Here is a 69,000-nt window from a genome sequence, read left to right as displayed (position 1 = left end):
GTCACCGTGCCTTTCTGTGACTCTAGGTCTGACCTGGATTCCCAGGGTGGCCTGAGTCACAAGTCTTGGGGCCATTTTTAGACACTGCTTTCCCGAGACTGTCATCTGGGGACTCAAAGGCCACTGGTCTCTGGGGGTAGACCCTGGCTTACCTTGACAGCATATTCCTGGTTGGTGATCAGATTGACACAGGTCTGCACGCGGGCATGGGCACCTTCTCCTAGCACATCCTCCTGCAGCTGGTAGACATCTGGAATGCGAGTGGAGAGGTGAGAAACCGTAACCCATTGTCCCTTCCCCAGTGGGACCAGCATCTCTCTGCGGCTTACCTTCAAACCTGCCTGAGAAGCTGTCAGTAGCCCGGCAGCGCTTCTTCTTCCGGCTTCTCTTCTTGGCATCTGGGATATCAATGGGCTGGCTGGAAGGCATGTCTGCAGAGGACAGAGACCCGGATGGCATATGGTCTGTCTTAGCCTACCTCCCCACAGAGACCCCCATGTCCTGCCCACCTCCTGGGTGCTCACCAGGTCGGGCTTCACACTGTGGGCTGAAGTCAGAGTCCCTGTGCTCAGCGGGATCTAAGGAGAAGGCCAGCTCGAAAGGATTCTGTCCCTGTTGAAGGGAACATGTTCAGGCTGGTTCTGCCAGACTGCCCCAAATATGCAACAACCTGTACAAATGATCGCTTTACCACAGTGTTGAGACCAAGAGCAGCCACCAAGTCACAGGCTGTCATAGGAGTGCCTCAGTGGCAGGGAATTGTGGGAGCCAGTCCCTTGGAGTCCACAGAATCCCAACTCCGGGGTTTTACTAGGAGAGTGGGCCGTGTGGCTGTCACCTGCTCCTGTTACTGGTATGGGGTAGGAGGCCAGGGACACCCCACTGAGAATGACCTAGCCATGTCCACTGCACTAAGGGACCTGTCTCCTGACTGTGGGGAACGTGACCTTCCTCTCCCAGCCTGGAGCTGACTGACAGGAAGTCTAAGCCACATGGCTTGCCTCATCTGCTCATGGGTAGCATGGGAATGCTTGTCCAGCCAGCTGACTGAGGGCTGACCTCAGGGACAAGCGTGGGATCAAAGGTGGGGGCAGCAGCAGGAGAGCCTAGGGCAGGGCTGCCAGCTTGTTTTCCCACAGCCTCCTAGGTTATCACAAGGCCACACCCTTGGCTTTTGGGCCTCAGTTTCTCTGTGGCACAGTTCAAACGCTCCTCCTCCCTATGCTGCAAGCTCTCCAGTGAATACAGATGCAGTGCCTGACCACGGGAGGTTCTGGAGGTCGGAGGAGGGGCCCTTTCAGCTTGCTATGTGTATCCAGAGCCTATCTCTGCAGGACCAGGGGCCACCAATTTGGTACCCGCAGCCACTCGCAAGGGGGTTCACAAGCAAGGGACCCATTGGTATGAGTGTGCAGAACCATGCATGCTCCAGCCACAACCTGCAATGTCTAAGGAGCCTTCTCTGGGTGGCCATGGTTCAAATTCATACCTATAGTTTAAGTAGGACACCAAAGGATCCAGCTGCCAGATATGTGGAAGACCTTAAGACTGCTCAGAAAGAGGTGGGAGCTGAAGGCCAGAGAAACCTGGTTTGATCAGGAACATGCCGAAACAAAACACTTCCTTGTGCTGGCTGCTGCTGGCACCTCGGGGGTGAAGTACGGAAGCTGGCAACTGAAGCCAACTCTGGCTTCAGAAGGAACAACACATTTGGGGAACACAGCATGGACTAAGTGGGTGTGGAAAACATGGGTTAAGTCACACCCCTGTCTGGATGTCCACAGTGGGAGGGACTGACAAGAGGGTTATCTGGGAGAAAAGGAGACCCAAGGGGCTACAACAGAAGGGGCCAGATACCTCAAGACCAGCAGCAGATAGACGGAGAGCAATGTTGGTATGCCTTGCAAACTGTTCTGCAGCCAGCGGAGACTCGCCACTAGGAGGCTGGCACAAAAGGGGGTACCCTAGCAGGTCATGGGGAAGAGGACACACAACCCCAGTGCTCTTATAAAACTTGGTGCGTGCAAGGCCCAGGGCATCCACTGGCGCCACACAAGGTAGAGAGGGCTGGTGAACTACAAGAAGGGAGGGTAAACCAGGTTTGAGAGCAAAGGCTAGCCAGGGTGCCTGCTCTATGACCATAGCCTGGTGACCTTCCTCTGGGTAGACTGTTATGATGAGAGACAGGGACATGTCCCCAGCTCTGGGAACCTTACAAGGGTAACCGGGGCCTAGTAGAACTTCTGACATTATAGTCACTGTCCCCCTGCTTGAAGACTGGGACATATGGGACAGTCAGAGCCCAGCACAAGGCTTGACTGGCTGGAACATACCCCTTAGAGAGACCCCCCCAAAGAGCTACCTCATAGTCTCCCAATTTGCACATTAAAGACAGGAAAACAGGGCTGGGCTCTAGTTGAGTCTGCAGAGCACCTGTCTGGCAGAAGCAAGGCCCCAGGCTCCATTACCAGTACCTCTTAAAACTGCAGAAAGAAAACCAGAAACCCAGGTAACTAAAGCCATGAGGGCTGGCAGGTGTATGCTCTCTGCCAAGCTATAGGCTGAGGGTACCCAAGGAGAGTGGCCTGGCTCCAAGAAAGCAGCCACATAGGATGGACTTCCAAGAGAGGGTTCAAGGTACCAGTCCCTGGCCACCTGCAGGGCTGCCTATCAGCCAGGCCTTCCCATAATCCCAGCAGCTCTGTGCAGAGCCCCACAGTGGCCACGCAGAGAGCAGCTTGTAGTCGCAAGTGCTGTGTGGGCAGTCCAGCCTGGTCCAGCCAGCCTCCCCTGGGTCTGGCTGAAGGCCTTGAGTCAGCAGGCCTGGCAGGAGGCGGCTCGAACCATCCAGAAAGCTAGGGTTTGCTTTGGCAGCCTTGCTGACCGTCTAGGCTCATACAAAGCTCCAGGACGGGGTGGGGGGAAACCACTGTAGGTGACATCCTGAAATCCATCTCTCATTCCAGCTCAGCCCCAAAGCAAGCTGGCCAAGGATAACAGGCATTTGGGGCAGGGGTGGGGCAGTTGGCCAGGGGCACTGGCTAGACAGGCCTGGGAATTCTTCCCTATCTGCATGCTCCTCCCACAGGGGTGCAGGCATATACACACACACTCCTGCCTTCTCTACAGGGCAACAGGTCCCTGTCCCGGGAAGCTATTACATAATCCAGTCTTCTGGGTGGGGTGGGCAGGCTGACATCACTGTCTCCCTTAGGACAGGACAGGCCCCACCAGGCCCCACCTGCCCACCTTTCCCACCCCCAGATTCACTTATTTAAGGTAAGATTCAACCAGCCACCATTAATAACACTACAGAAACTTCCTGTTCTGATAGGAAGTTACAGTTTGGGCCTGGGCTGTCCTGAGAGAAAGTCTCTACAGGCCACCAACCAGCAAGTGTGGAGGTTGCAGTGGGGCAAAAGACACCCATGTCCCAAAAGGTTTCCCCACAAGGCTTCAGCCTCACTGATCCCAACCAACCAGCACACGGCCAGCTCAAGACTACAGTGGACAGACACAGGGTTTCCTTGGGACTATACACAGAAGTAGGAGAGAACAGACTGAGAGACTGCAAGAACATACCTCCACTGACCACAAGCCAATCTAGGGGAGCTCATGAAAGAAGAGCTAGTTAGCAGCTAAGAACAGGGCTAGGGCCTGCTGACATGCTCACATTCAGAACAAGGCCAACCTGGGGGGGGGGCACAGAAAGAGTGGGACCACATACAGAAAGTGGGGTGGGGAGCACAAGACTGAGACCAGGCAAGGACATAGAGCCACCAATCAGGGGTGGGAGTGGGTCTTGGAAGAAAGAGCTACTAGGCAGCTGGGGACAGGTTGTAGCCTGCAACAAGCATACACTGCAGGGGACAAACCTGGACAAACGTAAAGTTCACCTGAGACCACATACAGAATTTAGAAGCAGGAGAAACCTGGCTGAGAAACTGCAAGGGACACACACAACCACAGATTACAGGGGATCCTAGAGCAGTTCATTAAGAGTTAGTAGGCAGCTAGAAGCAAGACTGCAACTTACGAACTCTCCCAACCAGCACAAGGCAGGCCTGGAAGTTGCAAGGAACAGAAACACTAGATTTGCCTAGGATCACACACAGAAACAGATGATAAGACAGGACTGTGATCAGGCTAACTGCAAGGGACACAGAGCCACCAATTACAAGCCTGGGGGTGGGGGTGGGGGGTCCTAGAACAGAGAGCTACTTGGCTGCTGGGGACAGGGCTGCGGCCTGCTGACCCCCACCACCTCCTGCCACAAAAGTCCAATGCAAGCACCCCTCCCAGGCCCAACACTGGCCTCTAGGGTAGGCTCTGTTCATCCGTCGCTGCAATGGGACTCCCGGACAGGACCCCTCACCTTGAACGAACGGTGGAAGCCCTGAAGTTCGGCTGTTCTCTTCTGCACCATCTTCAGTCCGGGCCCCGCCAGCGGGGGAGGGGACGCGGGGCCCGGGGGACGGCTTGGGAGGCGACCCTGCGGGCGGAGGAGACAAAGGACCGAGGCTGAGAGGGGCGCTCGGCCGGCGGAGGCGGCCGGGACTCGGCGGAGCTCCTGCGCCTGGCTCGGGCTTCCCTCCTCCCTCGGAGAATGTCGCCCTTGGCGCCGCGCTCACCGGGGTCGGACACTGGCCGGAGTCGCAGCGCCGTCACCTCACCTCGCACAGTCCCGACCCCGCTCCGAGGACTGCGCGGGGAACAGCGCCGCCACGGCCACCGCCGCCGCTGCCGCCACCAGGGCCACCGCGGACCCCTCCACTGGGCCGCTGCCGCCGAGAGGAGCCGCGCGCGCGGCCGGCGCAGCCACCTTTATAGGCGCGGTCCCGGAGTTGACCCGCCCCCCGCGCCAGTCTCCGCCCTTCTCAGGGAACAGAGGAGGCGGAGCTGTCGAGGGCCGCAGCAAAAGCACGGGGGGGGGGGGGGGAAATGCAGAATGCGGCTGCGCGCTCCCGCTTAAGGGGCGGAGCTTAGCGGGGAGCCGAGTGGAGCTGCGCGTGATCGTGTTGGCTACGTCGAACGCGGCTGCGCACTTCGAGCTGACGGGAGAGAAGGGGAGGCTCGGAGGGAAGTGGTGAGCGGAGCGTCTAGTGCGGCGCGCGCTCCCACTGTGGGGCGGGGCGTGGAAAGACACACGAATGCAGCTGCGTGACGGGGAAGGAGGGGACACTCGGAGTGGAGAGGCTCTGGACCGCGTCCTGAGCCGCTTGCGCCTGCGCAGAAGGGCATTAAAGGATTCAGTTTGTGCTGTGAGGCCGCTTTCTTCTACCGTCTCGCATTTGACCCGCTGACTTGCGCGCTACAGGTTTTTGGTCCCTGTCTTTGACCCGAGAGTCGCGGTCAGCTGCCGAAGGAGGGCAAGCCTGCACTAATTTTACCTAGTAACTAGAGCACGGATGCCCTCGGCCTATGCTCCCGCTCTGCAATCTGTCATGGCTCCCTCTTGAACCTCTTGGGTGTTTGGAGCCCTCGGTGGGGACAAGAAGGGGTTAGGATCCCTGATTCAGTCAGACCGCGTTGTGCCTGCTGCCTCAGTTGCTTCCTTGTACAAAGAGGTTTTTCCTCTCCAGAGTAGTTTGTCTAGAAGTTTTTACCACCAGCCTATTTACTGAGGCTGAAGCCTCAGGAACCTCAAGCAGATGTTTGTGTGTTTGTGTGCACTCACTCCTGTGTGAGTGTGGCATATGCATGTAGGTGCCAGGAAAGTCAGAAGAAAGGTGTACTTACAGGATGTCTGATGTGGGTGGGTGTTGGGCTAAACCCTAGTCATCTGTCTGGCTCCCAAGCCTCATTGTCCTTAGTGAATCCGTTTGCAGAAATGTTTGTCTAATTCAGACCGTCATGCCTGCAGAAGATTCATTACCTGGACAGATCTGGGCAGAGGACAAACTGAAGGCAGTCAGAGGGATCATTTCCTAGCAGACACAAATGAGGATCTCTACTCGGCTGTTACAGAAGTTTGCCACCGCCTGGAGAGATGGGCCAGCGATTAAGAGCACCAACTGCTATTCCAGAGGTCTTGAGTTCAAATCCCAAGAACCACATAGTGGCTCACAACCATCTGTAATGGGATCTGATGCTTTCTTCTAGTGTCTGAACACAGCTACAGTGTACTTGTATATAACAAATACAAGTAATAAAAATAAAAATAAAAAAAGTATGTTTAAATAAAAGTTTGCCACCAAATATAACCTGAGCCCATTCTTGGAACACACATAAGAGAAATAGATTCCAGCTGTGTGCCAGCTGTATCGTGTGTGTGTGTGTGTGTGTGTGTGTGTGTGTGTGAGCGCGCGCGTGTGCGTGCCCACACACTCTGGGGTGGGGGGACAGTCTCCACAGGAGACTGGAGGATTGCTTCAAATTCGAGGCCAGCTGTCTCTGTAGCTTCCGGCCAGACCCTATCTCAAGCTAACAACTCAAATAAAATGGCAGGAAAATCCCTGTTGTGCAGCTGAGACAGGAGGTTGTGCCCCACCTGGGTCAGCTGTTCACATTGATGGCAGCAAATAGCCCTAAGCTATTGTTTCCTGCAGCTTAGTTTTCGATGCTGGGAAGAAAAACCAAATTGCAAAGCCCTCATTAAGATGGCAGGTAGTTCTGTGCCATCATCCAAAGCCACTGCTCCAGCTGGGTCCTGAGACTTCCCCCAGGAGTCCCATATTATAAATAGGGAAACTGAGGAAACCCAGGGAGATAAGGAACTGCTTCTTGACACTGGGTTGTCTCTCCTCCCCTGACATGAGGCTAAACTTTCAGAATTGGGGTGTGTGACCCCCTCAGTGTGCACACTCTGCAAGAGCTTCTGTGAATTTGACAGCCAAGTATGTCTTCCAGCTTGCAAATAGTCACCCGGAGTCTACAGGGTTACTCAGAGGGAGCCGCCTTTTACTAAGCTTTTATCTAGAAAGGGCAGCCAGTAGAAACAGGAAGGGGATGTCTACCTTGTAGGCACCAGGCAGGGCCCAGGAGTTGTTCACTCAACCCTGTCCTGCCATGCCCGGGCAAGTTGCCAGCCTGCTGTCAAGTCTCTACCTCCAGCCGCCTGTTTACAAGCCTGGCTCCCAGTGGCATGGGACTCTGAAGCCTCCCAGCATGGGGGTTGGGAGCTGGAGTGACAAGAAGGCTCAGCTTCTGCCCCAGGAGGATGTCACTGGCCTGCAGGAAGCCTGTGTGATACCCTCTGTTTTTTTTGTCCTTCCAGACTAGGCTTGGCTGGCCAGGTGATGGGTTGGTCTAGCTCAAATAAAGGACAAACATGGTCCTGACAGGCAGGAAAGATGGGGACAGTCCTAGCCTTACTCCCCAACTCCAGGGACGTGGCTAACCTTGGAAAGGGGTTAGAACTGTCCAAGGTGTTAGGCCCAACTGGGACCACCAAAGCTGTAGGTTCAAGCGTACTCTTAGGGAGATCTTACAGAGGGAAGAAAAACAGGAAATGAGGTGGGGCCCCAGTCTAACAGCCTCAGCTTCCTGCAACACTTGGCCCAGCTCCTGACAGGCTGGCTCCTTGCAGAATGGAACCCAGGGGGCTGAAGCCACTGACTACTTTTCCAGAGGTCCTGAGTTCAGTTCCCAACAACATGGGGTCTGAAGCCCTCTTCTGGTGTGTCTGAAGACAGCTACAGTGTACTTGTATACATTAAATAAATAATAATAATAAAAGGAATGGAGCCCAGTCCTTCCCACCTGCTAGTGCAGAACTCATTGTTGAGCCACGCCCCAAACTCCTTCACCGGGGATTTTGTGCCTCCTCCCTGCCATTCCTGTTTTGGGATGACAGGAATGGGCCATCAGATTCTCCCAGCCCCGGTTATCTGGCTGTGTTGACTGCTTTCTATCCCCATCGCTCCTCCATGTTCACCGGTTTTGCCTTCCCTTGGTTTCAGCAGACATCCTGTCCACATCCATAAGTACAGCCAGCACTGTGCCTTCGGCACAGCCTTGTGGAGCTGGTGCTAGGTCTGCTGCAAAGTCCCCACATACCCTTGGGGAAGGGGTAAAGCTGTCACAACAGGCTCAGGGGACCTTATAAAGAGCTGTGAACACCAAGGAGGTTTGGGGAGACTCCAGGATAGAATAACCACTTAGGCAGTAGGATTTGTGAAATGGATTCTGAAGCTCCAGGCAGAGCACTCACCCAGCACTCTACCTTACACAGTCCAGTGAGTGTGCCCCAGTGAGGTGACAGGCATGCAACAGTCACTAGGCAGAGTTAAGGACAGAGCTCAGGCCTGTCAGTGTCCTAGGCTGGGGGTTGGGGGAAGCCTGGGAGTAGTGGGCGTGGCCAGGAAGTTGTGGCTGCCAGGTCTAACCAGGCTGTGAACATCCTGGCAGCCTTAGGGCTCTGTCCTCCTGACCAGATCACACCACACAAGGCCCACCTCCTTTGGAGTCCGGTTCTTTGCTCGCTGTCCCTAAGGGAGTAACAGGGGCTGTACAATGTGGCTGGGAAGGACTGGCTCAGCAGTTGGTTCAAAGGCAGCAGCACCCTGTCCTAGTGACTGGTGGACCTGTCACTACTGGCCGTGTCCTCCTATCTCCTCTGACCGAGTCCTGAGGACAGCAGTGGCTTTGGGCTGGAGGTTACATGGAGACTGATTTTTACTGTGCAATTGAGCTGGGGACGGACCATCATGAATTGAGAGCCCAGTGTCACTGTGGGGTTCTCTACAAAGGGAGACAGAAGCCCACAGCAGAGTTAGGGAGACTCTGCTGCCATTTGGAAGGAGGGAGGAAACAAGGCCGCATTTTTAAACTCTTGTCAGACTCGTGACCTCTAGTCATGTAAGATGACCAATTTTGGCCCTTTAAGCTCCTAAACCAGCAGTCACTTGCTGCAGCCTGCCTGGCTACACCAATTCCAGGCATACTGAAAGAGTAAGACAGGCTCCGGCAGCCTGCAGGAGGGGGATCCAGGCTTGATGTCCGTGTCCCCTGATTGTATGTAACAGGCCTGTGGAAGGTACAACTGGTCCACAACCCAGTCTGCGGTCCTCAATACCAAGAAGGCAGCGGTTGCCAGGCAACCTCTTCTTCCATGCTGAAGGCAAAGCCCAGCCAATAGGATTCTAGGGGCTGAGGGCCCAGAGCCAACTCCAGCCAGTAGTAGATTGTTGTTATTGAGCGTCCTTAGCTACTCTTAAAGAAGGTAGCTGGCCAGCCCTAAGGTCAACAGGCCTGCCAAATGACCCCTGGGGACTGGGGGTCAGCATGGCCGACTAAAGGTCACTTCTATCTCCGCATGACTGAGCGACTCCTGGCCTAACCCTAGGTCTCCCAAGCCTATATTTTTCTTTTCCTTTTGGATTTTTTTTAGAAGGAATTTTTTTTAATTAATTAATTTTATTTTTGAGTACACTGTAGTTATCAGACACACCAGAAGAGGGCATCAGATCCCATTACAGATGGTTGTGAGCCACCATGTGGTTGCTGGGAATTGAACTCAGGACCTCTGGAGAGCAGCCAGTGCTCTTAACCGCTGAGCCATCTCTCCAGCCTTTTAGATGGGATTCTTGTATTGATCTCCTGATCCTCCTGCCTCACCGACTAAGAACTGGGGTTGGCTGTACCGCAATACCCAGCTGGGTGTAGAAGATCCAACCAAGGGACTTACCCACACCAGGACTTAACTTCATCTTCATTTCCCCCAAATTTTGTATTTGTCTTTATTGTTTTGGTTTTTTGAAGACAGGATGTGTATGTGTGCTTGAACGTGTGTGTGTGTGTGTGTGTGTGTGTGTGTGTGAGAGAGAGAGAGAGAGAGAGAGAGAGAGAGGGAGGGAGAGTGAGCGTCCTGACTGTTCTAGAACTCACTCTCTAGACCAGCCAGGCTGGACTTGAACTCAAAAACAAACAAACAAAGAAAAACACCTTAAAACAACAAAAAGAACAAAATCAAAAAATATTTGTATTAGTGTTTTGTCTACATGTTAGTTTGTGCACCACGTGAGTGCCTGGTACCCTTGGAGGACTTAGAGAGCGTTGGAGCCCGGGAACCAGATTTACAGGCAGTTGTGAGCAGCCATGAACCCAGGTCCTCAGAGAGAGCAGCCCGCGTCCCTAATCTCTGAGCCATCTCTAGAGCTCCAGACTTCATTCCTGGAAATCTGTTATTATGTATGCCTGGGGTGGAGAGGGCTCAGTAATTAAGAGCACAGCAATGCCTGCAGAGGGCCTGAGGTTAGCTCTCAGTGTAACAGGCCCCAGACCTTAGCACAACTGACTCCAGGACAGCCGTACCAATCAGGCCAGAAAACCAGCATAGCCCAACCTGTCCAAGTCTACAGCTATGGGAAAGTCTCTAAGGTACTAACCTTGTTTTCTGGCTTCTGTAGTTCCGTGTCCGGCTAACTGAGGTGTATCATCTCAGGATGTGGTTTTGTGCTTAAGAACTCACCCTGAGAAAGGTTCCAGGCTGCCCTGGGGTCTACACACACAGAAACCACGGTGCAGTCACTGGCCCGTAAAGACTTTCTATCTTCTAAAACCTGTGCGAGGTCCTCTCTGGTGGATCCCCACAACACCAGAAGCACACGGCAGCTCACAACGTCCTGTGATGTCAGCCTTTGATGTGTCAGGCACACGCGTGTTGCACACACATGCAGCCATACAACTCATGAATACTGCTCTTATAGAGGCCTGAGTTTGGTTCCTAGTCCTCGGATTTCGAAATCAAAACCCAAATGACTCTGAGGGTCAGTGCACAACTTAAAATGAAAACTTTAAAAATTTTTGTTTTCTTAACAGGGTCTCTCTGTGTTGCCCTGGATGTCCAGGAACTCACTCTGTAGACCAGGCTGGCCTTAAACTCAGAGATCCTCCTGCCTCTGCCTTCTGAGTGCTGGGATCAAAGACACCACATACAGCATAATAAAAATTTACATTTCTAGAAATGTACAGTAAGATCAATTGACATCACTCAGCTCTGGAGATGACTTCCAGAACACAACTCTCAGGACACACAGCACATGGTCTGCTCTGGGAGGGCTGGGGAAGGGTGGGTCAAGTGTCAGATGGGGCAGAGCTCTAATGGGGGCGGAGCTGCTCTAGCAAGTGGCCACAGTAGCTGGTATCCTGTTGTGTCTAAGCAATAGTTCTGTGTGCCAGCTGGTTCTGTGTGACAACTTGACACAGCTGGAGTCATCACAAAGGAACCTCCCTTGAGGAAATGCCTCCATGAGATCCAGCTGTAAGGCATTTTCTCAACTGGTGATCAAGGGGGAGGACACATTGTGGGTGGAGCCATCCCTGGGCTGGTAGACCTGGGTTCTATAAGAAAGCAGGCTGAGCAAGCCAGGGGAAGCAAGCCAGTAAGTGACATCCCTCCATGGCCTCTGCATCAGCTCCTGTTTCCTGACCTGCTTGGGTTCCAGTCCTGACTTCCTTTGGTGATGAACAGCAGTGTGGAAGTGTAAGCTGAATTAACCCTTTCCTCCCCAGCTTGCTTCTTGGTCGTGATGTTTGTGCAGGAATAGAAACCCTGACTAACACACCCCAACAATATTCTCTGGCACAGTCCTTAGCCTCATCCAGGATAACAGTGATGGGGCTAGCCTCAGATATGGGCTGTGGGTCAGGAGACACAGAGGGCTGAGCACGGTGACATGCCACAGGCTTGTCACTGAGACCAAGACTACAGCAAACATCAGTACCTGACCACACAGATATCCCAAAGGACACTGTGTGGGGGCTGGGTGGAGGGGCATAGAGGTGACAGAGCTTGTCGGATTGTGTCCCCAGGCAACTGGGTGCTAGGGAAGGCTGTGAATTGGTGCTCCAATGGCCTTGCCTTCTACGGAGACATGTTGGAAACAGTTTGAAAATACCCCAGGGCGAACAAAGCAGTGGTCACAGAAACATCTAGAAATGGGGCCATGCACCCCAGGTGGATTTTGGGCCATCAGAAGGGCCACCTAAAGCACCCACATTGGACACAGTGTGTGCCAAGCCATAAACAGCAAAAGCCATACCAGGTGCCTTGTTACAGCCTGGGTACCATCCCAGAAAAGACTGAAGGCAGACCGCTCAGAGACAAAGTCACACAGGAAAGGTCACACACTGGGGAGGTGACAGGATAGGGTGGCCATGTCCCCCTGCCCAGGGTTGTACCTGCGCCTTCTGGCATGGGTCAGTGTAACCTCATTGACTGAACACAGGCTGACCTTCCTTAGATCTTGGGAAGTGCCTGATTTTTAGTTGAAGCAGATCATCCATCCCACCGTGGCAGTGACGGGCGCAGCATGTCTGGAGGACAGGCAGACCACCTCCATCCTGTATCCGGGGTGCTAGTGTCTCCCGTACGTCACCTTTCTCCTTAACGTGTCTGACACTAAGAAAAAATTGCTTTTCCCTCTGCTCTGGCTACTAATCCCAAGGCCAGATAAGCCAAGGGGAGGGAAAGCCAGGGACTGGCCCTCTCCTTCCTTAGCCCGAGTTGCCCCCTATGGATGAGAAGTGGCATTGCAAGGGACACCGTTGGGGACTGCCCCAGCCCACACAGGAGACAGAGATCCCTTCAATAGCCGCTCCAGCATGGCACACAGAGCAAGCTTGTCACCCTGCAACTTGGGAGACTGAAGCAGGAGGGTTGACATTAACTGGAAGTCAGCAAGCTTGTTTCAAACCACCCAGAGAGGCCACCAGATCCCTCTCAGCACAGTTGCTCTCATGTTGGGATCTGCAGCCATAATACAAGCATGAAGAGACTCAGACGGCTGTCAATCAAAACTGTACGCTTTTCAATAACAACAGAGGAGCTGGGGGACTGGTCAGGCGTAAAAGAAGTTGTCCTCTGACCTCCACATGCACAGTGGCAACACAACACACATGTACGTTCATGCAACAACAGGAAAACCCCATCAATAGAAAAGAGTTGCCAGCTATACATTGCAAGTCTGCTTTCTGTGTAGTTTCGTGTTATCTTGTACTATTTGGGCCCTTGTGGCTGAACAGGCTGTTATCAAAGCTTGTCAGCAGGCCATTGCTCAGGGTGGGAGTTGGACAGAAATAACCAGGGGCAGCCTGCGGCATGGAGAGGACCACTTTATTCTTAGGCTCACATGGAGGTGGGAGGCAGGGGGGCAGGTAGACTCCTTCCCGGGCTGCTGTGATTTGGCACAGTGGCCAAGTCTTGCAAGTGAGAGATACAGTCAGTCAAGCCTAGAGGGCTGGTTCAGGGTCTTCCAGAGCTGGGTACTGGGTGCAGTGACTTCTGGAAGGACCAGGGCGTCTCTCAGGCTCTGGGCTCAGGCACTGGTGCTTTGTTAACTGTGCACATTTAGTTTAGTGGCGGCCTCTGGAAAAATAATCAGAATTCCTTGGGGGTCTTTACAGTGCAGGGTCTCAGGGAAGGGCCAAGAGGCTCAAATGCTGAAGCTGGGAACAGTCAATCACATTCTTGCTACACCCTCTATGACATGGCACAGAGGGTGCTGGAGTTTGGTCCTGTGGCCCACAGGGGCTACACAACACACAAAGTTTGCTACACAATAGGCTGCACTGAAGAAAGAAAGGCCCGTTACCACCTTCCAGAAGCTGCAGCTGCCAGGGCGGAAGCCACAGTGAATTCATTACTGGATTCCAGAATGGACCCGACCTTGTTCTCAGGAGGGCTGCCACTAAAAACCAGTTATAAGTAATCTCAAAAATCTCCAGAGGGGTGGGCTGGCACTTGGGAGGCAGAGGCAGGCAGGTCTGTGAGTTCGAGGCCAGCCTGGTCTACAGAAAAAGTTTTAGGACAGCCAGGGCTATATAGTAAGAGCCTGTCTCAAAAAACTGGGTGTGGTGTCTTACCTCTTTAACTTGGGATGCAGAGACAGGAGGATCTCTGTGAGTGCTAGTTTCAAAACCCAAATCAACAATGTAAAAACAAGACACAACGGAACCAGTCCGTGTGCGTTTGTGTGGCTGTGCACAGAGGTGGGCCATGGCTGCCGATTCTCATCTCTCTGCCCCTGGGCACCCCGTGTCAGGCTGAGGCTCTCCCACAGGTGTGGGTGTCACAGCAAACACTTCCTCACCGTGCGTCACCATTTCTGTTCCGTTCTTTGTTTTTGTTTGAAACAAGGTCTCACCGTGTGGTCCTGGCTTCCCTGAACTTGCTTTGAAGACCAGGCTGGCCTCAAACTCACAGAGATCCCTTACTTCTGCCTCCCGGGCACTTCGGTTAAAGGCGTGGGCCACTCTGCCTGGCTCCTTTATGTTTAAGACAATCTTGTTATGGGACCCTGGCTGGCTTGACCTCACTGTGGAGGTCAGGGTGGTCTTCAGTTTGTAGCAATCCTCCTTGCAGCCGCCTGCAGAGTTCTGGGATCACAGGCATGCAGCGTGTGTTCTTCCCAATCTTCCAAGACTCCTCAGAACACTGGATACTGGGAGTCCTGCCCTGGGGGCGCTGGAGAGGCGTGGCATTCCGAAGAACACCCGCAGGGCGGGGCAGGGAGAGGCATGGCACAGTAGTACTTATCTTTGGAGGTATGCTGGCTGCCAGGTGGTCACCCACACACAATGTGGCTGTAAACAGAGATCAGGTGGCATCTTCCCTTCCAGGTTGGCAAGTGTAAGGGTAAAGAGCCACAGAGAAGGGACAAGGGATGGTTAGCGATGGCTCCAGACCCTGCCTCCTGCCAGAGGCCATGCTACAAACAGTGTAATTCAAGTTCATCCCCTGGCTGCCGGCAAGGGGGTGGGTTAGAGTCAGAGGGCTCACGGTCTTGCTGCTCCTCAGACTGCGCCATGAGGATGTCATGCTCCTGAGACACAGGTGGCACAGAGCTGTCTCCTCGAGTCTCAGCAGCTGGGGGTGGGGGGGCTCAGTGACACATCCGTGAAGTCATCTCCTTCTGTAGAGACCAGGCAGGAATCAGAAAACAGGAGGCACATGGCAAAATCCTCACACAACCCGAGACATGCCAGACACTCAGCAGTGGGCACAGGTGGGGGTAGATGCCTGTCTTGGTCAGAGAGGCCATGAGATGCTGTGATTAAGTCTACCTGATTCCTGGTCAAGGGCCATAGGCCTACACTACTTAGTAGAAAGGTCAGCAGTGGGAAGTGGGCAAGCTTCTATCTGTAGGGGCCAGGAGTGGTGGTGGTGACATGGTATCACTCAGGAGGTAGGGACAGGAGGATCACAAGTTCAAGGCCAGCTTAGACTTCATGAAATTCTGTCCTAAAACAACTACAAAAGCAGCCCATGGGGCTGACAAGATGGCTCATGGAATAAAGGTGCTTGCGGCAAATCTGACTACCTGGGTTTGAGCCCCAGGTTCCACAGGACTGAAGGAGACAAGTGACTCTTGCAAGTGTTCCTGTGGCCTTCAGGTGTGTGCCGTGCCGTCTGTGTTCACACACAAAAATACACAACACGGAAGAACAAGAACGTAATACAATTAAAAGTTAAAAAGGAAAAGCACAAGGCGGAAGAGACGGCTTAGCAGTTCTGAGCACGGCTGCTGAGACAGGCCAGGGGTCCATGGTCAAAACCCACACGGAGGCTCGAGTGTCTGGAGGCCTCACGCCCCCTTCTGGCTGCAGTGGAACCGACAGATGCGCAAGGAAACCTTACACAGAAAGTACAATCAAAGAAGCCAAGCTGGGTCTTTAGTCCCAGCACTGGGAAGGCAGAGGCAAGTGGATCTCTGAGTTTGAAGCCAGCCTGGTCTACAGAGTGAGTTCCAGGATAACCAGGACCAAGAGAAACCCTGGCCTTACAAAATAAATAAACAGACAAGTAAGTTTTTTTTAAAAAGGAAAAAAAAAAAAAAAGAAAGACAAATATTTTAAAGCAGATTGTGACTAGGCATGATGGCACAGACCTATGACCCTAAAACTTGTGAGGCTGAGACAGGAGGATCACTTCAGGTTCCTGGCTAGTGTGGACTGTGTGGTGAATCATAGCCTCTCTAGGTTGTAGAATGAAAAAGGATAAAATCAGAAAAAAAAAATCTACCTACCTATCTACCTATCTATTCATCTATCCATCCATCTATCTATCTATCTATCTATCCATCCATCCATCCATCCATCTATCCATCCATCCATCTATCCATCCATCCATCCATCTATCCATCCATCTATCTATCCATTCATCCATCCATCTATCCATCCATCCATCCATCTATCCATCCATCTATCCATTCATCCATCCATCTATCCATCTATCCATCCACCTATCTATCCATTCATCCATCCATCTATCCATCCACCCATCCATCTATCCATCCATCTATCTATCCATTCATCCATCCATCTATCCATCCACCCATCCATCTATCCATCCATCTATCTATCCACCCATCCATCCACCCATCCATCCATCCATCAATCCATCCATTCATCTATCTATCAATCAACTAGCCACCCCTTGTTCTCTAGGAGGCGGAGCACAGGCCGTCTGTCTGGAAATTCGGGGATGCTCAGGGAGCTACAGGCCAGCGCCCCCACCATGCTCTGCTCGGTACCCACTGTGAGCCACACAGGAAGGGATGACCACATAGGAAGGCACTAGAACATCTAGGACTTTTGTGTTCTGGAGGGCAGGCCCTGGGACAAGGCTATTCCGGAGATGCCTGCCATTAGCACACGAGCCTCACTAGTACGGGGTGGGGGCAGAGGGAGGGGCAGAGATCCAGTGGGTACCCGGCCCTGCACCCTTCTCACACAAGTAAGGCCTCAACGAGAGCAATGACACTGTCCCCACCTGTGTGACCCAATGCAGCGTCGTCTGGCTGCTGGCCCAGAAAGAAGTGCAGCAGGGCAGATGGCCTAGACCCACCCAGGCAGCAGGCGCGTGCCCTACCCCCAGCTCACCAGGGGTTCCAGCTCTTTAGGGTCAATGAGGCTGAACTCGGTGACAAAGTAGTAGAAGTGCTTGTAGCAGGTGTTCACGTGTGCCTCGGAGCCCATCTGTGCAATACGGTCAAAATGGTGGATGTACACGTGCACAAACACACGGAAGAGCCGAGACAGGATCTTGCGCACTGCCTGCAGGAAGGTCTTGGGAAATGGTGTGCCTGGAGGTGGGCAGAGGGACCAGGAAGGAGACCCATCAGAACCAGTCAGCCTGAAACTGCATACGCCCACCTCAGCCCAGGCAGCCTAGCCGGAGACATGCTCCACTTTGAGCCACAGAGGTGACAATGGATGAGGCTCAGAGAGCTCAGAGCACGTGCTCAGGGTCACACTGGAACCAGTTTTCTGCCTATCCAAGGACCACTTTCCATGGAGTGTGCCGGTCTCTGCCTGGAGAGTCTTCCTCTCTGTGATGAGCACCCTGCTCTGCCCTTTCCAAAGCCCCAGGGACTTCTCCCAGATCTGGCAGCTGCCACCCTGTTACTGTCCCACTCCTGGGCTTCTCTACAGTCCTGAGGACATCACCCACACAGCATGTGACTCTATGACTTTATGTGTGTCCCAGTATACAGGTACAGCCAAGGCAGCTAGTGTCACTGGATGTCCCCAGGGCCGGAGCTACAGTAAAAGCTATAGGCTAAGCCTGGGGCTCTCCACCCCTTTGGAGGCCACATATCAGACATCCCACATATATTATGATTCACAACAGCAGAAAATGACAGCTATGAAGGAGCCACAAAAGTACTCTATGGAGCTGGAGAGATGGCCCAGTGGTTAGAGCACTGACTGCTCTTGCAGAGGTCCTGAGTTCAATTCCCCATGGTGGCTCACAACCATCTGTGATGAGATCTGATGCCCTCTTCTGGTGTGTCTGAGGACAGCAACAGTGTACTCACATATATAAAATAAATAAAAAATAAAAATTAAAAAAAAACCCAACAACAAAAGTGCTCTATGGTTGAGGCCAGCATAACATGGGGAACTGTATTAAAGGGTCACAGACTTAGGAGGGTTAAGAAACGGTGAGCTAGAAAGATCGCTATACCCTGGTCTCCAAAGTCCAGAGCATGTCCTCTCCAGTGGCAGAAAGGAGTCTACAGGTGGGCTCGAGGTGAGGCCCTTCATCTGGGGTCATCTGGGGTTATCCAGGGTGCTTGGAGGGAGGTGGGAGGGTGGGAGGCAGCAGGAGGCTGGAAGTAGGGACCTCCGACAGGCGAGACAGCGCCTCCTCCGCAGCCACAGGCTGGGGCTCTGCTTGCTGCACCTCAAGGAGGCCACAGGGAGGACGGGGTCTCCTCTTTGGGATTATGTTTCTGCTGCTGGTGTTTTCTCTTTCCTTCCTTCTTTCTTTTTTGTTTTGTTTTCACTTTTTTTCAAGACAGGGTCTCACTGTGTAGCTCTGTCTGTCTTGAAAATCACTCTGTAGAGCAGGCTGGCCCTAAACTCAGACATCTGCCTGCCTCTGTGTCCTGAGTGCTGGGATCATGGGATCAGAGGTATGAGCCACCACTGCCTATTAGGTGGTGGACTCTTGTGTCTGGACCCACCCTAATCCTGGGCTACACCTTGGGCGGTAGCCCACATAAGAGGGCATGGAAGGAGGGAGCTTCTGCTTTTTGCCTGCTTGCCCTCACTCTCGCTGGGAGGCTCATCTACCCTGCTGCAGAGGCACTCCCTCGCTGGTGTCAGAACCTACGTATTTGGGATTCTGGCATATGTTGAAGACCAAGTGAGATATGTGGCCTCAGGACACTGCCCCTGTGGGACTCACCCGACCACACCCCCGATTCTACCTTCACTACGGTTCAGTCAGTTCAGCCTGCTGAGCCACAGCTCTTAAACAACACACTTCAAAGTATGAATAAACATCAGGTGTGGTGGCACATGCATGCAGGATGGATGGAGGGGCAGGTTGATCTCTAAGGGTTTGAGGCTAGCCTGGTCTACATAACAAGTTGAGGCTAGCCAGAGCTACACAGTGACACCATGTTTCAACAAATAACTAAGTAAATAAATAAATCCAAAACAAATGCTCAAATGTGAATAAAAAGCCAGGTGTGGCACAGCTGTGCTATCTCAGAGTCCGAAGCAGAAAGGAGTTTAAGACCAGCCTTAGCTACGTACAACATTCAAGGTTAATTTTGACTAAGAAAATGCTTGTCAAAATAAAAAACAATGGGGCCCAGAGGGTGATCGTGCTGGTAACATGCTGATGTCTAAACATGAGGGACGGTGGGGTCCCCATGTGCTTGAGAATACTGGGCGTGGTGACACGCGCCGGTGATCTCAGACTGGGAAGGGCAACAGAAGGAACCAAGAGCTAAGCAGCTCTTCTAGCCTAACTGGTGAATTCCAGGCTAATAAGAGACACTATTTCCCAGGAGTGACAGTTTCTCTGAAGACACCCAAGGGCATCCTGACTCCCCCACTCTCCACCCTGCCACACACACACACACACACACACACACACACACACACACTAAAAACCATCATGTGGTCCGGTGGAGGTGGCACACTCCTTTAACCCCAGGCAGAGGCAGGAGGATCTATCTCTGTGAGTTTGAGGCCAGCCCAGGACCACCAGGGCTACACAGAAACCCTATCTCAAAATAATGGAAGCCAACATGTGGCGGGCGTGGCCCTCACTCACCGACATTAGTGGGGAAGATGTCCTCGTTGTTGATCTGCACCTCGATCCAGTCCATGAGCAGGTCCATGTAGCGGGGTGCGGACAGCGCCGTGGGCTTCCGGAAGCGCTGCTCGTCCTGCCAGCGGTATTCATACTTGGGGCCCCCGGACATGACTGGGCACGACTGCTCGGTGCAGCCGTCACTGATGGTGCCGTAGATGAGGTTGACGCGGTTGAAGAAGTCCACCACGTGCACGGCCACCCAGTCGTTGAGATCCTCACCCGGCGGCAGCTGCACAGCCAGCCGCAGGTCCAGCCCCGCATTCAGAGACGCCTGCGCGCGCTTGTGCAGTTCGAAGCGCTGCGTGCCGGGCTCGAACTTGCGTTTGGGCCTGAATGTCTTGTCCTTGTTGAACACTTGTTTCAGGAATGGGTTTGACATTTTAGTGGTACCTGACTCTCAGAACAGGAGCAGAGAGGGAGGCACGGTGGTGGCCTGTACCGCAGGTCCCCAGAGGCCTGAAAGAGGAAAGGACAGCATTAGTGCTGGGCTCAGGCACAGACCTGTCATTTCAACAATCAGGAGGCTGAGGCAGGAGGATCACAATTTTATACCAGTCTGGGCCACATACTGGTCTCAGTACATAAATAAGGCTAGGCATAACACATACACACTTTTAAATCCTAGTATGCAGGAGGCTGAGGCAGGAGGATTACCCTAGGCTGCAGGGTAAGGACCTGGGACCTGTGTAAGCACAGGGACTTTTCTGGGATGTTCTAGAAACAAACATCATGTTTGCAGACTTCTGGCAGGAAACAGCGTCACCCTAGCCAGGTTCCTAGGAGCCATGTGGTCACATCGCCCAAAAACGATGGCCTCAGAGGAGCCTGCGTCCTCCGAGCCTGACACGGATGAGGTGCTGCTCTCACTGCTGCTTCAGGAAACATGGGGAGCACATGGAGGCGTCAATAACAGGTGGTGCTGCCTGCATCGGGAAATGTCCCCAGCTCATCGGGGCGTGACTCGTGTGAGCAGAGGTTCTGTACAGACTTGAGGTTGCCCAGGATTCGATGGGCAGCCCTACATCCAATGATCAAGTCTTTTCTTCCCAGAGCTGGGGACAGAACTTCAGCCGAGTCAGTGTGCCTTGTCCTCTGCCAGGGAGGACCCAGTGCTCCCTGGGATGGGCCAGGCCCTACGGGAAAAGAAACTGGACTTGGACCTCGGGGTGCAGCTGTGAGATGAAACAAGGGTGCTTGGGAAACTGTAGAGAAAGTACAGACAGAAGGGGAAGTTGGGATGGGGTGTGGCCTGTGGTGTGGGCCAGTCCCTCCCACACAGGAAGCCCCACCTCACTCACGATAATAATTTGTGTGTCTTTTTTACAGACAGGGTCTCATGTAGGCTGGCCTCCAACTCACTATGCAGCATAGGATGGCCTTGAGTCCCCCACCCTCTGGCCTCCAGTGCTGGAACACCATACCCACACTGCATAGTTAAACCTCACAGCAGTCCATCAATCCTCAGCACTAACCCTTCTTAAATTGTTTGTGGCAGCCATGTTGTGTCTGCAGGGTCCCCAAGGAGAGTGGACAGAACTGAAGTCACACCTCCATCCAGAGCCATGATGTCCCCGAGTACAGAGCTCAGCTTTAGCCAGGGGTCCACAGACGGACAAGGGGGAGCCACAGAGCCAGGTATCTACATGCTGGCTACAAGGAGGCTTGCACGGGAGGGAAGCCGACAGACAGCTAAGAGTGGTGGGGACAGTTAAAAAGGGACACAGCGTGGAACAGGAAATGCCAAGATGTGAGGGCTGGGGAAGGCCATCGTAGTTCATGGGGTTATGGAATGTTCCAGAATTAGAAGTAGTGACTGTCCAGCTAGCCAGAACTTAGTACTGTGCTATGTGCTAGGCCTGTGAGTGAGAACTGGAGGAGGGCATTGGACTGCTCGCTCCGCACTGGAGACAAGAAGCAGAGATTGCTTCCCTGGGGCTGATGCCGGGCCAGCTCTGCCATTCTGAATCTGATTTCAGATTCCCACTCTGGGAAAAAGATCTAGGATATAAGACGGTTTATTTAAGCAAGTGTGCCTCAGACTCGCATACAGGACTAGGATTCAGGCTATTGCTAGCCACGTACCTACTACATGAGACCCTCTCTCTCTCTCTCTCTCTCTCTCTCTCTCTCTCTCTCTCTCTCTCTCTCTCTCACACACACACACACACACACACACACACACACACACACACACGCACACACATACATACATAAACAAAAACACCAAAAAACCAAGAGCTTTCCATGTGGCACAACCTTTGATCACAGCACACTGGGAAAGAGGCAGGTAGATCGCTGCGAGTTTAGAGCCAGCCTGGTCTAAAAACAAACAAGTTGACCATGTAGGGTCACCGTGGGTACCCCAGAGATAGGAGCCCACGAGCCCAACTTCCCCACAGCATGCCCACCGTACCCCACTGCCATTCCACATTGACCAGTACTCCACAGCCTTCTGAGGAAATGCTCCCACCATCCTAGACAGCTCTCCAGAGCCCCACACTGCTCTCCAGCCACAGTGGCCACTGGGCCAGGCTCTTCATACAGGGTGCGCAGGAAGTGTGCTTGGCCTCCTACCCAGCTCTGGACAGTCAACCATCCCCCACCATGACCTAGGGCCTCCTGGAGAGGTGGCGCAGCAGCAATCCCCTGCCCCAAGGGCCCTCCAGGTGGGAAACTGATTGTTGGCTTGTTTGGCGCCCCATGCAGCCTGTGGGAGGAGCTGAGACTGGATGGTGACACACGTTGTGTGTGCTGAGGTGTCAGATGCCTCAAGGAATCTACTGACACAGGCTCCCAGGGCTGGGTCTCTCCTTGCTTCTGTGTCTTCCAGCTTCAGCCCATTCCCCCAGCCCCTTAAGACAGGCAGACCAGCCTGCAGTCTCCCTGAGAGGCAATCACTTCAGATAAGCCACCAGGTTTTCCTTTAAGCTTTCTGAGACAGGGCCTTGAGTATCCCAGGTTGGCCATTCCCCCTGGTCATCTTGTCTCCCTGTCCACATGCAGAGCCTTGGTGCCCTGGTCTTCCAGGGCTGAACAGCACAGCAGCCAGGGCAGAGCGGTGCCCACACGCCTTCACTATGGCTGTTTCCTGCTCCGCACATCTTCACGCCGCCTGCTCACAGACCACCATGTAAGCCTCAGTTTACCTGAACAGTGGCTGCTGCTGGGGCGGGGCTTCTCCTGAGCTGAACCTAGTCCTGCCTGCTCTCTGGCTTGAGCTGAGGGGACGGAGCCAGCCATCACCTACAGGTGGCTGTCCATCTGCCTCAGGGCTTTCCTGGGGGACAATTCTGGGGATTCCCTCTGTGATTCTAGCTCTGGGCTGGCCTCACGGGACTATAGGAAGGAACAACCCTCCCTGCTGAGTCTCACCCCTTTAAATGGGTGATGCCCCCAGGGGTCCTGACTAACAAGGTTCTGAAAGGTTCTCTCATTTGTTTGGTTTTTAGGTTTTATTTGAGACACTATCTCAGATTTGGCCCTGAGACTGTCCTCTTGCTTCAGCCTTCCACAGGCTGGGCTAACGCCACCACGCCAGCCTGCTGTGGGTCTTTCCCTCCATTTTCCGATGGTGTCCTGCACTCCCACCAAGACTTCTGGACATGGAAGCAGCAGGTGTTCTGTAGCCCTCTCACATACCTATGTCCTCTTAGGAAGAGGGAGGGTTTTTGTTTTTAAGGGAGAAGCAAATATTTTCTTTTCTTTCTTGAGGCAGTGTTTCTCTGTCCTGGAACTCCCTCTGTAGACCAGGCTGGCCTCAAACTCAGGAATCCACCTGCCTCTGTCTCTTGAATGCTGTATTAAAGGTGTGCACCACTACAGTCGGTGCACGTATTTTCTACAGAGACAGAGATGGTTAGAGTCCCTCTCAAAATCAACTGCCCTTTGTCAGAAATAAACATTCTCCAGCACAAACACCTAGGTTGGCCTCAGCCTGTCGCCCCCCTCCCGGCAAAAACCCCTGGTCACCGTCTGGGTGCTGCCTCTCAGGTCCTCTCAGTAGACTTCCAACAGCTGTTCAGACTGGATGCCAGTACCTCAGGGTCCTCTTCTCTGGGCTGTCCCACTGACAGATAAGACATGACAGACACTTAGAACCTTCTAGAAGAACATGAAGTAAGCTGAGACTGTTTTTCTACCCCAGCACCCACAGGTTCCTCTTCCTCCCCTTCTGAAAACAAAACAAAAAAACAGAGCTCTAAGTATAAGGACCTGACCCCTCCCAGGCCAGGGTGCAGGGCTCGGGAGCCCAGGGTCACCCACTTCCTTCCGGAGGTTTCCACATCCGACCGTTGCCTTGGGGACATGGCCTGAGCTGGTTCCTGCTTGTAGTAGGGCAGCCTAAAACCCGAACAAAGTGGTCTCAAGGTTACCTCCACATAGAAAGGGTCACTGGGAGTGGCTTGGGGATAGTGATTGAATCTCTAGTGATTGAATACCCAGCACCCCGACAAAAACAAAGTTGAAGTGAGGCCTCTGCACACTACCTTTGTTGTGAGTCTGGTCACAGTTGACAGTTTCTGAACCCTTATTAGGGTGGCACCAAATCCTGGGGCCCTCAAGGGGGACCTCTCTGACAGTAACCATTTTTTACAGGCAGCAGACACAGATCTATTTTGCAGGTGAAGAAACTAGGGTCTCTTTATGTTTTGGAGATGAAATCTGAACGTGTAGTCCAGGCTAGAACAGAACTTGATAGCTTTCCTAGTGTTTGTTTGGAATTGTTTACAATGATGTACATTTTGGGAAAAAAAGCTATCATTAGATAACCAAAGGGAAGGGGTGGAGCCCCTCCTAGAATCCCCCAGTGAGGGGCTGGGGCGTGGTCAGGGTGATTCTTGTTCACATGTTCAAGGGTTCCATATGCCAGTCACACTTGGGAAAGGAAAAGGAGGAGGGGTCTGCCACAGGGTGGTCTTCAGAAAAGGGAAATGTGTCCTCTGTGGGACTCAAAGGCAGAGTCCTCCTACTCTAACAGCTTTTTTTGCCTTTTCTGGTTAAGACATCTGAAGCAGGGTATTCTGAGAAAGCCAGGTCTGTTCCCGACTGCTGGGGATTCCTGGGAACTTCCCTCAGTGAAAGCACCGAGGGAATTTCCACCGCCCAGCCAGGCCCAAGTGTTTCCACAGGGCACTGGCTGAGGGGACGATGCACAGGGACTTTTTGGAGTATGGGGGTTCTGACAGGAGTTCACACGTGAGCTGGGCCACCCCACCTGTTAAAAGCAAGAGTTCACATGCTGAACTGACACCCTGTTCTGCTCTAGTTTTGGATGGTGCCTCACATCCCCTCCTGATCTTCTTGTCCCTCCCTCAAGTGCTAGGGTGACAGACTTGCTCCTCCATGCCTGGCTTTTGATGTGGCAATTTGCAAGTTCTCTGAGAGAGGAATATGGGCTTCAACATATGGCGGAAGAGACTAGACTCTTAAACATCCTCCTACACAAAATAATAATAAATAGATAAACGCAAACTTCTTTAAGGCTCAAATAAAAAAAACCCTTAGCACTGCATCATGGAAGGAGAGGAAAGGTACCTCAGATGGCCCCCTGTGGGAGGCAGCGTGCAGGACTGCAGACACCAGGCCCTTCCCCCAGGGAGCCCACAAGGAAGGCAGTGTCTGACACCAAGGGTGAGCCCTAAGGGCAGCCCCAGACTCCTGAAGAGGTCACCTCTACAACTGAGAACCAGCCCACCTCACACTCACTCAGCCTTGCTGCAAACTGAGAACTACCATGGTGGTGGCACTCAGGAAGCTGAGGCAGGATTGTAAACGCAAGGTAAGTCTGGGTCACAGCCATGGCAGTCACAGTAATTCATCAAGAGGCTCTGCTTCAGTGATAGTCAACTTTATTGTGTCTAGGTGTAGTGCACAGTAGTTCGGCTTGGGCTGAGAGCTCTGAGCCAAGTGGAACCCTACAACAAGATGCTGTCTCTTTAAAAACTGCTGCCAAGGCCACAGACATGACTGCAGTCTGTGGGAACTCAGACAGAGAGAGAGAGCCAACTCCCAGACGTGCTGTGTCATCTACACGAGTAAGTGGAGCACACACATCACACAAACATGTACCCAAAAGTAGACAATTTTAGGTTTCTTTTCTCTTCTGGGGGGTGGGGAGTGGGCCCTGCACATTGCCCTCGCAGCACAGTGAAGCTGGGAAGTGGAGACTGCCCCAGCCATACACACCTTCGGGCAAGCACTCGCACGGTAACATAAAACATGTCTCAGTGCTCACCACAGGCGCAGACCCCTAGGGACCACAGGATGGAAGTAAAGTGGCTCCTCTCCTGGACAACCTCCGTAAGCTTACCATAGTGTGTGCACATGTGCGCTAAATAAACACATCTTAGCAGCAGTAGTAACAATCGTAATAATGATAGTGAAAACATTGGTAGCTGGGCAGTAGTGAAAAACCAACAAAAGTAAGAAGTTGGCGGTGGTGGTACAGGCTTTTAATCCCAGGGCCTAGGAGGCCGCGGCAGACAGATCTCTATGAACTTGAGGCCAGCCTGGTCTACTTAGCAAGCTCCAGTTCCAGGGCAGTTGAGAGACCTTGTCTAAGCCTTACCCCCAAAAGAAGGGAATTATGTCATGGTTTGTGTATACTTGGCCCAGGGAGTGGCACTATTAGGAGTTGTAGCCTTGTTAGAGTAGGTGTGTCACTGGGTGTGGGCTAAAGACCCTCACCCTAGCTGCCTGGAAGTCAATATTCTGTTAGCGGCCTTCAGATGAAGATGTAGAACTCTCAGCTCCTCTTGCACCATGCCTGCTTGGAAGCTGCTTTGTTCCCACCGACCTCTGAACCTGTAAGCCAGTCTCAACTAAATGTCCTTGATAAGACTTGCCTTGGTCATGGTGTCTGTTCACAGCAGGGAACCCTAAGACAAATCATTACATATTTGCCTGATGGAATAAATGTCATGGAAGCCTCTAGAACTCTATGAGAGCCAAATACACTTTTTAATTTTCTGGTAGTCTCATAAAAGAGGGGGAAAAAGATGAAATATATAATAATATTAAGATTTTTGCTAATTTATGATGTGCTTCTGCCCCAATAAGCCTGTTATAACTGGACATATCCATCCCCAAGGTTCTAGTTTGTGGGAGGCTGAAGCAGGGGAACTTGACACTGCCCTGGCTACTGTGGAAATGACCAGCCAGCGGGGTGTGCACACAGCGCGCTTCTGTCTCAACACAAATTAAAAAGAGGACCTGGAGCTATAGCTCTGTGCACAAGAGTTCTTAGCTGCTTTGCAGAGGTCTGGGGTTCCCAGCCCTGCTCACAAATGCGTGCGACTCAAGTGGCAGGGAGCAAGACACCCTCTTCTGACTTTCTTAGGCTCCTGTAGGCACACATATGCACTCAATAAAAACTATATTCATCCTAGGTCAAAAGGCATGCCATCCCTAAACCCTAAAGAGCACCCCACCAGCTGCACAGCACCCTGAAGTGTAGTCCTGGTAATGTTCTGCTGCCGAGCCCCCCCCTCACTGTTTTTTTTTTTTTTTTAATTTATTTATTTTATGTATATGAGGACACTGTAGCTGTCTTCAGACTCACCAGAAGAGGGCATCGGATCCCTTACAGATGGTTGTGAGCCACCATGTGGTTGCTGGGAACTGAACTCAGGAACTCTAGAAGAGCAGTCAGTGTTCTTAACTGCTAATCGATCTATCTTGCTAGCCCTCTTTTGCTCTTTTTGAGGTGAGCTTTCACTAAGTGTCCCAGGCTGCCCTTGAATTTAAATGGCACTGGGGTGATCTAGATGGAGAAGCGATGGACGTATTTTCCTTTCACCCAGGGGTGTAGCTCTCAGTCTTGTCACCTCTGTTGTTCAGAGTTCTAATAACAAGCCCGGGACAGGGCAGGTAAAACCTGGCTTCCAGAAGTGCTCAGAGATGTGTTATCTGCTCCTGCCTTTGTCAAAGGTTAAGTCTGTGGTCTCTTTTGCCTCCAGCGAGCACCTCTCCGCAGTCCCTCCTAGACCTAGTAACTAGTAAAGACTCCCTCCATGCTGAAGGAAGCCCCGGCTGACTTGAGAATCCTACAGTCCTATGCAGGGAACACACTGTCCCCAGTCTCCTGCCCTGCCTTAACACTGTATCAACCTCTGCTTTGACCTTAGGCACTTTATTCTAAGGAACCTAAGGAAGGGGTGGAGGAGGGAAGAGAAAAGCCAAGGTATTGGCGCATGCCTTTAATCTCATCAGTCTTCAGGAAGCAGAGACAGGCTGATCTCTCTGAGTTCCAGGACAGCCTGAGCTAAATAAAAAAGGGAAAGAAACGAAAGAAAGAAAGGAAGGAAGGAAGGAAGAAAGAAAGGAAGAAGAAAAAGAAACTGCGGCCAAAGTTAACTTTCTGTGATCTGTTTTTGAGTCTCCCCTATCCAATCTTTTCAATGACATTTTTTTAGGGGAGGCCGGTGAGTGCTGAGGGGGCAGAAATGGGGATAGAACCCAGGGCTTTCTACACACAAGGCAAATGCTTCACTCCTGAGCAAGAGCCCAGACCTTTTTATCAGAAACGTGATCGTTTCAAAAAAATGAATCAGGCGGGAAATGGGATGGAGGATCCGATCCAGCAGCTGGAGGCTAGCCTGTGCTATCTGGGGCCTCGAATATTAAACATGCTTGTGATCCATTACGCTCCCTTTCTCCCTCCTTTTGACAGATCCAGGTCCCACTCTGGGCCGCGTCGCTGGACACTGTCATCCTGACGGATGAAGTCCCGCCGCCCGCCTTGGCCCTCCGAGGACCCACCTGGCCGTCCGGAGCTGACTCCCGCCTCGCCGAGTCTCGGGCCGCGCCCGCAGAGGGACACGCCCGCGGAGGGACACACAGCACGACACGCCCAGGCCGCGCCCGCCAGCCGGATTTATTTCCCTTAAAGGGAAGGGGCCCGGATGGAGGCGTGGCGCCCGAGCTCGGAGGATTGCCGTAAGAAAGGCGGGCATTGACGGCAGGCGCTGCAGCACTCCGCGCCCTGGAGACTAGGACGGACGCTGCTCATTGGCTGGAGTCGTGTGGATGACGGGCGGGACAAGCCCTCCCTCGCTGGCTCTGGAACTGGCGCCAGCCCGTAGCGCATGCGTGAGGCGCGGCAAATGGGGCGGAGCCTGGAGGCAGATTGGCATTACCAGTTGCCAATTGTAACAGGAGAGGGGGCCAAACCTGGGGAGGAGCCAGGTTCAGGAGCAGAGCCATGGTGACAGGCTAGACAGGGGGCGGAGCCATCCGTGGGGCGGGACCAGGCCTGTAGGCAGAACCAGGCCTGGAACTGGAGTCTAATTGGGGCGGGGCCAGGCAGGGGCGGAATCATCGGAAGACAGGATTTGATTGGGGGCGGGGCATGTCTGGACGCGGCAGGGCGGGGACCAGAGGTGGAAGTAAGACTAGGCCGAGGGAGGGGATGGCGCGGCCTAGGAGTCCACAGCTCGCGCCGTTGGTTGGAGCGGCGTGACGGGGCGTGGCGCGGGAGGCGCCGTTGGTTGGTGCGCGGCTGGAGGGTGCGGCTCTGGCGGCGCCGATGTTTGGGCACGGCCCGCTGGGCCAGGCCCTGGCCCTGCTGCTGTTCCTGGGAATGACAGCGGCGCTGGCCCGGGGCTGCCTGCAGTGCGACCCCAATTTCTCTGAGAAGTTCTCCTACTACCGTCACCACGTGAACCTCAAGTCCTGGTGGGTGGGTGACATCCCCGTGTCGGGGGTGCTGCTCTCCGAGTGGAGCAAGAACACGATGAAGGAGCTCCATTTGGCCATCCCCGCCGAGATCAGTGAGCGGAGGAGCCTATCCCAGTGTCAGAAGAGCAGCAGGAACCCGGACAGAACCACTCATTTGCTTCCTTTTCCTTCTGCCCTCAGCCCGGAAGAAGCTATATAAAGTGGCAGCAGCCGTGTACCAGAGGATGGACCAGCTGTACCAGGGGAAGATGTACTTCCCAGGTAAAGAGAGAAACTGAGGTGGGGCCGGTGCGAGCTGCTAGGCACCTGAACTTGACCGCTCTGCTGTGACTCTCACATCAGGGTATTTCCCCAATGAGCTGCGGGCCATCTTCCGGGAGCAAGTGCGCCTCCTCCAGAACGCCATCATAGAGAGTGAGCAGTGGACTCTACAGATGGGATGATGCTCGTGGCCGCTGGCACTTCAGGGCTGGGGGCACTTGGAAACAGGGCTCAGGAAGGAGGCTCTGCAGGAGGCCCTTTAGCATAAATGGTCACCAGCACACCCATCACCCCCTTATTTCTGTCAAACTAGTATCATGGAACATTGTAACCACCCTTCCCTAAGGTTAGCTCCATCTTTCACTGGGGCCTCCTTGTGGACCCCTTCCTACGCCCATGAAATTCAATGTAGCACGTGCCTGTAATCCCAGCACTCAGAAATGAGGGAACAAGGCTAGAAGATTGCTACAAGTCACAAAGCAGCCTAGGCTACCTTCTCTGTGCCAGGATATCCTGGGCTACAAAAACACAGAAGTGGGGCTGAGGTCTTGAGCTCTAGGCCTTGTCAGAAGGCTAGGTTCTGTTCTTTCCTCCCCTCCCCAGGCCGCATAGACTGTCAGCGTCACTGTGGTAAGTGAACTATGGTCCAGGCCGAGGGCCACAGTGGCATTGGCCCAGGCTGGGGAGGGCCCAGGGGAGCCTGGGGCTGCCTCTCATGTATTGCAGGCATCTTCCAATATGAGACCATCTCCTGCGGCAACTGCACAGACTCGCATGTCATCTGCTTTGGCTACTACTGCAAGTACGGCTCATCAGCAATCCCACTGCCACTGGGGTCCCGGGACCATCACCTGGGCAGGAAAGGGGACCTGGGCCCTTGGGAATTTCCCACCACCAAGCCTTGTGTCATCACCCAGGTCATCAGCACAGTGGGAGTCAGCTGTACAGGGCCTTCTGAAATACATGTGAGCTGGGCTCATGGGGACCAGGACGTGGGGAGGGAGACACTACAGAAGGCCATTTGGTCCCCCAACTCCAAACCTACTGTCATTGTAGAAACACCTGGCACAAGTAAGTTCCTGTTGGAATCCAAGGTTGTGCGTGTGCCTTATGGTGAGGTTCGAAGCTTGCAGAGACCCGGGAGGCCTAGCCCACACCCTTCAAGGGTCTCCAAGCTCAGCTGGAGGAAGGGAGCAAACCATCCTGGCTGAAGGTTCTTCATGAAACCTAGGCAGACCTGAAGGGTCTAACTGGAGCCTCATTCTATTTCAGACAGGATGTAAAGATGAGGTAAGACCAGGCCTTCCACTGGGGGAGGGGTAGTGGGTTGAGAAGGGGGTGTGGAGAGAGGGGAAGGGGTGAGGAGGGATGTGGGTGGGTGAGAGCGGGAGGGGATGCTGGACAGAGGCTGTGTGTCTGAGGGCACACTGGCATCTGTATTCACACCAACCTGTGTGGTCAATGCACTGCCTGAACCATGCTGTGTTTCTTCTCTGCTGCCTCAACTTGAACACGCAGAACCACTCCAGCCTTGTGAGTGAGCTGGGGAATAAGGCAACAAAGCAGCAGGTGGCCTGTGGAAAGCATAGAACTGCAAAGCAAGTGGCCTCTTTGCCACAGAGAGCCCCCCCCACCCCCCGCCACTGTGGGTGTTGGGTAGGGTCCATGACCCCACTACCATGCTTTAGGATCCAAGAACAGGCAGGGGCTGGGTATAGTAGTGCATTCGTATAATCCCAGCCTTCCAGGAGTCAGGAGCATCTTAGGGCTAGCTTGGGCTATATTAATGGGCCATGGGAGGCAGCCTAGGAAGGGAGGCAGAAGGGCATGTGCAGACAATGAGCTTAGAGCTCCTCCTCCTCCTCATCCCCCAAAGCCTTTCACCAAACATAAGGTGTCTGGAACCTCAGCATCTGGCCAACCTGACCTTGGAAAATGCCTCTGAGTGTCTGACCCAGCACTGACTGTGGCAGCCTGTTCCTCTGGAGAGGCTAGCTGCTGTCTGCCTCAGGTCACCCCTCCCATTCCCATGGAGCCCAGGCTGGGCCAGGGCAGGGGAGGGCAGGGAGATGGGTTTGTATAAGATAATGGGGAACTCCCCAGGGCAGGTCCCTCAGATATTTTGAATAAAATGCCCTGACATTTCTGATGAAGAACAATTATTTACTGCCAGAGATCTGGCTGAATCATTAGTGTAGCTGTCGCTGGCGGCATGTGTTTCACCTGAACATGACATGTAGGTGTGGAGGAGTCCAGTCTTTTTTATTTTTTTAAGATTTATTTATTTTTTTATTTATATGTGTACAGTGTAGCTATTTTCAGACACATCAGAAGAGGGCATCGGATCTCATTACAGATGGTTGTGAGCCACCATGTGGTTGCTGGGAATTGAACTCAGGACCCCTGGAAGAGCAGTCTTTGAGCAGCTCTTAGAACTGCTGAGCCATCTCTCCAGCCCCCAGTCTCCTATCCAGGGAGGGAGGGGTCAAAAAACCTGGCTGGTACCTGCAGCATCTCCCTCAGGGTCCTAGGACTCTGGATGACTTTGGGTAGGGTTACAGAAGGGCTGTTCAGTTCCTGAGGGAGAGTCAAGTATTCCAGTATGGCCTGGAGCGTGCCGTGGAGCAGGTGACCTTTAACTCCTGAAGGTCTGGCCTCTACTTCCTCAGTGCAAGGTGATGACAGGTGTGCCAACTGGACCTTCCTGCACTGAGCCCCAGTCCATAGGCCTAGGTTGACCTTGAACTCTCTCAGCCTCAGAACAGATGATGGGGGAGGGGAAGCTGTGCCTGGTTAGTGTGTGAACCGCACTACAGAGCACCCCGCAGCAGATGACCAGAGACAGGCAGGCTGGCTCAATTGGGAGTTGATGCAGACCAGGGGCTGGTTTTGTTTTGGTGTCCCCTTGCCCCACAGGGTGTTGTGTTGGAAGCTCCAGCTGCACTGTTGCCAGTCATCAGCCACAAGAAATGGCCACACTGTTGCTGAGGACTACCTCAGTGGGTCCTGGCCAGGGCCAGCAAGATGTTTCAGGCAGTGAAAGGGTGGCGCATCACACTTGAGACAACATGGCCTCAGATGGGGCCTTGGGCAGAGCAGCATTTTGGGAGAGTAGTTGCAACTGAGCTGAGAGTTTATTGAAGAGGAGTCTTCCCTTTTCCCCACCAATTAAGTGGCAGAGAGTCGCTGACACGAGCAAGGGCATTTTTCAACTCAAGTTCCTGTTCTTCCCTCCCACAGCCCCACAAGAGCAGTTAGAATACTGCGGAGATGCTCTGGAAGAGCGCTTGGTACTCTTAACCACTGAGCCATCTCTCCAGTAATGGTCATGTTTGCTGCCACATGCTCGAGTGTGAAAGGTGGAGGTTGGGGGGAACTCACTGGTCTGTACCAGGGAGCCTAACTGGCACACTGGGTACTGCTCTGGGGTACCATACCACCACAACACACGAACATGCTTTTGACTCTTTAATGGGTCATTGTGACACTGATCGTCAGCAGCGTGATATATCTCTCTTCATACGGGAATGTCGACAGCAAATCAATCATGGAACATCATAGAGCCGGAAGGTCACGTGGGGTCAGTAAGAATACTCTACATGCTAAAGTGACAGTTGTCCTCAAAGGAATGCCAGAATGTCTGCAGACCACCGTCACCTCTGAGGAAGGCTCAACTTGTGCCCAGCTACCCAGTTATAGGAAGTGTCCAGGTTGGGATCTCTTCACCTTGCCCAGGAACAGCTGGGGGAGCACCGAATGCTCCCAGGTTGCACACCCTCCACCACAAGGCACTCAGTCCTCCACAGCTGCAGGGACAGGCCCATGATGTGTAGTGACAAACTGAGGGGGGCATACATTGCACTCCTCCACTGACCCCCACAACAGAACCCCAAGAACGACCACAATTCTGTTGAACAGAAAAAAATCAATAATCATCCCTGCTGTCAGCAGCTGAGCTGCAGAACCACCCACAAGGACATTGGTCCATCTGGCCTCTAAGGCTGTGGGGAGAAGCACTGACAGCTGGTCTGATCACCTCTCCAGAGGCCAGCAGCAGCTGGGAGGGTTCCTCCAGAGGCAGATGGTGGGGCCACACCAGCGTGTTTGCTGCAGTCCCCACAGCCACCTTTGTGAACAGGAAGTGGAGCAGCCCCTTCCTGCCTAGGGTCAGGATGGCCTTCCTTGCCAAAGGAGTGCAGGTCCGAATAAAAAAGAATAAAATCAGTCAATGCGACACAGGACCTCAGGGTCACACAGTGGAGGCCGGTGGTGGTAAAGTAATGCTGGGTGTGGAGACAGTACACAACAAAGGAGAGGTAAGACCCATCCCATCTTTCTGCTGCACATCCTGGACTCTGCAGTTCAGCACTGAGCCAGCGTGGTCTTCATTTCCTCCAACAGGCTGCTGAGCAGTGTGGCATCGCTGCACTTCCCGTCTACTGACACGGAGCTCTCACCCTAGGGGACAGGCAAATACATAGACTGCCCATGCTCACTTGTGTGGGGTTGGGGCACTGCAAATGTCACTTCTCCTACCCTCAGCTGGAGCCTAGACCCTATTTTTTTTGAAGCTATGTAGTCCCAACTTGCCTGGAATGCAGAAATCCTGCCTCTGTCTCCAGAGTGCTGGGATGGCAGGTGTGTAGTACACAGCCAGCCTCCAGGGCCTGTGACAGTTCTGGGCTCTCGTGCAACTGTGAGGTTTGGTACAGCTGGGAGGCCTGGTCTAACTGTGGCAGATGGATTGCACTCTTGGGATGGGGACCTTGGAGAAGCAGCCCTGGACAGGGAGGCATTGCAGGGGAAACCTAGCCTCTTAGAGCATCTGAGTGGCTTCAGAGCAGCGGGCACTGCTGGGAGCTCACCTTCTTGACCAGCAGGCAGACATGGTGGCCCTGGATAGAGCGGCTGTACATGGAGGCACAGGAGTCTACTCGCTCCACAACTGCAACAGACAGGGAGTTGGGTCCACGCTCTGGCAGGCCCTCTCCAGCCAGGACACAGGAGCTGGGAGGCCATGCTGAGAAGACACTCAGGGCTGCGGGCCAAGGCCTGGTACAGGAAGAGACTGACTGGGGGCAGGAGGGTGGTTTATGTGATAAAACTACTGAGAGTGGTATCACTGTGACATTACTTACCGGAAAAATGGTGGTAGAAACAGATCTTTGCCAGAAGATTCTGGAAAGACATACTAATGCCATCGACTTTAATGGAGTTCATGCTCAGGTCTCCTGACTCCAGCAACTTGGCAAAGGCATCACTATGAGAGGACAGAAGAGAGCATGATGGCAGGGCCTGGGTGTCAGGGGTCACCTGGCATTAGGAGTTCTGAGCAAACTCCAAGGCAGCCTGGGCTACATGTGAGCACCAGAAACTGACAGGCAGGCACCCAGGGCAGTCCTCTGGGGACAGAGAAGCAACCATCTGCAGTGTCATCTGGCAGAAGAAGTGGCCTCAGGTGGAGGCAGCACTAGTTCAGCGTAGATGTGTCTGGGGGTGGGGGGTGGGGCTTGTGATAAGGACTAAGCACTCTCATGTGAGCCCCACCTCACAGCCCACACCAAATTCCATGTCACCCTCTCCTCCCCCAGTGAGCAAGCAGGACAGTGTGTGGTGGGCGGAGGCAAACACCTGTAGCAGGGTGTGGTGATCAGGTAGGAGCTGCAGCTGAAATGCAGCCGGAAGTCCAACTTCTCATGGGTGGCGCCTTCATCATCCTGTGAAGAGAAAAGCTGTAGGTGGACTTCCCAGGGAGGCACTTTCCTTCCAGGAATGCTCCACATTCCCTGGGGCAGGGGAGGGAGCAGGACCACAGCATAGAGTGCATACCTTGGCAATGAAGGACAGCGTGCCTTTGAGTTTCTGGGCCATGACGATGCTCTGAATGGTGAACACAAACTGGGCCTCATTGGAGACGCCTGCTGGGAGACACAGCGTTCAGTGGGCCAGCACTGACCCTGGGGTGTCTGTCCTAGCTGGCTGGGAGGCTAAAGGGACAGAAACAATGGGGACTGCTGCAACCCAGCCCAATGTTCCAGGTGAAAGCCAGCACATTTGACTTCACCATGCCCTAAGAGTAGCACCGAGACATTGGACATCAAGAGCTTGGGGCCTTTAGTCCCTAGGAGCTGTCTCTGGGAACTTCAGTGAAGTCCACTGTGTTAAGAGCCAAAGTGGCAAGTAAAGCTGGCTGCCATGGTGAAGGCTAGGGCTGAAGGGTGGGCTCACCGGGGGGCAGCTGGAAAGGCACGGGCACACCGTCATGCACTGAGGAGCCCTCTGGCCTGGCCATCTTGGCGTTGAGTGAGTCCAGCACATTGAGCTCCATGTTCTTCAGGAAGCTGTTGCTCTGGTTCTCCAGGATGATGGACACAGTCACTTGGCTGTCCTTCTGTAAACTGGCTTGGATGTCATATGTCTGCATGAGCAAGGGCAGGGTCAAGGACCAGGGACCAGCTGAGAGGAAGGAAGCTCACTGCCAAGATCAAGGAAAGTGACCCCTGTGAAAACTGCCTGAGGGCCCCCAGGCCTCAACCCCTTAAAACACACTCTTTACAAAGCTATTCTCCAGTTCCTTGAGACAAAGTCTTGTAGCACTGGATGGTCTTGATCTTGCAATCCCCCTGCCTCTGTTCCAAGGTGTATGCTGCACAGCTGCTCACTTTGTCTTGCTGGCAAAGCTGTCCTCAAGGTGACCTGGTCACACTGTGCTCTCCAGCTGTGGCTAGGCTGCTGAGTGAGCCGACACTGATGCTGGAGCTTGGTGCCTGGGTGCTGCCGCCAGCACAAGGCTTCTGAGGATAGTCTGCTCCACCAACTGCCCTCCCTGCAGCAATCAAGTGTCACTTACCACTTTAATGTAGGGATTCTCAGCCAAAAGGCAGTAGCTGGACATGGGCTGCGGGAGAAGAGACACCCTCGTCAGTTGTGAGTGATAGGGACCAGGCTACAGACCCATGCTTGGGGATGAGCTGTTCCCAAAGAGCAAGATCCACCAGATGCTGCTGGGTTGTGGGTCCCACCACAAAGCACAGGTTCCGGAGGCCCCTGGGTCCTCTCCAAACAGAATACAGGTGGCAGCCTTGGGCTGGCAGCTTGTCAAGCATGCTCACCGGGATAGGCTCCTCCTCTTCTGCTGGGGCACCATTCTCCAGCTGTGCCACCTGCTTCCTCTTGGTTTTCTTCTTGTCTCGTGGCCTTTCCTCCTTCTCCTTCCTGTGTTTCTTCTTCTTGTGACGGGATGATTTCTGAAGCAGAGTCTGGGCTCTGGCCCCAAGTCTCCCACAAAAGGTGTACCCCCCTATAATCACCCTCTCCCCTCACATTACATGGTGGGGACCTCTGGGAAAGGGAGCAGACAGGACCACAAAGCCATGAATTGCACAGGCCACCATGGTTGGAGGAGGCCAGGCCCGACAGACACTAGAAACTTGGGACTGACAGATGAGTAGCAGGAACTGCTTAGAGGGAAAGAGGACTGCAGAGCAGAAATCATCGAGACTGTCACTGCATGGGAAGAACAGCTCTATTGGCCACACCTCGGAAGAAACACTCAGAGCGGTGGGCCTACATTCACTTCATCCAGGACTAGCACTATGAATGGCTCACAGACAAGAGGCCCAGCCCCACACCATAGCAACACATGGCCATGGACAGGAACAAGGCTCCAACACAGCACACATGGAAACTTCAACAATTTGGGGCTGGGTTGATGGTTTAGTGGTTAAAAGTGCTTGCTGCTGAATCACAAGGACTTCAGATTCCATACCACACACAACTAAAGTAATCAATGGATGGATGGATGGATGGATGGATGGATAGATGGATGGATAGATAGACAGACAGACAGATAGAAAGAACGAACGAACATCAGAGATGGTCTCAACAAGAGCTAGACATTAGAGGTCACTCAGTGTGGGACTCATGACGGACACTGTCTAGAACAGGGACATCCAGAGATAGCAAGTAAATATGAGGTGATGGGTTTAGGAGGGGATATGGCAGACTGCTCACAAGGTAAGGCTCCCTACTAGGGTGATGGAAGGTTCTGGAATGAGATGGTGTCGTGGTGCACCACTTAGAAACTGCACTGCAAGTACTAGATCTCTTTCAGAGGCTAACGCGTGAGGACTGCAGCCACCTCTTGAGGACACCACTACTGAGTCCCTACTGAGCCACTGAGCATGCCTACTGTCCTAGGGTTCAGGCAAGGGGCCCCTTGCCACAGCCTTGGGGTAGCTTGCCTCATATGTCTCACCCTTTCTTGGTCATGATCCACGTGGTCCTCCTCGTCCTGGGGCTCTTCCCCTTGGAGAACCTCACACTCATCCTTAGGTGGTGCAATAATGCTCGCAGCAAGTTCTTCCTGCAGTCAGGAAGATGAGGCTCAGTTCCCAGGGAGATGCAGCAGTATCCCAACCGCTCAGGGCTTCCAGCTTTAGAAGCAGTAAGAAACTTTGAATCCCACTTAACCAATGTTATTCCCACTTGAGGGCTGGGACATGCCTTGGGGACAGACATTCTGCTGGCCACCCCTTTGCCTCACTGAGCCCTGCCAAACAGAGTTCTACAAAACAGCAGAAACATGACCACAGAGTACAGAAGGCCAGCCCACTAGGGCTGTTATTGGCAGTTATGTGTGGCTCCGACTGCAGGGGGATACCTGCTACTCCCCATCTCCTGGGAGAATGTACAGGTGAGACCCTGAGGACATATGGAGCGGGCACTTACTGTGGGTAGGGCAGGAGTGGGGGCAGCAGCAGGTGGTGGGGTGGTGGACAGCCAGAAGTCTAAGTCCTCACCCTAGAGCCACAAGAAGAGCACTTTTGGCAAAGGTAGGAAGTACCAGTTGCCACTCTCACCTCCCTACCATAGGCTAGATCTGACTGCTGTGCGGCAGCCATGGTGAGCCCCAGCTGTGCCCACACAGGTGCTCGGCTGCATCACTTCTGCCATGATGGCAGTCATAGCCAGTAGCCATGTGGACGACAGCTAATGACTGAAGTGGCATCATGGCAAAGCAGAAGGTCTGAGCAGGAGGAGTGTGTATGTGTTTTGAGACAAGTTCTCACAGGCTGGCCTAGAAGTCAGGGCAATCCTTCTTCCCCATCTCCTGAGTACTAGGGTCTGTGAAGTGGCAGATGGTGCAGCCTGGGAAGTAGAGCAAACATCACCAAAACATCACCCACTGAGCTAGACCTCAGAGGCATCAGTAGGATCCTGGGCTTGATCCCAAAACTCAAGAAATAAAATGTATTTTAGCCAGGCCTGTTATCTCACCTACTTAAAAGGCCAAGGAAGGAAGATTGCAAATTCAAGGCCATCTTGGACCAACTAGAGAGATCCACTTTCAAATGCAATGTAAAAGCAGATTGAGAGCCCAGTGTGTGGCACACACCTTTAATCCCAGTACTTGAGAGGCACAGATCTCTGTGGCTTAGAGTCTAGCCTGGTCTACACAGTGTGTTCCAGGATGGCTAAAACTATATAGTGAGACTGTCTCAAAACAAACAAAACAAGTGGGTGGAGGCTGTGATAAGATGAAAAATGACTAAATTAATGGAAAAAGGTAGCCCAGGGATGTGGCAGGGCAAATGCCTACCTAGAACAAGTCCATGGTTCTAGCATGCCCTCCCCCAACCCCCAAAAAAGTCTGTAGAAGCCTTGACTAGAGGCTGGCTCACTGTGCAGGCCTCCCCAGCTCTCTTCCTAACTGCTTTTTACTTTGCCCCATAAACCACATGCAGCTCCAGCCCCAGGTGCACACCTTTTTATCCTTCTTCTCTCTCTCTCTCTCTTTGGGCTTCTTCTCCTTCTTCTTGGGCTTCTTGCTCTTCTTCTCTACCCTAGGCACACCTTCCTTCTCTGGGGACTTCACTGCCTCTGCATTTCTATGTTTCTGGACAGGCAACTTCTCGCTGTCAGCCAAGGGTCTTAGAAGAGGAAGGGATGTGGGGTCACCAGGCTGAGCTGCAGCCTTGGGCAGCTGGCCCTATGAATCCAGAGACTCCACCAAGTGCCCATAGCAGCCAGGGTGCCAGGAGCCCAGACCCTGTACCCCCAAGTGCCCCAGTGTTCCCTCCCACTTTTTTTGTATGTGATAGCGTATGTCCACATTCATGTGGGATGGGGGTGTGTACACGTTGGTGCACACATGTCTATGATTACATAGAGGACAGAGGTCAGTGTCAGGTATTTCTCTGTCACTCTCCACTTTATCTTTTGAGACAGGGTCTCTTACTGAACCTGGAGCTTCCTCATTCGGCCAGGCTTACAGCCAATGAGCTCCAGGGATCATTCAGTGGCTCAGCTGCTAGGGTTGGATCTTAGTGAGCGCTGGGAAATAAACTCAGGTCCTCATGCACACACAGTAAATGCTATACTGAGCCACCACCACAGCACCCCTCCCCCCCGCAATGTCCCCAAGCCCACCTACTTTCTACCTTAGGCTAAGGACTCTCAGCACCCTGCAAACGGGGACCTAACCACCCCAGGCACAAGCCCACCCAGCCCACAGTCTGTTCCTTACCCCTCACTTACTTATCTAGGTCAATGTCCAGTGCCCTGTAGGGGTCATTGGGGTCTTTGTCATCCTCGTCACTAGGCAGAGCATTCTAAGGGAATGGAAGGGTCAGGGTTCAGTCAACTAACAACCATGGCCCCGGCTAGAGGTTCCTGTCCGTCCTGCTCTAAATAACAATAATCCAGACAGTCATGCCCCACACCCACATGTGCCAGGTGCCCAGTGTCCCAGGTTGTCCCTGGGAGCACAGCCTTCAGTGGCACACATAGCTGGGGCTGCCAGCTCCAAATGTGGAGTAAAACACTGCCATCACGGAGGGCTTGTGCAGCAGCTCACTGTGTGGCTGTGTGTATACAGTGAGCCTGCCCTTTTACAGACACACAGATAAGCCTGTTGTAACCAAGGCTGAAAGAGCTAGGAAGGGGCTAACCTCCGGCATCTCCTCGGTGATGATGTCCACACGCTGGGCGGGGGCAATGTCCTCATCGCTCTCCGTGGGCAGGGAGCTGTGGCGACGCTTGCCCTTCTCTTTCTTCTTCTTTTTCTTGTCCTTCTCCAGCCGCTGCCGGTGTCGCCGCTGCTCTTCCAGCTTCACATACTGGTCTGACATGGGCACACCTGTGAGGGAGTGGGGATGGCCACAACTCAGGGACACCAAGAACCCCATCATGTCCTGAACATGAGCTTAGCGCCAGGAGACACTTGCCTGGCACTTTCAGAGGCACTGAGAGGTCGATCTGTACCACGGGAATGTGCTCCACACCTGGTGCATCCTGGTATCGCTGGAGGAGGAACACAGGGTGTCAGTGAACCTTAGGAACTCAGGAGGCAGGAAAGAGGAGACCCTGAGAGTAATGCTCCAAACACAGTACTCCAGCAGGCTCCATAGGCAAGAAAGAGCCGAGTTTGGCATGTGATGTCACAGGGCTGTGAGGGAGGAGGTGGTAACTGGAAGCTTGGTACAGTGAGGGCTATACCCAAGTCTGTCCATGATGGTCTTGTCTTTTTTCTTTTCCTTCCTTCTTTCCTTCCTTGGACACAGGGACTTCGGGCTTGCTTACAACTGTGTAGCCAAGGGCAACGATAATAAAAAATCCCATCTCTACCTCCTGAATGCTAAGATGGCCATGCTTGGTTGATGTGGTGCCGTGGATAGGACACAAGGCTTACCCATGCTGTACAAGGGCTCTACCCACTGTCGGGTCTGCCCACAAAAGCTCAAACCTCTTAGGGACATAAGGATCTAATAGGCCAGGCACCTGCCCATTTGGAACCAGCACTGCCCATGGGTACAATAAGCCAGCTTCGCAGAGTACCTTCCTCCAGGCAGTTGTTACCCCGCCCCTAGAACTCATCCAGACCATTCAGGGCTCTCCATCAAGACCTGGACGAAGCCCAGCCCTGCTCAGCTACAGATGAGAGTACACAGGCACATCCATAATTACATTACTCTTAGGGCTTCAGCATGGCAACTGGTGAGGGGAGGCTCAAGGATACCACTTGCCTTCTGTGGGGATGGGGAGCTCTTGATGTAGAAGGGATTGTTGGCTTGCTCCTGCTTCCGGGCCTCACGCCGCTGTGGGGGTAGAACTCCACATGAGCATGTCTCACAGACAAGCCTGTCCAGTTCCCAAGACCCCAAGTGGGCAGGGATGGGTCAGAGTAGGAAGTATGAGGACCACCCCCAAGGGCAGAGCTCATGGGTAGGCACACTGCATGAGGTTCCTGCCTCCTGGGAACACAATTGACCTGGGTCTGCCCACTCTGAACCGCAGCTTCTGCCCACCGTTCCTACTCTTGTAGGCCCAGAAGCCTACTTTGTTGTTCCTGGTGAACATCCAGAAAGGAGAGTACGAGGGAGATGGGGGGCTGCCCTAGACAAGAAGATAGGGTAGAAGTCAAAGGCTATAGCCTGTGCTCACCCGGGCCAGCTCCTCCTCATCCTCCTCAGGCTGCCGGCGCCGAGCGTGCCGTGGCTCTTCTTCATGGAAGATGGCCTTGGGTTTCTCATCCTCAGACTCACTGTCTGAAGGTGGCTCATTGATCCAGGCATCCAAATCTAGGCTGGAAGTACAGAGGAGGATCACAGAGTGTTCTTGTCTCCTCTGTGTTGTCCCATCATGACAACTGCAAGCATTAATCCTTGGCAGAGGGCCACTATACATCTGAGACATCTTTCCACACCAATACCCCAGGGAACAAGCAACCAGGGATGCCATAGCCCCTGGCAGGAGACACAGAGATGGGAAGGTAGGAAGCCTGGGAGTAAACAACAGAACAGGAAAAATAGAGGAAACATGGCATCTGGCAGAATGGCAGGCAAGGGCACTCCTAAAGGACCAGGGAACAGGGGGTGCAGCAGTCCCAGGATGGAGGTGGCTTTATGTGAGTGAGCAAGGGCAGGCTCAGGCTGTCTAGTTTCAGGGCCATTACTTGTCCCCCTGGCTGATGGCAGGTCATGGGGCGTGAAAGTCCTTTTCTAAGTTCCTAGATCAGGGTTTAGCGACTCCAGCCATGTCTCTTCCACATCCCAATCCTCACCCTTCAGGAACTGGGACCTTCTTTTGGGCCTTGGGGGCCACAGGGTTCAGTTCACCAGCAAACAAGGCGCTCACTTCCTCAGCCACCGGCACGCCTTTGGCTTGCAGCTTCTGTACATGCCTGACCAGCTGCAGGATGCAAGACGCCTAGAGAAAAGCAGGAGTGGGCGCCTGTCCAGAGTCACTCAGCCACTCGAAGAGGACTGGTCCCTGAACTCTACCCATATATTGGCTATAGATCAGCTATAGACCTAGTTATGCCTGTGGCCGTCTCAGACAAGGATCAGCACAGGAGGGGGTTCAGCTCAGATGGAGAAAATTCCATGTAATGACACCGCCTATGGAGCCACCTATGGGCACTCAGTCCTGTGCGCAGACACAGCTATACTAGTCAGTCCTTGGTACCATGCTGCACAATCAATCTCCACAAACACCAAGGTGTGGCTCAGTGTGGGTTCATACTTCCCACAGGGCTCAGCTTAGCACAGCTCAACCACGGATGAATCACCACCCAGATCTAACTTCTTCAAAGGAGGGTCCCCAGAAGCCTAGCAGAAGTCACATGGCACCTGGTTCAGCCCATATTACCACCGGGTGCCAAAAGCAGCCTTGGCCACTGGGCCTCAATACTCAAGTATCAGCCCAGGACTTTGGCCTGTTGTGACTCAGTGACACAGCACATGCCTGACTTACACACACGCTCCTGGTACAAACCTTACCCTACAACAAACAGACAAAGGTGGTCCAAAATGAGCTTTCCCACAACAGCAGCAGAGCCTTGCCCATCCTCACCATCTCCGACCCAGGCTCTCAGGCCCATTCACACTCAGTCCCTGGTCACTGACCCCAAACCCCAGGTGGGCAGAGCTAGGATAGAAACTCCAACAACTCACTTTGGAAAAAGAAGAAAATCCCATCTACTGGCTCTGCCGGGGACAAGGACCTGGAAAGGGGCCCCTGGCTGGAGACCTCTGGGGTGTAGGGTGTGGGTATGCATCCCTTACTATTGCCTGACACATGCCAGCCCTGAATGTGCCCTCAGGGCATAAGTCATGGCCACACTGCCAGGTTAGTCTCAGCTATGAGCTGGAATCCCCAGTTTGCAGCCTTACCCGCTCCTGCACTTCCAGGTCAGCGCTCTGTACAAACTGTGGCAGCCGCTCCACCAGTAGCTGGGTGACCTCCTGTGCAGCCTCGGCGTCGGCGGCCTGCTCCTTCTGCTGCAGGATGGACGCATACAGCTTTACCACGTTCTGCACATACACAGCCTGGATGTGGCCGGGCAGTGTGGTGACCTTGGGCCGCAGCATGGCCTCCAGGGTTTGCTGGGGCCCCTGTAGGTGCCTGGGGGACAGGGGCTGCATGAGGCTACTGAGCACACCCACAGGCCCATTTCACAAGTAAGTCTGGCCAGGCAACATGGGAGCTAGGCTTCTCAGGCAAAGCACAACCTAGGGGCACCTGCTATCATTGTGCAGAAGTGGGATACCAAGAGCCATGAATGACCAAGGGACACTGTTAAGAAACAATAGCAAAGATGTGAGGACCACTAGTAGACACAGAAGGCAGAGGACCTATGTGACCTACATGGCTGACATGCTGCCATTGATTGTTTCCTGGTAATGAGCATTTGCCTGATAAGGAGTCCCTGGGCTCAATTAGAAATTGAGCACCAAAAAAATTGAACACTCATCAATAACTTCTCCTAGCATCCATGTTCTGTGCTGCCCGGTGGGGTTCAAACAGGTACTTTGAACCTCTGGGTCCTCAAAGGGCAACTTATATGCACCCTCCATGGACTAAGCTCTGGGACAATCGAGGTGCTGAGCAAAATTTGTGTTTTTTCTTCCCCAGAGAAATGTGCTCCCCGGGAGATTTCTGTGGCACACTGAGTTACCATTTGACAACAAACCCACACCTGCTCTGGGTCACAGCTGCCATGTGTTCTCTGGGCAGGTGTGTGAAGTGGAACTGAGGTGCAGTAGCCATCTTAGCCTACCCACCTAAACAGACCTGAGCCTGGCGTGAGGAGCTCTAGGAGGGCAGTGGAGACAGGCTCGCTATCAGCACTGTATGCTGAGGCCTGGCTCTGAGGGTGGCAACTTGCCTAGCTTGGAAATCACCCGAAGCAGAATAGATTTGCTTCATGGTCTAGAGGGCACCCTCTCCATAATCAGTGTGACCCAAATTGGCCAAGTCACTCCATAGAAGACAGTCAATCACTGGGCTCCAAAAGTAACCGTTATCAGACATAGGGTCTGCCCACATGTCCCCCCACCAGGCCACCTCTGAGGGCTGTACTGACTCACTCTGAGAACTCCCCGCAGATCCAGGCAGCAGCATAAAGCACCTCACAGATACCATTTCGTTGGGTGCTACTGGCTACCAGGTGGGCACTATCAAGCAGCACAGACATCTGGGACACAGCAAATTTGCGAATGGCCTTGACTCGGATGGCCACATCCAGCATCTGTGCAGCAATGAGGTGGCCATGGCGGGTGCCCTCCAGTCTTGTCAGCTCCACAAGGATGCTGATGTACCACTCAAAGTTGGTGATGTGCTGGTAGTTGGACTGGCTACAGATGTCAATGATCTTAGTGAGCAGCTCATCACGGTAGGTGGTACCCTCGGCCTTGTCCACGTGGGTCATGAGCTTCTTCACAATCTCCATCAGATTCTTTTTGGACACCTGTGGGAGCATAGGCAGATGCAGCCAGCCATGAATACTGAAAGCCAAGATGGAACTCATTAGCCCAAGAGGGATAGATTCCTCCTCAAACAGCAGAATTGTGTCTAACCAAGGGAGAGTGACAAGAGACTCTCGTATTGGGTACCCAGTCCCATTCTCTATAGCCTGGACAGGTGCGATTGGCTGACCACAGCATGCTCAGGCTGCTATCCCAGCCTGGGCAGGAATGACCCAAGTACTGAAGCTTCACAGCCCCCACCCCATCCTGGCCACAGGGACGCATACCATTCCATAGAGCAGGTCCAGAGCACGCAGGCGGATGGACTCGTCCTTGTCATCCAGGCACTGCAGGATCAGGTCCTTGTGAGACTGTACAGACTTGGGATGTGTCTTCAGGATTTTGGACATGGCCAGCAACCCCAGGTACTTTACTGTGAAGACCAAGTGGCCATTAGCTTGGAGACAGCAAATGGAATACCATGATCCATGGTGTATCAGGGGAGTATGTCACCATCTCCAGTTACTGTGGTCCTAGTTAGTGCCGCCTACAGCTAATGGTCACTTTTGTGAGCCCCACCTCACCCCAGGAAGCCAAAGTGGAGGCCATATACCCCCAACCTCTCACAGCATGGTCTACAGGCACAGGCTTCTGGAAGTCAGAGGAACAGGATTGTAAATCCAGCTCCAGAGCATTACAAGCTTCCCGTCTCTACAGGCACTGACCTTCCCAAGCACACACACACACACAATTATGAATGACAGAAACTTACAATAACTTAAAAATACGTTTATTAAAACAAAAAAACAAACAAACAAACAAAAAAAAGAACCCTGCTGGGATTAGTGTTGTATACCTTTCATACTGGCACTCAGGAGGCAGAGGCAGGTGTGAGTTTAGGCCAGCCTGGTCTACAGAGTTGAGTTCCAAAACAACCAAAAAAGGAAAAGAAAAATAAATAAATAAATAAAGAGAAGAACCCCAACGATGGTGTCTGAGGACCCTGATCACAAACTCTAAAAGTCACTGCTAGCCAAAACAACAGTGGCTGCTGCCCCGGTGCAGGCCTCGTGAAGAGTGAAGGGAGAGGCTGAGGCAGGAGCCACAGACAACACTGTGTACCTGAAGCCTCACTTGTGACAGGTTTGGAGGTAGTCACCCATTAACAGATGGCCCAGAGAGAGGCTTTCCAACAGCATGGGCATGAGAGCTGCTGAAATGCTGTGGTATGGAGTGGGGATGTAAACCGTGGACCTACGAAGGAAGTCTGTCAGGCCTGGCTCTGAGGTAAGGACTGGAACACAGTCCGAGGTAGACAACAGCGGCCACTTGGTCTGGTAAGCAGCAGATGGCACTGACACAGCCCCCATTTTGGAGCCGGTTTAAGCAGAGAAAAGTGTGGGCATGTAAGGAAGGCAGCAGTGACTCACAGTTCTGGTCGGAGTCTTCTATCAGTATCCTCAACTTCTGAACACATAGCTGAGAGGAGGAAAGACACACTGGTCTGCACCCCACCACCATGCCCAGCAGCCCACCAACAGCCCTGACCAAGAGGATGCATCTGGGGGCAGGAAGGGCAGGTGACTGCAGTATTTGCTCTGGGGACCCTGCTCAGCACGACTAAGTGGATTACAGGCACCTGTGAGGACAAGTGGGAGCAAGGGAGCAAGTACTAGGGGCAGAGTGTCTACAGCAGCTGCCCAGGCAGGCTGACTCGGTCCCCACAGGGGTTGGAAGTACAGTGGAGAAAGAAGGTGCCTGTGGGAGGGCGGGGGCTAGAGGACTTCCTTCATACTTGAGCTGTTCAAGAAAAATGAAATTGGAGGTGACAACGGCAATTATTTCCAGCTTAGCTGAGGAGGTCTGTCCTGGCCACCACATAAACCGCAGTTGTGCTGATCTGCACAGGCCCCGGAGACAAACCTGGATGCTGGCGCTGTGGTTGGGCATCCCGGAAGACAGCGAGATGAGCACTGGGACACATGGAGGTCACGGTTAGTTAGTGCCCCTGGGTCAGACACTGACACCCTACTGACCCATCCCACCAGGGACCTGGTTACCTGGCTCACAGGAAGCTTGGGGCTACATGTTCAGAAGGTTGAACATTGGGAAGCCAGGAGATCTGGCCTGGGTCTCCCATCCTTCCTAACAGGAGTAGCTCTTAGAGCTAAAGTACTAGTACCTAAGACAGGATCACACAGCTCCTGTTCCTCTCTAGGATCTGGGGTGCAGACCTGTGCTGGGCAGAGTAGGTCAGAGACCCCTCAAGAAGCCTGAATATTCATGGCTTCAGGAAGCCCTCACATGACAGCACTCCACACATCCCAGGCTATAGCTGGGATATGGAATAAGCTCACTCCCAGAGAGGGGTCCAGAAGCCCCCCACTTGCTGCTCTTCCTGTGGCTGACAGCTGAGTCCTGTCACTGGGGTGCAGCTGCAATGATAGCCATATGACCTGGGGACTCCCATGATCATTTTGGCCTTAAGAGCCCATACCTTCAAGGCTCCTTCCCTCTTCCTGTTCCCTTCACCCAGGCAGGGCAGCAGGGGAGGAAGGCCATGTTCAATCACAAGCCCAAGGGTACCAGGCCCACATTCTAACTCTCTAGGTGCATATGCATGAAGACAAAGGTAAAGAGTAGGCCTCCTCTGCAATCCTTCCCACCTGGTTTCTTTGAGCCAGGGTCTCCTGCTGATTCTGGAATAAACTGGCTGGCTGAAGTGGCTGCTAGTAAGTTCCAGGAATCTGCCTCTCTGCCTCCCCAGTGCTAGGGATACAATATCCAGTCTTTGACAAGTAAGCTATATCTTGCGCTCAATTCCCTATGCCTACAAAATGAGCATACCATCGTCTCTCAGCTCAGTTCTACTGGAGGACAGAGGAGGCCTGGGAAATGGGATGTTGCCTACAAAGCAAACACCTGTGGGTCTTGGGCTCTGTCCCTAAGATGGGGGATAATCTCTCAAATTTGCAAAGGGGCCTGAGGAAGGGCTGGGAAACAACTCATACAGAGACCTGAATTTACACCAGCACTGTAGAAGATGACTTGGTCAGGGAACAGCTAGCTGCCTTATCCACCACCAGCTCAGTAGGAGCCAAAGAGGGGTGTTGAGGCCAGTGCCCTCCTGGCAGGGCTGTTGACTCCACCCACATTTGGAGCTCTACTAGTAAGGCAGAACACTCACCAGCAATTACGGTGTTTACACACTCGTACAGCAGGGACATGGCAGAGGTGCTGAAAGAAAAGAAGAAATGAGAACACAGCCCAAGTGTCACACACAGACAAGATCACACTGCTGGGGCTCCATGGGAATGGTACCACTGCCACTCTTCTAAAGCCCAGTGACACCTTCTCAGGAGCCACTGACTTCTCCCACCCCAACCCTGTCCCTGTGTGTGCCATGATGGCCTGGCACCTCCTCCTATGCCACCCTTCCAGAGGATCAGTTTGGAGGGACATGGCACAGCTCTGGGGCCCTAGGGATGGTAAAGGACTACATGAATGCAGGGCTTGGTGTGAGTACAGGGCAGAGCTAACTGAATTGAGTGTAATGGCTCACACTTAAAAATCCCAGCTCCCAAGGGCTACAAAGTGAAATGTGCTCCCCCCCCCACACCCCCAAATAAAACAGACTAAACAGGGTAGCCTCAGTCGGTGAGACAGGAGGGTACAGTGGCCAGGGGTCGTGTCAGAGTGGCACCAATGTCCCTGCCAAGGAGTAGCTACCTGTGAATGAGGTTGGTGAGAGGCTCGATCAGCTTCTTGCCCAGTCTGGGCTCCAGGGGTGTCAGGGCACCAAACTATAGGGACAGGGGTGCTGTGGTCAGCAGGATGCGCGTAGACCATGGGCTCAGGCCCTTCACACACCCCATCCTTTAGCACTTACCAGCTTGATGATTTTGATGAGGACCCAATTGTTGGTGGAGGACGTCATGAGCTTGAAAAACAATGGAGCCAGAGACAGGTAGTTTTTAGGGTTGCGGCGCGCCAGCTCACAGATGACATTAACAGCTGCAGACTGTACCCCTGAGGACCAAGAAAGGGGTCCAACATCAACAAAGAGTAGAACATTCTACTACCAATGTGGTATCTCCGTTTACAGAGGCATCCCTGTATACAGGGACTGTCCCCATCAATTACAATGATATCCACAGAGCAGGACATCTCTCACAGCAAAGGAGGCTTCCTTATCTACAGGGAAAATACCCTGGACAAAGAACATGTGGTACAGGGTTGTGGAAGGCTAAGGACACACTGGAGATTGTCACCATTCACATGGCCAGCTAGAACCCCAGGCACGTGGCACAGTAAACAGTTCCTGGACTGCTCTGAACAGAGGGGAGCTGAGGAAACACTGCTCCTGCTTAGTATAGACGTATCTTTTTTTATATCCTGCCACTTTAAATATGATTTATTTTTTGTGAGCATTTGCTGGCATATACACATGTGTGCAGAGCCTGGAGACCAGAAAAGGGTGTCAGGTGAGACTGGGTGCTGATGTGGAGGGAGACTTCTCTCTGGTGAGGTATCCTTAGGTTGCCCATGCTCATGTGTGCAACTCCAGTGAACTCTCGCCCTCTTAAGGCAGACCTGAGTGGTATAGGCAGCATTTGCTACTTGGTAGGTTGTCCTTTTACCCCTCTCCACCCTTTCCACCCTTTTCATCCCCTAACACTTGATAGGAGAGGGAAAAAAAAAGATAGAGGGAAGAGAACATGGTCATTGTTAGTTCACTTCCTCCTGATTAGGGACGTGGTGTTCCTTAGAACAAGTTTGATATTCGCCATCAGAATATTTAATTTTTTTCTCCATGTTTTTTCTTTATAACAAAGGGAAACCAATAACAACCAACATCCGTACCCTACCCCTTTTCCTCTTGGGCTTGTGATGTATATGCTTGGCCCAGGGAATGGTCGCATTAGAAAGTGTGGCTCTGTTGGAGTAGGTGTGTCACTGTGGGTGTGGGCTTTAAGACCCTCATTCTAGCTGCCTGGAAGCCAGCAGCATTCAGATGAAGATGGACTCTCAGCAGGAGATATAGAACCCCTGCACCACACCTGCCAGGATGCTGCCAAGTTCCTGCCTTGAGGATAATGCTTTGAACCTCTGAACACAAGCCAGTTCTAATTAAATGTTGTCCTTATAAAGAGCTGATCATGGTGTCTGTTCCCAGCAGTAAAACCATAACTAAGACAAGGCCCTAGCATTTATATAGCCTCTGAAAAGTTCCTAGAATTCCAAACATTATACAACCACAGAAACTATCAGCAGCTGGAAAAATTACACTCCTGCTAGAGCACAGGGCAGATCAGTCAGTTGCTGCAGACAGTCCAGAAGCAGCCCCACATCCTCTACCCGGAGTTAAAACAAAACCATTCATACAATATTTCTGTGCACAGTCACATTGACTGGGATTGTTTCTTTGGTCTGTTACTGCTGCCCTGTGTGGGAGGGGACAGACTGGACATGAATCACATTTGTCCTCTCAAGGAAAGGCTCACATAGCTTCTGGCTAAACACAACCCTACTTCAGCACTCACAAGCTCACAGAAGCACAAACTGATACCAACCATGCTAGAATGCCTTAGCCTACACTGCAAGGAGCCCCAGAGACTTCCAGGGTGACAGCACGGCTCTCTATGCCTCTGGCTCAAGGTGACACCAAACAGACCACCCAAGGTATAAAGGGGCTGTAGACAGGAAAATCAAGTGGCTAATGCTTACCAGGTGTCAAATCTGTCCTGTCTAGTGAAGCCCAGTAAGACCTTCTTCCCCAAGATGGGAGGAGCACTTCTTGCCAGCTCAGCAGCTGTACAGGACACTGAAGAGCCCCATCTCCACAAGAAGGGGGTGCTGCCATGCCCAGCCTGGCCTTGAAATCCTGACTTTCTGTCTCCACTGCCAGGCAAGTGCTACCATGCCTGCTCTATATGGTGCTGTGGATGGGATCCAGGTTTCCATAAGTGCCAGGTGAGCATTCTATCACCTGAGCATAGCCTCTGCTTTGCTTTTCCACTTTACCTGTGACAAGGTCTTAGTCTACAGCTTAGGCCACCCTAACAGTTCTTCCGCATTATTGTGCCGAATACCTGAGGTAGAGCAAGCGACCAGGACAATTAGAGTGCTGTCACTTTCTGGGCTAGAAACAGCTGAACTAAATGTCTGGGCCTCAAGTCCTCTACCTCAAGAGGCCAGGAGGGACCCGGCTTCAGAGATAGTCAGGTGGCAGCTGGTTGGCTGGGAAACATGAGGCTTCGAGAATGAGCCTCTTACTTTCAATACACCAGGACCTGCATAAACACTCATGTGCCCCATGAGTAAAATACAAGGTGGGTCCCTTGTATTCCAATTTCACATGCTTTGCCTCCAAGGGCCTATGCTGGCCTGTGTGGCTGCTGTAACGTGGTCCCAGGCTACAGGACCTGCTCCACTGGAAGCGTGCTCCACTTTGGAGGCCTGGGTGTTTTTGTTTCTCCGGTCACCATGATGTGGCCCCCTTACTCATCTCCCGGTTCTCCGCTTCACACACAGCCTGAGAGAGTGGGCTTCAACCATACACCACACAGATGTGCTGTAGCCCATGTCAGGATGTTGCTTGCAGAGCACCAAGCAGCACAAGCCCATGAGGGGCACAGTCACGCATCACAGAGGGAAGTGCTCATGTGCTCAATTCCTAAATGGCCACAACTTTAATTAAACAACACATGATCCCCCCTCTTCATTTGCTCCCCAGCCCCTCAGGGCCTCTGGGTTGGATGGATGTAAGGTCTACAGTACCCTATCCTGCTCAGTCAACTCTGCAGAGATGGGAGATGTGACTGACTACTCACTTGCCACAGCTGCAAAGGGGCCCCTGGGGCCTACGGACTTCATAGTAAGCTGGCTGCGCTGGACCTGACTATCCACTCAGACAAGGAACCTGTGAGCCATGGGGAATCTCAACTAACTCAGTGCACTATGGCCTGTGGCTGTGAGTGCATCACCAGCACAGACCATCCCCCATCCTCCCACCCAACCAGGAACTTCCTGTCACCAACCTGGGTCTGGGTCCTCCAGCTTCTCCTTAAGCCGGGGGAAGGCAGGACGTAGTGACTCAGGGTACTTGAGGAAAACTTTGTACATGATCAGCACTGCCTTCTTCCTGATGTACGGCTTTGTGTGAGACATCTGTAGAGACAGAAGGGTGGCTGGTGACTTACCTAGCCAGGACCCCTGACTCTTCCACATCTCACTCTCTCTAACCCACCTAGCGCAGACCCTGCCCCTGCCCCCTGCCTTAAGAGGCGTTAGGCCCACAGGGGATGCAGTCACTTTGAAAGTTGATGTGGTTATACTGTGCGGCCCTGATCCCAGGCTGCCCTCACTCAAGCCTCCTCCAGGACAGTCTTTGCACTAGCACTGGTGGTGGTAGTAGTGGTGGGGTTGCCCATCAGCCCATCAGGCTCCAGGGGGTGCTCCATGCAGATCTTACATGCTCTGGTCTACAGGGCTGGCAATTGTCTGGAAAGCCTCACAAGCTCTCTGCTTACTCTGTGGGCCAGGCAATCTATCACACCAGTAGCAGCCACCACAAAGGGTGGCTGGGCATGAACGGTCCCAGTGGAGCTCTGTTTACAACAGGTACCTGCTAGATCTGGATAGTGAAAGTGGGCTCTGCCCGTTGTGGTACTGAACTTTTAGACCATCAGGCAGGATCCAGAGGACAAACCCAGGAGAGAAAGCAAGGCTGACTTTCTCTGTCCCATCTACCTGAGTAACACAGCAGCCACTCTGAGGGCCTTTCTATCTCCTCAGAGCAAGGGTTCAATACTGGATTCTGGCTACCACTGGATGAAGGTGGAACAGTGCTGTAGGCACATAGGAACTCACCAGGGTCATGATGTCATTTGCTAGGTCTCTGGCAAGATCTGGGGTGACAAAACAGGATAGACCAGTCAGTGCCACTCCAGTGTCGTACTGGCTGGGGCTGCTCAGGTCCTGCAAGAGCACAACAGGAGGGTCAGTAGCAGTCCCTTGGGACTGTCTGTATATCTGTAGCCTAGCACGAGGGAGCCTCTTACAGTTCTTCTACTATCATAAAGAACTGGAACACAGGTGAGAGGCAGAGAACACAGAAAACTCTGTGTTGAAGTCACCAGACTTCTGGTGCTCTGGCTCCTTGGGGACAGAGGCTACTTTGCAAGTTATAACTCCTGATCAAGGACTTCCTGGTTCCTGGCAATGCTATAGGGGCCATTTCTACTCAGCAACTCCTCCACGATACCAGGAACAGTCCTCTGGCTATTCTGATCTGAGGCACTCTGGGCCAATACTGAGTTCATTCCTCTAATGCATAGGGCCCAAGGCAGAAAACTGAGGCAACTTCTTCCCAGTGCCCTGACTCCCCACTCTAAGGCAGTGTACCTACTGCCAGAGGATGCACCTCAGTTACATGGAGCATGCTTAGAGTGCTGGTCTCATGATTATTAACAGAATGTTGTGAGCTTCAGGGCCTTTCCCCAGGCCTGAACAGCATTAGAAACTATGATCAGCCCTTTGCCCTCAGTGGCCAGACTTTACAGTGTCACCTCCCAAAGGGACAGAAAGGAAAGCAGTAGAATCAATGGAAGCACTACCCTCAAGCAGGAAAGCACATCAGGAAGACACACAGAAATGACAGGATGGTCTGGAGCTTGCTTGGCCTTGAGAACCCCATGCCCAGGTCCCAGGCTGCTTCAGACTACACAGCAGCTGCAAAGGCCCAGGATATGTGCCCTGCTGTGTGGGCACAGGTCTCAGCTGCACATATACCAGGCAGGTCCTGACCTAGACACCAGCAAGTCACTGCTGTCCTCAGTTAGAGGACACCTTCTCTTATGGAGCTGAGCTCCTGTGTCTTAGGGAGGAAGGCCTGACCCACAGCCTCAAACACTACAGGCATAGAGACAGTGAGATGCTGTTGTGGCCAGAGCTGGCCTCTCAGTCTCAACCCAACCTGCTCACCTTCCTTCTATAGCCCACATGTCCAATCTTCCCACAGTCTGGTCACTTAAGTCCAGCTTCTTCTCACAAAGCTCATGGACTCAGGAACACCCAGGAGCCTCCTTTAGAAGGTCCTAATCACTCAGAATCTTGCTCTTCTCAAAGGCCTAACCAGCTCAGTTATATGCACTCCCAAGTAGCAATGGCTCACCCAGGCTGCCTGCCTGACCCCGTAATCCAGCCACACTGCCCATATAGCTTGTAGCATGACACCCCTCAGCCCTGACCTCCCACTTCACCCTTGCCCTCAGCCAGGCTCTATCCTCATCAGCATCATGCGCTGCCAAGCTATGCTACTGTGACTCCCATAGACATTCCTCTTCCATCTGACAGCTGCCTACCACACACAGTCACCAGCTCATACTGAGGGAGTCCAGTCCTTGCTCCAGCATTTGGGAACAGAGGGGTGCACTCTGTGTCAGGAATTATAAAGGGACTGAAACAGAAAGGACAGCCAGCAGCCTCCAGTCATCAGCAAAGGTAGGCAGGAGCAGGACGGTGTCAAGGAGGACTCACCCCTCCATTCCTCACACTCCCTCCCTCACTAACCATCAAGAGGCCTGGGAGCCAGTAGCCGGGCAGGAACCCAATGTGGACAGGGACACAGTGGACAGGCTGTAGCTGCCCTGTGCACTGAGTAAGGGGGACGGGGGGGGGGCATGAAAGGGGGATGTACTCTGGCCTGAAGCGCCATGCTTGTTCTGCTCAGACACCGGGGATATGAGTGACACAGCCTTGAAAGGCTGCCACAGGCAGGTGGGACCCTCAGCTCATCTTCTGTGTCTCACTTGAGTGGCAGAAAAGCATCAGGGCCTACCTTTCGGATCTGGTTGGTGGTCAGCATGATGACATCAGTGCCTTCGTGGAAGCACTGGGAGGCTGCAAGGTAGCCGACACGCTGCAAAGTCAACAGCCAGAATGTCAGAACCAGAGCTACCAAAAGCCCCACCAGGAGCACCCAACAAACCCCTGGAGACACTGAGGGTTACAGCAGCAGCAGTAGCAGGGTTCTGAGGCTTCCTCCCCTAACGCACTCTCAGCAGGTGCAGACAGCTCTAGTTTCACTGCTGTGCACATGGGGAAGCAGAACTCTGGTCCTCATGATGTGCTATTCCACCCCTCAAGGGACTTGCTTAGGGGCTGGGTGCTTTCAGTGTTATAACACACACACGGAATAAGACAGGGAACAGGGAAAATGTCTAAAGGGACCAGAATGCCCACCTTTGTTGACCAGAGGCTGGGAAATGATCAGTCATGACAATGACCCTACAACCAGGTTATCAGAGCCCTAGGGACAGCAATGCTGATCAGCCTTAGCCAAGTTTGCTCCAATCAAACATCACCACTGCTAGGCACAGTGGTGTAGTCTGTTACCAAGAGGCAGACACAAAAGACTGGCATTCAGTTCAGGCCCAATCTCAACTACAGGGGATTCAAAGCCAATCCATAGCATGGGAGAATGAAAACAACAGCCATCCCAACAAACCAGTGTCAAGCACGTGGGGTGGCACACACCTTTAATCCCAACACTCAGTAGGCAGAGACGGGTCTCTGACTACTCAACAGCAGGACCTCTGGCCAGAGGACACACTTCAAGGATGCCCCCATGCTGGAGGGTCCCTCCTCCCTCAGGGACCTGCCTGCTGTGCATCCTAGGTCCTCACCTTGAATGTGAACTTGGAGGCACTCATGACTTCGATGATATTGAAGGCAGCCCAGCTGATGTCATATCCTAGCATCTGTAACTGTTAAGAGAAGAATGGTGAAGGTGATTAGTACTCAGGAGATACTGGAGCAAAGACTGCAGCCAGAACCAGTACATTCACACCACACATGGAAGAACAAAATACATTCAGTCTGAACATATAAACTTCATCCATCACAAACCCCTGGGCATTTTTATGTCCTCTTTTCAACAAATGTCTCTGACAAAACTGGAGGTGCTTCTGAGAGCTTCTCAGGGTGGAGCCCTGCCTAATATCCTCCAGTAAGGGGCTGGGGGCATGGCTCAGCAGGACAGTCCTGCTAGGCAGGTGTGAGAGACTGGGTTTCCTACCTAAGCACTTAAAAAGTTTAGCATGAAAGACTGAAGAGATAGCTCAGTAGTTAAAAGAGGTCCCGAGTTCAAATCCCAGCAACCACATGGTGGCTCACAACCAACCATCTGTAACGGGATCCAACACCCTCTTCTGGTGTGTCTGAAAACAGTTATGTTGTACTTATATACATAAAATAAATAAATCTTAAAAAAAAAAAAAGCTTAGCAAGAAAAAGGGTTATGGAATATCTGTGTCTAAGGGAACAAGTTCCCAGAACACTAGCAGATGATGAGCATCCACAAGAGAGACAGTGGTGCTACTGCATCAAGTCCCCACACCTATGCTTGTCTATGATTTGAGCACTTGCAAACCTAAGACAGGCAGACTGAAGATTCAAGCCAACTGAGGTCACATATGCTACAGGTATATGCTAAGGCAAAAATAGCAATATGTGTAAAACAGACCTTTTAAAAAATTAAATAGTGGGCTGGAGAGATGGCTCAGCAGTTAAGAGCACTGACTGCTCTTCCAGAGGTACCCAGTTCAAATCCCAGCAACCACATGGTGGCTCACAACCATCTGTGATGAGATCTGATGCCCTCTTCTGGTGTGTCTGAAGACAGCTACAGTGTACTTATATATAATAAATAAATGAATTAATTAATTAATTTTAAAAATGTATTTAAAAAAATTAAATAGGGCTGAAGAGGTGGCTCAGTGGTTAAGAGCACTGACTGCTCTTGCAGAGGTCCTGAGTTTAATTCCCCGCAACCACATGGTGGCTCACAATCATCTGTAATGGAGTCTGATGCCCCTTCTGGTGTGTTTAAAGAGAGTAACAGTGTACTCATAAAGTAGATAAATAAATCTTTAAAAGAAAAATTAAATAAATAGCCAGGCTTAATAACGCACACCTTTAATCCCAGTACTCAGGAGGCAGAGACAGGAGGACCTCTGTGAGTTTAAGGCCAATGTAGTCTACAGAGTTCCAGGACAGTCATGGCTACACAGAGAAACCTTGTCTCAAAAACCAGAAAAAAAGAAAAGAACAAAACAAAAACAGTGTGAGCATGAGGAGGTAAAGTAGAGCACTTGTCTCAAGGGTACCAGGCTCTGAATTCAACCCAGGAACTGTTTAGAAAGCAAGAGAATGGGGGCTGGAGAGATGGCTAGGTGGTTAAGAACACTGGCTGCTCTTCCAGAGGACCTGAGTTCAAGTCCCAGCAACTACATGGTGGATCACAACCATCTGCAATGGAATCCAACGTTGTCTTCTGGTGTGTCTAAAGACAGCAACAGTGTACTCACATACATAAAATAAATAAAATATTTAAAAAAAAAAAAAAGAAAACAAGAAAAAAAAGAAAGCAAGAGAGAGTTAGCAAGAAGGCTCAGTAGGTAAAAGCACCTACTGCCAAGCCTAATGAACTGAGGTCAGGTCCTGCCACTTGAATAATGGAAAAAACCAGGCCCTAAGAGTTACCTTTCATACAAGCAGCATGGCATATTTGTATACACTAGAAAGAAAAAGCTGCAATGAAATAAAATTAAAAGAGCTGGGATGATTAATCACAGCCCTGGGGAGGCAGAGGCAGGCAATCTCTGACTTTAAGCCAGTCTGGTCTACAGAGTGATTTCCAGGACAGCAGGACCATACCAAGAAACACTGTCCCAAAGATAAACAAGATTAAAAGAAAGGGGCAAGTTTTATATGAGAGTGAAGTATCCTGTGTTCTGTGCCACCCTTATGGCATACTCCAGTACTATGAACCTAGCATGGTACATCACCTCCCAATCTAAGGAGGAATGAAGGTAGAAGGGAATCACATTCACATACACCTGCAGCCAAAAAAGATGGTTCAGAACCTGAGGTTCCCCACTAGGATCCCAACACCTCACCACATGCCCAGCCTGTACCCGAAACAGAAGCATCAGGCAGGACTCTGCATGAACCCTGTACTGCACACAGCAGCAATGTCTGATGGACAGGTGACAGACAAGCAAGTGGGTAGGGACAGAGGAGGCACTCACGTAGGTGAGCTTGCAGACGGCGTTGGCCTTCACAGCGATGTTGTCCTGCTTTAGCTCCTGCTTGATCTCGTCGATGCACTGGGAGATGTACTTGGCCTGAGTGGAGACAGCAGTGTGAGCTACAGAAATTGTTGTGGCCTGGCTGTGGCTATCAGCAGGTGCTCAGGGGGAGGAGGAGGATGGACAGTTCCAGCCAGCCTGGGTGCAGAGACCTGGCAGCTTTCTCTTCCTTCTTTCTGCAGCATTGGGGATCTGAACCAGGGTTGGTACATGCCAGGCAAGCATGCTCTCCTGAGCTGTCTCTCAAAGCCCAACCTATTCTCCATTGATAGGAAATGGCCATAACAGGAGATTCTTAGAGGTGGGAAGTAGACATGGGGAGCTGAGAGGGGCCACAGTGACTGTTCTAGGTGACAGTCTTTAACTGGGTGAAGGTGAACTATTTTGTACCTAGGCAGTGGTGCCAGTCACATGACATTCTACTGTATAGCCTGATGCCTATCTGGTCTACTCACACTGCAGAGCCCACTGAATCCCCTTTCCCTCCCATATGCTTTGCATGGCCCTGCTCACCCTTGGCCTTTACACCCCCTCACTAGCTCAGCAAATCTGCCAAACAACTTCTTGGGCCAGACAGGTAGATCCAAAAGAACTGAGGCACATAGTCCAGAGAAGAACAGATATGAGCCTGGGGAAGTGTCTCCTACCTCACTACGAAGACAAGCACAAATGGGAGTCAAGCCAAGCCCCGGGATAGCACGAGCAGGGGGGAGGTGTTGAGGTTATGTCCATACCAGGGCATGGAATGACTTCCTCACATCAGCTCTCATGTGCTAGGTACTGGGTGAAGAGAGAGGAAGCTGGCTCTTGTCTGTCTTGTCTTGACAGTGAAACAGGTAGCCACTACTAGACTATGACAGCAAGTGTCACTGTTCCTCAAGTACAGTCCAGAGATGACCCATAGCTGACCTACTCTGGAGGTGTCACACCTCAGAGCCCTCCTCCATCTCAAGTCCCTGAGAAGCAGCCCTAACAGGATGCTGTGGATCATCCTGCCCAGGCAGTCTCTAGCATTGGTCACAAGAAGAGACACAGGTGTTAAGCCCCCTGCTAACAAGAGGGTTTTCCCCTTGGTCTCTTGTTTTAAGAGAGGATCTCATGTAACCCAGACCAATGTGCAATTGGGTTGGCCTTGAACTATACTGTCCCCCAGGGAATGACAGGCTTGAGCCATCAAGCTTGGTTTATCAGAGTACTTTCCTGAATATTTTACAATTTAGACTGAGTTCAATGGAACAAATGTCACCACAACCTGCCTCAAGTAACTAAATGCCACCCAGGGATCCTCAGGAATGTCTGGAGAAAATAAACTTCAGGCCAGACTTTTGGGGAAAAGACAATCTCTCAGCTGGACATGGGGTGGATGGAGCTTGAAGAGTTAACCAAGTGTCAAGCAGGACTCAGGATGTTTGAAGTTCCTGCAATATCCCCCTGGTTTTCAGGAGGGAAACACTGTTTGTCCAGAACACAACCTGAAGTGACCAACAACCAAGTCTAGTAAGCACACCCGTAATCAGAGCACAAGCGGCTGAGGAAGGAGGATCACCTCAAGTTCAAGACCAGCCTGTGTTATGTGTTGAGTTCCAAGACAGGATGGACTAATCAGCAAAGTCCTTGACTCAAAAGAAAAAAAAAACAAAACAGGGATAGGCTAGGGAGAAAGCTCAGTGGGTAAAGTGCTATTCCTGCAGACTGAGGACCTGATTTGTCACAACAGCACATGGGTGATCCCAGTGCAATAACAGCAAGATGAAGGTGGAGACAAGCTTCAGGAGCTCATGGGCCTATCACACCAGCGACAGTGGGGACTGCCTGAGACAAGAACTGACTGCCACACGCACCAGTGCATCAAGTGCCCTGGCGCACACCCACCCATCCACCCAAGTGCTCACACAGGTGTGAGGGCTTTGATATGAAGTGAATTGTTACAGCCTCAGCACGGTGCTAAGGCTTGTACAGCCTGAGTCCCAAGGGAACACAGAATACAAGAGGAAAATTATGTTTCAAAACAGTGACTGCCAGATTTGATGAGAAACAAGAAACTTGCACTTCAGCTAGGACTAGTGAAACACACCCTCAATCCAGTGGCAGGCAGATCTGGATGAGTTCAAACTCAGCCTAGGTGACATACATATTCAGCTCCAGAATAACCAAGACTACATAATGAGACCCTATCTTGAAAAAGAAAGAAGAAAGCAAACATCCTGGTGCGGTGGTGCACAGATTTAACCCCAGCACTTGGAGACAGAGGCAGAAGGATCTCTGTGAGTTCAAGGCCAGCTTTCCAGGATAGCCAGGTCACAGAGAGAAAACCTGTCTCAAAAAACAAAAAGAAAAAACAAACCAAAGTAAAAAAGAAGAAAGTCACAATTCAAGAAACAGCAAGGGGCTGAGAAACTCAACAGGTAAGGGTTCAGGCTGCTCTTTCATAGGGCAAAGTTCTGATTCCCAGCACTCACATGGCTGTTAACAAAGACTTATTCCACTTATAGAGGATCCAATGTCCTATTCTGGCCTTGGGCAGGCACTACATACACATGGTGCACAAACAGATACTCATCACAACTGTCATGAGATACCAATGCCTCTGCCAGCTCCTTCTACACAAGTCTTCCACCCTGCATGTGTCCAAAGAAACCAGGTAAATGCTTCTAGCTAGGCAGGGTAGCACTTGCTTTTACCCCAAGCACTAAGAAGCAGGTGGAGCTCTGCAAGTTTGAGGCCACCACCTCTGCAAGCTGTCCTTTGATTTCTACATGCACACACAAGTTACAGATGGTTATAAGCTAGGTCCCAGGATTCAAACCCAGGTCTTCTAGAAAAGCAGAAAGAAACATTAGCTGCTAAACCATCTCTCCAGACCCCAAGACATTAAAAAAAAAAAAAAAAAAAAAAAAATATATATATATATATATATATATATTCCTTCCAGCTGAGGTCATCTTAGAGATGAAACTGTTTTGGAAGGCAAGGCTGGTTTCTCTTGTGGCTCCAGGTTCGTCCCTTTCATTCCAGTACTTAAAAAGCAGTCGCAGAGGATGTCTCTGAGTACAAGGCCAGCCTGGGTTATAGTGTGAGTTTCCTGTCTCTAAAGGAAATGAAAACAAACCCTGAACCCCTGTGTTTGATCCCTTGAAAGGTGGTGGTGGAAGAAAAGGGAAACACAATGAACCAACCCAGGGCAGACACACTTTGGCAGCCCAGGGCCTGCTCATCACATGCTACACTCCAGCCCTTGGCCTTCCACAACATGCCTCACTGTAGTTTTAAGCTGGCTTTAACATGGAACATTCCACCTAGGCCGCCTTCTTACAGGCCTGAGCCCCATGCCAGCTGGCTTTGTGAAACATGGCTGCCTTATCAGGCTGATAAGAAGGCAGCAGCCAGACCTGGAGAAGCCAAGTAGTAAACGGCCCAGCTGGTACTTCCGGATGGAGTGCCAAAATCCTGGGTCCCTGTGTGAGACTGGCAAGGGTGTTATAAGAGACAAAAGACCTCAAGTGCCTGAGACCCTCCACTATCTGCATGGATAAGGAAGGCACCAGCCTGCCTATGAACAGATATGGCATGAGGGCTAGCAGTGTGACTCTCATTCTGGGAGATAGACACACATTGGTGGCAGGTAGAGACACACAACATACAGAAGCTGGGCCATGTACTCATATCCTCACAAGCTGGGCCCTTATGAGGCTCACTGGGCTACAGTCTAATCATGACAAAGCTGGTGTCCTGAGGATCTAGGGAGCACCCACATCCTGCTTGCCCCAACATTCAGAAGCCTCACATTCTTAGTTTGTGGCTCCTTCTTTCCCCTAGACACCCAGCAGCAGGCTCTGTCTCTTTCCCTTCCTGCTTCCCTAGAGGACCTGATAGTGAAAATGGGTCCAGAGGATCCAGGATGATGCCCAGCTCAGTCCTCAGTTTGATCCTGCCTGCACAGTCCCTTCTGCCACTGAAGGACACAGGTCCACAGGTCTTACAATTAGCACATTAGTACCTCTGAAAGACAAAAGTCACCATACGTCAACATCACCTCTGGGTCAGAGCAAGAATGAGCCAGGAGCTGGGGTTCTTACGGCTACAGCAGAGAAACCAGGAGAAACTACAAGACAGGTAAATCAACGTGGATGCCTGGAAAGTAAGGGGAATTCTGGAGACTAAATGGAGCCCGCCTCAGCCTGGGACCCAGAGAGCAGCAAGGAGCTTAAGCCTCTGCATAAGCAAGTAAATGGAACAGAGAAATAGGATCCAAGCTGAGGCATGATGATCTTGAGTTCAAGGCCAGTCTGGGCAACTTTACATAACCTTGTCTCAAGATGAAAAGAAAAGGGTTGGGGCTTGAGAGATGGCTTAGTGGTTAAGAGCACTGACTGCTCTTCCAGCGGTCCGGAGTTCAATCCCAACAACCACATGGTGGCTCACAACCATCTGTGATGGGATCTGATGCCCTCCTCTGATGTGTCTGAAGAGAACTATGGTGTACTTAAAATAAATAACTAAATGAATAATTTTTTTAAAGGGTTGGAGTGGAACTCAAGGGTGAGGCTCCTGCCTAGAACCCTCCAATGAGGGGCTGAGGGTATGAGGTGGCTCAGGGATAAAGAATATGCCTAAAATTGGTGCAGAGCAGCCAATACAAAAAGGCCAACTTGAGCAACACAGCACGACTGTCTAAAAGCAAAAAAATAAATAAATAAATAAATAAAAATAAATAAAAAAAAATAAAATAAAAATAAGAGAGCATGATCCATTTGTGCTGGGCACAGAATGACCACTGCAGAGTAAAGAACACAGGCAGCCTGAGGTACAGGTCATCTCAGACCCCACACCTCTGAACAGCTATGAGCTCCCAGCCTGTCAAAGAGCCAGGCTAGAACTTCAACAAGCTAAAGTCCAGCCCAGGAACCAGACCAGCTGCTGGCCCCGAGACAGAGTTGCACATGCCTGAGCTTTAACTGGGACAATCTCGTTGGTGACTAGACGCAAGCTATGGTGGTAGCTAAGTCCAGCAAGACCTGGCTATGACGCTGGATGAAGTATGGTCCCTAGCTAGGACAGAATGGTGGCATTTGGCACACAAATCACAGATGAATGGAGTCACTCCACCTCCTTCCTGAGCAAGGCTAAATACAAGTCTGATAGACTCACCTGGGATGTTACCATCAGTTATTAATGAGATGCCACAATTGCCAAGTAGCTTTTCTGGTTTTGAAAGTCCTCAGAAGGGCTGGAGAGGTGGCTCAGCGGTTAAGAGCACCGACTGCTCTGCCAGAGATCCCAAGTTCAATTCCCAGCAACCACATGATGGCTCACAACCTTATCCTTGGGCTACTCACCATCAAAGGGGAACGGCTAGAGCCCACAGACAGCAGAGTTTCAGAAACAACTAGGCTGGGATGATCACACTGGACAGGGGCTGATGCCAGCAATAGCCTACAGACAAAAATGCTGATCTAAACACAGGTATGTTGAGACCTGGCAGACTTACTCCAGGGGCAGTAGGGGGTCCCCTGCAGCACAGGGGATAAACACTCAACTTGTGTTTTCCTTTCATTCTTTAGCTTTCTGCAAGGTACCTGGCATAGAGATGGGGGGAGGGGCCTCACACCTGCTACATAAACACTCATGTGAGCTGCAGCTTTGAAGGAGTGGGGGAAGGTGAGTGGGAAGGATACTTTGTTTTTATTTCATTTAATAACATCAATTCTGTGTTTTAAAAAATTGAGGCAGAATATGTCTGACAGGCCTTTAATGCTAACACTCTGGAGGCAGAGGCAGGCAGAACTGAGTATGATGGAGGCCACCCAGAGCTACATAGTGAAGCCTATCTCAAAAAGAGGATGTAGCTTAGCAACAAAGTGCTACCAAGCATCTGCAGACTTTGAAGTCCTAGACAGCAGACCATGGTAAAAATTAAAAGGTAGAGAGGGAGAGATGGTTCCACAGTTAACAGTGCTTGTTGCTCTTGCAGAGGACCTAAGTTGGGTTCACAGCACCCATGTTCAGTGGCTCACAAGCACTTCTAACTCCAGCTCCAAAAGATCCAATGACCTCATCTGGCTCACAGGCACCTGCGCACAAGACAGACACACAGATACACATAAGGGAAAGTAATCTTTTAAAAAATCTTTATATATGTGTGTGCGTGTGTATTTGTGTATGTGTATGTGTGTTTGTGTATGTGTGTGTATATACATGGGGGCTGGAGAGATGGCTCAGTGGTTAAGAGCACTGGCTCTTTTTCAATAGGTCCTGAGTTCAATTCCCAGCAACCACATGGTGGCTCACAACCATTGGATGCCCTCTTTTGGTGTGTCTAAAGAGAGCAACAGTGTGCTCATATACATAAGATGAATAAATAAGTCTTAAAAAAAATACGGATACATTAGTAAGACAAAATCCAATGGGCTTGGAACTATACACCCACAATCCCAGTATTGGGGAAGCAGACACAGGTGTGAGGTCAAGACCAGTCTGACTATAGAGTAAGTTCTAAGCCTGCCAAAGTTAGAGTAAGATCATCTAAAGGGGCTGCGGAGATAGAACAGAAAAGGACTTGCTGCTCTCCTACAGGACCTGGGTTTAATCTCCTTCACCACTATGATCCTCTCCACCATCCATTGGTATGTGCTACAACACCTGGCAATAATTTCTTTTCTAAAAGATCATCTCAAGTTGGGCAGTGGTGGCATATGCCTTTAATGCCAGCATTTCTGGAGACAGAAGCAGGCAGAATTCTCTGTGAATTCAAAACCAGCCTGGTCTGCAGAGTGAGTTTCAGGACAGCCAGGGCCACACGGAGAAACCCTGTCTTGATTTTAAAAAAGATCATTTCAAAAACAAACTAAAACCCCACAAAATTCCGAAGCACACACACCTGCAATTTAAGTATTTGTATGGCAGACGGATTATAACTTCCAGAGTTACACAGTGAGAGCTATTGTCAACCAGAGAATAGTGCAGAGAATGGTCAGAGCATGACTTGTGCTACAAGGCACTGCACTACGTCAGCACCTCCAAATGAGCAAGTACCTGCAGTCCGAAATGAGCCCCTGACAACACACAAAGGAACTTGAAAATGGTCCCTGAGGAGGGATAGAGGACCCAAGCAGTCTCAGAATGGCCAGACATCGTGGGAGAGATGGCTCAGCAGTTAAAGGTAGACTCACAACCAAACCCTTAGAATAGCCAAGCAGCCAGCAGCAGAAGCCACATAGAAATTGAGGGTGTGAAGAGCTTTCTGTGCCTGCCTAGCTCTGCACTACTTGAAAGAGCTTTCTGCAGTCTGTAAATGCATGAAAGGATAATGTAATACACTCCAATTTTTAGAAAGCACCTCCACCATTACCCCAGAGACACCTGTGGGACAGGCAAAGTCTACATGTACAAATTCCCAATGAAGATATGGCCTTGCAGGTAGGGAACGCAGGGGACATGAAGAGCAAACACAATGTATGCTCCTGAGGACACGGGCACACACCTCAAAACCAGTCATCCTAGCACTAAGACTGAGGCAGGAGTATCATGAGCTTCAAGCCAGTCTGGGTTATGTCCTTAGCTAGAGCCTGTTTCAGGTACTCAAACTAGAATGTGACCTGTCCTCAGGGTCCTAGAACAGCTTCCCAGGGAATTTCACTGAATGGAAAAGCAAAAGGGGAACGTGGAAGTCCTCTTAAGAGCAGAGAGGGCCACAGAAAAGTAAAAAAGAAATTTTACATAGGGCAGGCCACACTCAGCAAAACGCAGGCCAACCAGCTGTTTCATCTCAAAAACAGCCAGGGAGAGCAGGGAGGGTACAAACCAGACCAGGGAAGAGGGCTATAGAGAAATGACTGTCCCAGCCAGGGGCCTGCTTCCTGAACTCACAGAGCAAGCAGGGGTCAGCAGGTATTTGTCATGGACAACCTCTTTCAGCATGACCTTCCTGCCCAGGAGGAGGCCTGTGTCTTTCCACTGAGCCAGGCACTAGGCACTTCTTCCTTAATCTAGGTCACAGACTGTGGGGAGGAAAGGAAGCAGTGCTCGTGGTCACAGTATAACTTCTGGAAAATTCGCTTCCACGCCCTGACTTTTGCCTTCGTTGAGCTTCCAGTTTTGAAGTCAGGTTTCTCCATTCCAGGGCGCCCCTAGGTTCTGCAAACACCAGGGGCTCTGGGGTAGGGACAACCTGGCACGGTTCCCAAGAAAGCCCAAGACAGCAACCCGGATCTGTGCTTTCCTGACAAGGGAATTTCTCCATGAAGACACGTAGACCTATAAATTGATTTTTCTGTGAGGATCCCGATTTCCCCATGTGTGATCCAGATACAAGCTCAAGTGGGAGAACCTTTGCCTAAGTAAATTTTCTCCAAGAAGGTAAACTCAGCCTCAATCAATGGCACCCAACTGCAAGACCTGAAACTCTTAGGCCTTTAGGCCAGCGATTGCTCCAGGTGAACAATTTGGAGGCTCAGGGAGTGGCCCCCAATTACAACAGACCAGACACCTGAGCCATTTTGGAGAGCGTCTGTTTCAAGCTGCTGGGGGTAAACTGAGGCCAGGGGAAGGAGAGGCTGTGCAGAGCCGCAGCTCCGGAACAGGCAGGACGGGAATGGCGATGGGGTCGAGGAGGATGCTCCAAAGCGGGCCAGAGGCTGTGGAGAAAAGCCGGGCAGCCCCGCTCCGCGAGGGCTCACCTCGTCCTCCTTGTGGTTGCGGATGCCGCGGACTAGATCCTGCAGGTTCTTGTCGAACATGCGGTCGATACTGCCCTTGACCATCTTGAGGGCCATCGCGGCGGCCCGTGGGCTGCGGCCTCCGAGGGGAACGCCGCCGCCGCGGCCCTGGGAGGTGCGGGGACCCAGCGACCGCACCTCAGACGACCGCCCCGCTGCGTTTCCGGACGCCGCGGAGAGGACGACGTGGAGGCCAGAGCGACGGCTGTGGCCGGAGACCAGTCTGGGGAGAAGGGGCAGCGAGTAAGCCCCCTGCTTCCACAGACCCTTCCCAGCTCACGGCCGCTCGCAAATGGCGGCCAAGATGGCGGTGGGTCAGCTGACAGAAAGCCTTGGCGTCCCGGAAGCCCCGCCTCACCAGAAAGCCCCACACTGCAGTTTCCTTGACAACCACATGCCACCCAATAGGAAAGCAGACACCTCCCTTTGCTGCCTGGAGGCCCACCTTTTCCTCTGCAGTGCCTTGCAATCTCATTGGTGAGCAAGAGCCCCACAGAGGTTCTAACCACGCCCCTAGGAGAAAAGCGCGATCCAGTCTCCCCACTCAGCTAAATGACAGCAGTAGGCGTGGTCTGAGCAGGTGTGGGCGTGGCCAGAGAAGGGCGGAGCTCCACGTGGAGCTTTTTCTGCAAGGTCCGGGTGAAGTCTATCCAGCTCCGCCTTTTCTGAATCGAAGTGGTGACTTAGGAATCAATGTCAGGAATCAGTCACATCAGCAGTCCAACCGGCCGGCCTGTGCTATGTGAAACCTTGTCTGAAAAAGCCAACACAAGGCTTGGATGGTGGACACCATGCAGGAGGAACTGTGATTCGTTGGAGAGTTTCTGGGAGTTTGTTTTTTTTTATTTTAAAGATTTATTTACACTGTTGCTGTTTTCAGACACACCAGAAGAGAGAGAGCATCGGATACCATTACAGATGGTTGTGAGCCACCATGTGGTTGCTGGGATTTGAACTCAGGACCTCTGGAAGAGCAGTCGGTGCTCTTAACCACTGAGCCACCTTCCTAGTGGTCCACCGGTTTGCACAGCTGTGATGCGTGTTCCTGGAGAGGCACAACCTCAGAGGCGTTCATCTCTAGATTGCCTCTTGCTACTGTGTCTCCTCATGTTTGTCATGCCCCTGTGTCTAGGACGATGTGAATGGCTGTCGGGAGACCCTTACTGCCTATAGTCTGCTGTGGTTGCTTATTAAGACAGCCTACTTACTCTTCTGGGCAATTTTCCCGCAGATGAATATAAAGATAAGCTTTCATAAAATAGATCAATTAATGACTTTTATAGAATTCCTCATTTGATTTAAATAGTTTTAAGACGTTAGGGTAGTTGATAGAAAGTTTAAGGAGATGGTTCAGGTTGTTTTGCCAGAAAGATATAGTAAAGTTAACATTAAGAGTAGAATGTGTCCTCTCTTCATAGAGTATGGAGGGCTGTGTAGGTGAGAAAAGGAGCACAGCAAGCTCTTGTGGCTCACACAACTGTCACACAATTGTACTTGAAAGGGAAAATAGGCTTGGGACAAGTTAATGATCAAAGAAGGAAGATATTCATTCTAGGTTAGGTCCGCGTTCCTGGATCATGTGGCCCAAGGATGTGTTCTCGGGTTTTGGTATGTTCCATGAGCAAAGAGTAAATAATTCTGAGTACAAAATAGAGAATGGGTGGATAATTAGCCAGCTTAGCTGAACAAGACTCAAAAATAAGATGGAAGAGAGAGGACCTTTTTTCGGTAAGGAAACAGCTAAGCCTTGGGAAAACTTGCCAATAGAGATTTGGCTCACCTAAATTTTGTTAATCATGGCAAAAGAATTATATTGCTTTGGGGTTAAAATGAATTTGTGGAAAGAAAGATAAATAAGAAATAGAAATGTTCAGTTAGGGTTTAAA

The 69,000-nt window shown here is 51.9% G+C and overlaps 4 protein-coding genes across 6 annotated transcripts in view; 1 reads left to right on the top strand and 3 right to left on the bottom strand.

The window, feature by feature from the left end:
* Positions 1-4,786, bottom strand: part of MKNK2 (MAPK interacting serine/threonine kinase 2) — an 11,066-nt gene extending 6,280 nt beyond the window's left edge. Inside the window, exons 1-5 of one of the 2 annotated variants that reach the window (XM_080935460.1) lie at positions 4,632-4,786; positions 4,376-4,492; positions 525-612; positions 330-431; positions 153-250 (exon numbers count right to left, since the gene is read on the bottom strand). In XM_080935460.1, coding sequence (XP_080791586.1) covers positions 153-250; positions 330-431; positions 525-612; positions 4,376-4,426 — 339 coding nt within the window. In that variant the 5' untranslated portion in view covers positions 4,427-4,492; positions 4,632-4,786. The remainder of the gene's footprint in view (positions 1-152; positions 251-329; positions 432-524; positions 613-4,375; positions 4,493-4,631) is intronic. The other variant, XM_080935461.1, reaches the window with a different exon arrangement.
* An 8,035-nt stretch (positions 4,787-12,821) lies between these two features.
* On the bottom strand, positions 12,822-28,648 carry MOB3A (MOB kinase activator 3A). Its single transcript, XM_080935497.1, has 5 exons — positions 28,319-28,648; positions 23,528-23,624; positions 19,517-20,014; positions 16,825-17,027; positions 12,822-14,855 (listed from the first exon to the last, which is right to left on the bottom strand). The coding sequence occupies exons 3-5, from the start codon at positions 19,935-19,937 to the stop codon at positions 14,826-14,828; spliced, it is 654 nt and encodes a 217-aa protein (XP_080791623.1). The 5' UTR covers positions 19,938-20,014; positions 23,528-23,624; positions 28,319-28,648; the 3' UTR covers positions 12,822-14,825.
* Positions 28,649-29,071: 423 nt separating this feature from the next.
* IZUMO4 (IZUMO family member 4) lies at positions 29,072-31,583 on the top strand. Its single transcript, XM_080935930.1, has 7 exons — positions 29,072-29,328; positions 29,417-29,497; positions 29,579-29,650; positions 30,101-30,127; positions 30,224-30,299; positions 30,415-30,462; positions 31,287-31,583. Exons 1-7 carry the CDS (start codon positions 29,085-29,087, stop codon positions 31,459-31,461), a joined length of 723 nt encoding a protein of 240 aa, XP_080792056.1. The 5' UTR covers positions 29,072-29,084; the 3' UTR covers positions 31,462-31,583.
* A 1,394-nt stretch (positions 31,584-32,977) lies between these two features.
* On the bottom strand, positions 32,978-67,402 carry AP3D1 (adaptor related protein complex 3 subunit delta 1). 2 transcript variants are annotated; one of them, XM_080935412.1, is made up of 31 exons: positions 67,076-67,402; positions 58,341-58,436; positions 55,935-56,015; positions 55,088-55,168; positions 53,119-53,226; positions 52,287-52,416; positions 49,136-49,275; positions 48,976-49,049; positions 48,434-48,483; positions 47,170-47,219; positions 46,677-46,725; positions 45,534-45,679; positions 44,869-45,248; positions 43,672-43,903; positions 42,561-42,706; positions 41,942-42,083; positions 41,524-41,595; positions 40,726-40,801; positions 40,450-40,637; positions 40,037-40,110; positions 39,264-39,429; positions 38,228-38,299; positions 37,755-37,862; positions 36,610-36,744; positions 36,348-36,395; positions 35,726-35,915; positions 35,327-35,415; positions 35,129-35,214; positions 34,636-34,757; positions 34,363-34,442; positions 32,978-33,955 (listed from the first exon to the last, which is right to left on the bottom strand). In XM_080935412.1, the coding sequence occupies exons 1-31, from the start codon at positions 67,169-67,171 to the stop codon at positions 33,860-33,862; spliced, it is 3,603 nt and encodes a 1,200-aa protein (XP_080791538.1). In that variant the 5' UTR covers positions 67,172-67,402; the 3' UTR covers positions 32,978-33,859. The 2 variants fall into 2 exon arrangements, with proteins under 2 accessions (XP_080791538.1, XP_080791539.1); XM_080935413.1 differs by lacking the exon at positions 38,228-38,299.
* Between the last annotated feature and the right edge of the window lie 1,598 nt (positions 67,403-69,000).

Source organism: Micromys minutus (assembly GCF_963924665.1).
Source record: "Micromys minutus genome assembly, chromosome: 22".
Lineage (NCBI taxonomy): Eukaryota > Metazoa > Chordata > Mammalia > Rodentia > Muridae > Micromys > Micromys minutus.
This window is presented reverse-complemented; position numbering and strand designations above follow the sequence as displayed.

Bases quoted from the DNA above. Each gene is read 5' to 3' on its own strand.
- MOB3A (XM_080935497.1), bottom strand. From the start codon at position 19,937: ATGTCAAACCCATTCCTGAAACAAGTGTTCAACAAGGACAAGACATTC. The intron at 17,028-19,516 runs GTGAGTGAGGGC...GCCCACCTCCAG, and splicing joins CATCTTCCCCACTAATGTCG to GCACACCATTTCCCAAGACC. The intron at 14,856-16,824 runs GTGAGCTGGGGG...TGGTCTCTACAG, and splicing joins CTAAAGAGCTGGAACCCCTG to AAGGAGATGACTTCACGGAT.
- IZUMO4 (XM_080935930.1), top strand. From the start codon at position 29,085: ATGTTTGGGCACGGCCCGCTGGGCCAGGCCCTGGCCCTGCTGCTGTTC. The intron at 29,498-29,578 runs GTAAAGAGAGAA...CTCTCACATCAG, and splicing joins GGGGAAGATGTACTTCCCAG to GGTATTTCCCCAATGAGCTG. The intron at 30,463-31,286 runs GTGAGCTGGGCT...GCTATATTAATG, and splicing joins CAGGGCCTTCTGAAATACAT to GGCCATGGGAGGCAGCCTAG.
- AP3D1 (XM_080935412.1), bottom strand. From the start codon at position 67,171: ATGGCCCTCAAGATGGTCAAGGGCAGTATCGACCGCATGTTCGACAAG. The intron at 56,016-58,340 runs GTGAGTGCCTCC...TTCTCTTAACAG, and splicing joins CCGTCTGCAAGCTCACCTAC to TTACAGATGCTAGGATATGA. The intron at 40,111-40,449 runs GTTAGCCCCTTC...CCATTCCCTTAG, and splicing joins TCACCGAGGAGATGCCGGAG to AATGCTCTGCCTAGTGACGA.